This window comes from Cupressus sempervirens, chromosome 1 (genome assembly GCF_028749045.1).
Source record: "Cupressus sempervirens isolate cs-2001-9-10 chromosome 1, ASM2874904v1, whole genome shotgun sequence".
In the NCBI taxonomy this organism is placed as follows: Eukaryota; Viridiplantae; Streptophyta; class Pinopsida; order Cupressales; family Cupressaceae; genus Cupressus; species Cupressus sempervirens.
Genome location: NC_143118.1, coordinates 211,731,081 through 211,803,169, shown reverse-complemented (window position 1 = coordinate 211,803,169; position 72,089 = coordinate 211,731,081). Strand labels below are relative to the sequence as shown.

Genomic DNA, 72,089 nt, shown 5'->3' with positions numbered 1-72,089 from the left:
TAGTCAAGGATGATGCCTCAAATATCCTAAGCCTTTCAAGGGGGCAACAAGAGACACTCTAAAGTTTCAAGACCACACCCACAAGTAGAATACAAATAGAATCATGCCCCATGTCCCAAGTCCTCTAACTATGCATCTCGCAGAGACTTATAAAACAAGGAGGGTGATCCCACAATAATGGGTTCCACTTTTTGACCAATTTTGACACTGAAATCAATATTTTTGCAACAAACGTCACATTCAAGTGACTATATCTCCAAAACTATAAATAATTTCAAGATGACATAAACTAGTGATTTTGAGTATTTTGTTCCTACTTTGTAACCATATTTTTTAATCTACAAAAAAAAAAAAAAAATTATGTTAATTTTTTTATCTCCTCCAAAAAGTGGCACAAAATAAAATTCAATATTTTAAAAAGTGACATTCTATTTGACACACATAACTTTTTTCTAGAAATGATAATGAAGTAATTCTTTTGATGTTAGATTTGTAACATCAGTATCCAGAGGATGCATTTGGTTTGATTTATTTTGGTTGAATATTGTATAGTTTATGAAGTTTTGAAGTGACATGAACTGTAATTCAGACATATGTTCTGTTTGACACAGATAATTTGAAGTCAATTTATCATAAACCATTTTTTTTTTTGAATAGAAAGGTATCTCAATAAGCCAATTCCTCCATATTTTTCAAAAAAAAAATTGACCTAATTTACTAATTTTTCTAAGGTGTCAAAGTCGGTTGATGTTTAATCAGTAATGAACCTATAATGAGTTAAACTCATATTTGAAAGTCTTAATGATTAAATTATGTATTAAAATTATATTCATTGGAAAGCTTGCTCCGAGCAGCACATTTTGAAATTTTTTATTTTACAGTAGGAGATCATTCTCCTGCAATTATGGTAGTCAAAAGAGCAAAAAAAAAAATTTAAAAAGGTTAAATTTTTTGTGATTTTGCATGTTCGTGTGAACATAGCTTCCGCGTGAACATTTTTACCATGTTCGCATGAACGTATGTTCATGCAAACATGCAAATCATGTTTGCGTGAACATATTTATCACATATGTTCGCACGAACATACGAAATATGTCCCATTTTGCAATTTTTTTCATTTTTGTTCGTCCCACTAAAGTGGAATGCATTATTGTGGGTTCACCCTGGACACTTAACAAAAATCAATAATAGTCAGAACACAAAGAAAAGGTCATGACATAAGTCAAGCATTAAGTGTTTGTGTTTAAAAATTTAAGTGTGTTAACTGATACTAAGTTCTGAGGATAAGGATTGAATTCTTGCAAGTAGGTAAGATCGCATGACAAAACTAGGTAAGACCAAACTGATAAGTGTTGAAAAACACTTGATGTTAGGGGTTGTATTGAAAAATACAATTGGGGTGGTGATGAAAATCACCATTTGTGAGATGTCCTAAAGACTAACACAACCAAAAGACCAAAGCTAACATAGTTATGCCCCCTACACAAAGACCAATTCCAAACCAAGGCAACAAGGACAAGGCATGATTGAGAAAGGCTAAGTGTTGAGGACAGACGCTAAGAAATAAGAGTGCAAAGGCCTCAACTAGTGCCCACTTCTAGGTTTTCACCACTTGAATTTTTTATTTTAATTTTTAATTTTTTTTGGAGATACATCAAAGCTCCTATTGCTAGGTTTTCACTAAGATGATCATTTTTTAAGACATTTTTCAATTTTTAGAATTTTCACAATATATCATTTTTCATATTTTTTCATGATCAATAAATATATACAAATAATATACAATACCCCTAGACATAAACAAGAACCAAACTCTCAAGAAAGATCACATCGTGTAGTCTCAATGTCTAGCAAGGTGGAGGACAAGAGTGATTAGCAAGTTGGTGGAAGAAATGAAAGACAAGAGAATGAAGGAGAATAAAGGGAAGAAATCCTCAAGGGAAAACTCCTCCACAATACCCAAGCTAAGAAAAAATTGTCATGTAAAGCATGTTTGGACAAGAAATGAAAGGTTAGAATAAGATAATTCATGAAAGCATAATGTAAAAGTGGGAAAGATGTAATCCAAAGGAGAAGACATGTCAAGAGCCTTCATAGCATCGTATTTTACTCTTTTTTATTAGATCAAGACCAAAGGGATAAATGAGAAAAGGATAGAAAAAGACTAGAATGAATGGAGAAAAATAGCTATGAAGGCTAAGCATGAAAGAAATGAAAACAAGATCATCATAAGATAGCTCACAAGATCGCCAAATGGTTGCATATAGGTCAACATTGTCAAGATCATAGAGAGAAGATGAAATGGATGAAAGATGTAGAAGAACTACACCTGATGGTTGATTGTCAAGTTTTCATCATGGTACTTATCCAAGCTACAACAAGGGAGTGGTTTTCATCATAGGATGAATTTATTTCTCTTTACTTTTGCTACCAAGGTGCCTGATTACCAGGTTTTCACCAAGGCATATTTTTAAAAAAATCATTTTTTCTTTCTTTTTTCTTCAAAATTTTTCAATTTTTTTGAATTTTTTGGAAGAAGTCAAGTTTTTTAGATAATGCTCTTGAAAGTTTAAACCACAACATGCAAAGGAGTTGAAATGATATACTCAAAGATGTTGATAGGGAAAGGAAGATGGAAGACAAAAAAGGAGGATATGGCTTCATGCAAAGTGAGTAAGATTGGAAAATGGAAATGGAGGCAAGATCAATGTCAACACACTCCTTGAAGGGTTGCAAGAGGATGGATAAAATCTGAATGAAGGAATACATGAAGGAATATGGTGAGTGGATAGAAGAGGTTGTAGTTTAGGTGCATGGAGTGGAAGAAGATGAAGCAAAATTCTTTGGAAGCTTCTTGGGAAGATTTTTGGAAGAAGATGGAGTGGAAGCCTTTGGGAGATTGAATGTCAACTTCAATTGTTGTTCAATATTAGACTATCTCAAGAGAGACTTTGGAATCCATAGAGTCATAGGCATCTTTTCATTTCTTTTTGATGATTTAGATATAATATCTTCAATGATAGATTTTGGAACCCATACTCGTCTTATAATTTTTTTCTTAGATATCTCTTTTGAATTTATGCCCCCATGTCGATTAGAGGAGACATGGTGGTTTTCTTTTTAATATGGATTCTTGAATCCCTTCTTTTTCTTATATTGAACATTTAGGTTACTTCTAAAAGACTTGGGACTTGTGAGAGAAGAAGGATGATATTACTGGTTTAGGTGAGTGGGTAGATGTAAAGGATTCAAGGACATGCATCTACATTGACCTTGAGGAAATATAGAGAGGAAGGGGCGTAAGGACCCAACATAGATGATGAATTAGGAGAGTTGGCAAAGGAAAGTGAAGGGACATAAGGACCCAAGATGGAAGGAAGACATGAATTATTTAGTATCGGTGGGGGAGGTCCAAGGATGGATGTGGAAGATGCAAAGGGGTAATCAATGAGTTCATCAGCATCTATATGACAATCAAGGACATCAGCATCTTTAGAGTGAGCATTAGGATTTTCAATAGGATCATGAACATATTGAATAGGAGAAATTTCTTTTATAGGAGTACTTGAAGCTTGAGAAGACTTAGGAAGAGTAGAAAGTGGAAGGGAACTTGGAGTGGTAGAACAAGAAGATGGAAGAATTTGATCTTGACAAGGATCTTTGGATAGCATACGTGTAGAATTTTTCTCTTGATTTTCAATAGGCTCAACATTAGAAGTAATAGCACCATTTTTAATAACCTTAATGGAAGTATCATCTTTGGAAGGTGCAACTATATTAAGGTCATTTCGATTGTCAATAAGCTTAGTGGTGTAAATAGTAGCTTGATCTTGCTTAAGAGAAGACTTAAGAAATGGTGGAATGAATGAGGAAGGGCACAGAGGATCAAAAGAACCATGAAATGGACCAAAAACATTATGAAAATAATTGGATGACATGGGGGTTCTTGATCTTGATCTTTCTTTATATTCTTTTCTTAATCATTTTTAGAGTCCTCTTGACATGAAACCACTCCTAAGAAGAAGGAAGCTTGTTGGAATTGTATGGAAGACTTTGGAATAGATGATGAAGGACTAGCTGAAGTAGGCATAATAGTGCATGAAGACTTAGGCTCTTTAGGTTTAGCATTATTAAAAGTATTTGCAGCTAAGTGAAAGTTAGCTTGATTTTCTTTACAAGATAGCCTTTGAGGATGACTATAGCAAACCACATGAAAAGCATTAGGATCTTTGTTGGATGAAGGATTGGTAGAAGATTTGAGAGACTTGGAATCTTTAGGAGATGCATGGATAGTGGATCAAGTAGAAGATTGAAGGGGAGCATCAAAAGATAAAGGTCCAATATTAACATGATCTTGCTCAAGAGTGTAATCTTTATTTTCAGCATGAGGGTTCTTAAAAAAGGAACTCTTATGCCATTGTTGTTTTATTTCAGTGCAAAAAAATGCTTTCTCTTCCTCAAAAAATGTAGATTTATCATTTAGGTATTGTTCACAAAATTTATCAATGTTGTCTTCAAGATTCAAGTCATATGGATTACCATCAATATCTATCAATGACTCATCCTCTTTAAGCACAAGCATAGGACTAGGAGGACTTTTAGGACAAGTAGGAATATAATAGTAATCGTCATCATAATCATTGTCACTATAGGCATTATAGATAGGAATATCACAAGACTTTTCATGTTGTTCATTATGGTATGTCTCAATAAGAGGAATATGACTCTTGGTAGAAGTAGAAGAAGAATGATATCATGAAGAAGAGGCGGGTGAAGACCTACACGGATGATATTTAGAAGAATCATGGTAAGACTTGGAATATGAAGAATGTGAATGATATTTAGAAGAATCGTGATAAGACATATAAGATGAAGAATGTGAATGATATTTAGAAGAATCATGATAAGACTTAGATGATGAAGAATTTGAACGATATTTAGAAGAATCATGATAAGAATTAGAAGATGAAGAATGTGAATGATATTTAGAAGAATCATGATAAGACTTAGAAGATGAGGAATGTGAATGATATCTAGAAGAATCATGATGAGACTTGGAAGATAAGGAATATTTGGAAGAAGGATAGTGTGATCTAATATTGCATATGATCCTAACAAGAACATATGATTTCTTCCCCTTTTCAATCATTTTTGTCACAAGGTTAACATCTATATATCTATGGTAGTAACAACATTTTTCAAATTCAAGAATGAAGTCAAGTTCATCTGAGCTCAAATGAGGATCCCTTACAAGATATTCAAGATCCATGGTTCTAGAAGACGAAGAATCAAGCATGGAAGAAGAGAAAGGATGAAGAGAAGAAGAAAAACTATATGATAATAGGAGGAAAAGAATCAAGAAGACATGAAGAAGAGGAAAAATGGAAATGAGAGATTAGAAAGACATGGAAGATGAAGAAGAAAGAAGACCAAGAGTCATTTTATAAAATTTGATACAATTTGAGTTCATTTGAATGTTGAGAAACATATAGTAGCACTTGTAACTAACATGAAAGAAGAGGTACTAGTTGATAGGATAACTCTAAGAAATGTTGGTACCGAACTAGGATAGAAAAAGCAATCACTTGTCCAAAGAGAAATGATAAGATAAAATATTGCAATAGGCATAAACCAACACTACCACAAAGGTACCCACAACTTTCAGTGAATACCCTAGCACATGTGGACCAAGAGGATGATTTACTCAACTTTTAACTAATTGAAATTGAATTTTGATGAAAGTGGATGGACAAGAGACTACTAAGACTCTCGAAGCATAATATTAAAGAATTCAAGGTATATTTTTCTTAACAAGGATGATCTCTAACTCACCAACTCCAAACAAGGTCACTTCTAAAATCAATGATTACTAATTCAAGAGGTCAAAGAACAATAACCCAAGGTGCAAACAAGCTTCTAACAATGGGGTAAGTAGCCTAATCTGAACTTGATCAACCTACGTAGATTAGAAATAATAGGACAACAAAGCAATTTGATCATAAAGTCTTGAGTCAAGAACTAAAAAAAATTTCATTTTAAATGTCCAACTAGATGTATCAATAGAATTTTAATCATGAACCAAGCATGCAAGACAGCAATCAGGGATTTCAAGCAAATATCCTCAAATGATGAGCAAGGGACAAAGAAACCTTGCACATTAATAAGAATAGTGTTTTAGTATCAATCTAATCCCTAGAACCACTACTATGTATGTTCTCAAAATGTTTTCCAATCATGCACATAGTCCTAGAAAAGAAAATTTGGTAGAACTATGGTTCTTAGTAATGTTCAACTCTATACCTTTTGCAATCTAGAGTGGGTGAAATCCAATCCCAGCGCACTAGAGTTTTGACATATTCTAAGAATTTAATCAATTGGAGATACTAAGGAGATCTGATAGGCCAACATAAAACTACACCCGTGAGAATTTCCCCCACAAGGACATTTATATACTAGTTTCTACTACCACATCAAAAATGGCTATTATTGCTTGAGGTATCATCCACATGGTTGACCCAATAAAGGGAATGTCCACTATGGTTTAACCCTCTCTAATCAAGAGAGACTTACAAAGTTGTACCACATGGGAACTTGGTTTGGATTCAAGGGTTCCAAGTTTTTGATGTGCCCAAAAGGGAATAGAGCATACTCCTCTAGCCTCTTTACCTTACCCAACATAGAAAATAAGATTCCTTGACACACTAATTTGAAATCACCTCACCAAATTTTTCAAAAATCTAACAACAAATACCACCAATCTCAAAAAAGAAAGTACTAATGGATGTTGAGGACAAATCCAAGTAGAATGGTGAGATAATAACAAATATCCTTCCCTACCGACCAAGCGAACTATTGTCAAGAGGAGCTTCGCATGTAAAGAAAGTGAATGAAGCTCAGTCTCTCAAGATCTCCCAAATAGTGTTCATAGGTATTAATTACTAAGTGAAACATAGATGCATGAAAGCAAATCTAGATCCAATTTTAGAGCACCAAATAAAATGTGAATCTATGAAAGCATGTAAAAGAACTCAAGCCAAACACATGTGAGGGTTCATTTTACTTCCAAATCCAAATGTTATAGAGATCCAAAAAATAATTAGTAATCCTTGCAATTCATCTTTTCTTTGTTGTACCTTTCATTTGCACTTGAACACTTTCTCGCAATGAATAAAGTAACAAGCAAAACAAGCAAACGCAAGATATTAAATATATATATACATATCCAACCTATGAAAAAATAGCGTTAGATCTAAAATTCTCATTTTTAAGAGTGATAATAATCAGCAAATAACCCAAATGAAAGCTCACATCATGCATTGATCCATTGTAAAAATTAAATGCAAGCTATTCATTAAATGCCCTTTTTTATTGATTTTTGACCTAGTCATAAAGATTGGACCTATATGATATGAATTTAGATCCAAAACAATAAATACAAAAAGTGACCCCTATCAAAAATCAAAGAGCTTTTCAAAAATGTCAACATTTTGAAAATATCTTTTTATTTGTGCCCTAGGGAGCCATCTTGTCAAAATAGACCAATTTTTGCAAATTGAATTATTGAGCCCTAATATGATCTTTAAAATCAAAACACAAAGAACGAACTATATTTAGAATTCAAAGAGATTTCCAAAAATGCATACTTTTCCAAAAAAATTGCTAATTTTCTCCTTAAAATAATTTTTCATTAAAAATAAACAAAAAATTATAAAATTTTGAAAATACCTTGGAAAAATATGAAAATTGGACTAAATCTTGTCTAATATGTCACCACCTTGCAAAAAAAATTAGATAAAAATACCAAGCCTTTTGAGAGATATGATCAAATCTTTCAGATCTAAGGTTCTTTTGTCTCCAAACAAATTTGCACAAGGGGGTTAAATCTAAAAATGTCCAAAACTAGCAAATAAAGGTGGGTTGCCCTACAATGGGAACCAAAAATATATGCCTAAAATGTGGGCACACTTCTATGAGTCATTATATCAAAGATTGCTCAAAAATGAGGTCTTGAATGGTGGCTCATAGCTCTCTATTTATGGATTGCAAGGGTTTTTAATAGAGGCCCTCAGTTTGACCTAGTTTGTGCCCATGCAAGTACATAATAAAATGAGAGCTTCAAGGATCCAAAATGCATACAAATGGAGATGAAAACTAATCTATATGATAACAATGAAAAAAATGGAAGAAAGGAAATGTAATAATAGTGCAATGCTCATGATGGAAGCCATGGATGCATGAGAGAAGAAGACAAGAAGATAGAAGTTCTCTACAAAATGCTTTAGTATTCAAACTCCTTCAAAAATTTCTCTCCAAACCTACAACATAACCTTAGCATAATAATGGATGTCCAAACTTGCAACATAACATTAGAATAATTGTGGATGTCAAAAATGAGGAGAGGGCTCTCCCTTATAAAGAAAAATGTGGAGATGGAAAGCTTCTCACAACCAATATGGGATAATAGAGTTTGATCCATGTGAGAAAAAATTCCACCAATGAGTAAAGAGAAGAAGAATTAAATGAGGGAAGGAAAAAGGAATTTATTTAATTTTTATTTATTTAATTTTTTTTTTCACGTAGGATTTATTTAATTAAAAGGGAGCAAGTTCTTTTAATTAAATAGAAAATATTTAATAAAATTAAAAGAGGGGTTTTTCTCTTAATTAATTAAATGTGGATGAATTTAATTAAAAGAGATATTTTCTTTTAATTAAATGGAGACTTATTTTATTTAATTAAAAGGGAGATTTTCTTTTAATTAAACAATACTTAAGATAAAATAATCAACCTTAGAAAAATAAATAATCAAATTTGATCAAGGAAATTGATTTAATAAAATATTGTAAACCATTGATTCAAGAAATTTGATAAATTGATAAATTGAATAGTGGGGGCCCATAGTCTAGGCGACCATTTTAGGGTGCATATAGCAGGGTTAGCATTTCTAGAAATTCTACTATTCCTTCTATCATTATCATACTTAGGTTTCCTATAATCAAATGTTTTATGACCCATACCATGAAAATTATGACAATAAAAATTTCTAACATGAATAAATGACTTATTTGTACAATCTCTTTTCATATGACCTATTTCATTACATGAAAAACACTTACCTCTAAATTCATACCTAGTTTCCTTAGGTGATTCCTCTTACTTTGGTTCATCCAAAATTTCCACTTCTTTTTCTTGTCTAACTTCTCTAGGTTTATCAAGATTCAATCTTATCATCAGATTTATCTTTTTCTTTTAGATCTAATATAATCTCAGGTTTCTTCCTAGACATGTTAAATAGATAGCCAAGACCAGTGTTATCATAAGTAGGTCTTTGTATTTTCATAGAATCATCAAGATTTTCTCTACTAGAATAAAGCTTCTCAAATTTCTTCTTGCACTGGGTTAGTTCACCTTTCACAATAGTATTGTACTTCTAAAGTTCATCACGATCTTTTTTCAATGTTTTAAACTCAGATATCTTCTTCTGCAGACTTGTTCTAAGATCTACATTCTTAGTCTTAAAATCATATTTAACTTTGCTAGGATCACTCCCCAAAGTCAAAGTCAAATTCATAATATTCAATTCATACTTCAAAATCTTATACTCTATCATAATCTTCAAATTGTCATCATTACTAGTTTCAGATTTAATAGATTTAGGCTTAGATTTGAGATGTTAAATCTTTTCCTTCAACTATCCAATATATACTTTGGAGTCTTCATATATATCCTTTAGTTTATCTCTTTCTTCAATAAGGATATGAATTTGTTCAAGTGCCTCGTCAAGGTTCTTCATCAATTGTTCCATATCCATAGGGATCTTACTCAAGTTGTTAAGCCTCTTTTGAGAAACTATAGTCTAATACCAATTGTTAAAAATAGAGATTATAGAGAGGGGGAATGAATCAGTAATCTACAAACTTTAGTCGCCAACTACATATTATTTTTTACTTTAAACCATAAACAACAGAATAATAAAGTAATGCAAAAGAATAATAGTAACCATACACAAAGATAACTCATAACACCCTATTTTGTTAACTAGGGAAACCCTTTCCAAGGGAAAACACCATTGGAGATAATACCCACTAGATAATATACTGATATATAAGTTCCTTGTTACAAGATGGACCCTGTTAGGAGTCAATGAGAAAATTCAGTATAAGGAGTCCCTATTAGGAGACTTTGAATCCATATGAGGAGATTCCAATCCTATTAAGAGTTGTAGTATAGTAGATGAAAGATGATCTCATTGCCCAAACATGCACTTCCAATTACAAGAAGAGCTCACTGCCCAAACAAGTAATCAAACTTTTGGAACATAGAATCTTTCTTAGTTTGATCTTGGATCTCAAAATAGCTTCACAAACTTTGCATATATCACTTTCACAAAAGTTTGCATAAAATTTCTCAACAGAACTTACATCACAATTTCTTCATAATGATTTCACAAGATTTCCTTTGCATAAATACCATTCCTTTACACAAATTGTTGCTAGGTCAGTTAGGACCATAATGCAATTTTCCAACTTAGAGTAAACATCTAGGATGTTAGCCCTAATTGGAAAATTAATCATTTTGTAAACAAAATAATTCATTTCATTTAATTACATTTTCTTGTTTCATTAAAATAGGAATATACCTTTGTGTACAATCTGTAATGACTTCCAAGGTTATACATGTCATCACCAACATGTATACTATCTCCATCTAATTTCACTAGTCATAATATGATGTCAACATTAAGTTATACATAAAACAATACACTATTGTATACCAAATTCATACTTAGACAATTTTTTGATTATCAAAAGCTAAGTCACTAGCCAATTGTTAGCAACTACTCGCATGACACTTTAAGAGAAATGGTTTGTACAAAGAGTATTTAATAATATTTGCAAGGATGGTAAGACTTTTAAGGAAGGTTTTGAGCACCTAGGGAAACTTAATGTTGTGCAGTATATTTTTTATGAAGAATTTTGTAATGATGAGTGGTCAAGAATCATTTTTAGAAGAGTGCATGATAACATTTTTTAGGTTGGGAATAAACTAGTGAAAATAAATAGTGCCCTAATTCATGAAGTAACTAGATTATGTAATGAATTTATTATTCTTATTAATTAGAAGAATGTTAAGAATATACTGTAAAATAATACTAAAACTATTTGGAATGGTAGATGTGTTATGCTTAGAAATATCAAGCAAGATGATGTGAGACTCATTAGAAAAATTATGGCTTACAAGATGAATTCAAGTTCAAGGGAACATGAGTTATTAGTTGGATTTATCCATGTTGCATATAAAATTTGTGTAGGAAAAGTGAAATTAAACCTTTGTGAGATTCTAAAACAACATTTATTTGATAATCTTTAAAAAATTATGAAGAACTGTAAGAATTTGCCTAAGGGAAAAATTCACCCAAGAACTAAGAACTCAAACACAAGCACACAGTAGACCAAAGAGAGAGAGTATAATCAAAATGACGATATTCATTCAATAACTAGTTGAGAGTACACTAGGAGTGCCTGAACATAAAGGCCTTAAAAGAGGTTCTAGAATGTCTCATAATCAGCACCATGAAATTTCATACAACCAAGCACATGTCCACCTAATATGGGTTATCCTCCATTAAGCATAGAAGTAAGTGTGGTGATGAGAGGATACGCCTACAAGTGTGTGACACGCAAAATAGTGTTGTAGACACCGTGTTCTAAAATAGAGTTGCATACTCCTGTGTTGTCTACATGACAACCCAAAAAGGTGTGTAAACTCCCAAGTGTCTCACAAATAAAAATAATAAAATAATGCAAAATAATCAAATAATGCATTAACCTAAGTAAACTTAAGTAAGTGTTATAAGTAAATACTTATTTACACCAACACCCCCCCTTAAGTGCAACTTAGGGGAATGCCCTTAAGCTTACGAACTAGGATGAAGATGCATAAGCGGTCCTAGCTACTAGGCCATGTTAGGTACCCATGTACATAATGAAAATGCAATCTCTCATAAAGTGGGGAAAGATGGAAAAGCTCATGGGAAAAACCCTCCCCCAAAAAGAGAGATAAATATGGATGCATCAATGGATGGAGTAATCAAGACCCCCCCATTATGACATACATCTAGTATATACATAAGAGAATGAAAGAAGGAAGAGAGATAGAATAGGCTCCCCCACCAAAATAAGAATGCCAACAAGTGAAAACTGCTCCAATGAAGAAGTTGGTCCAGGAATGTAGAGTGATGTTCCTCCCCTTAGGAAGAAACAATGCCAAAGGTACACTCCTAAAGATGTATGGTGGCCCTAAAACCTGTTCAAGTATCCATGTATTGATGCTGAAGTTCACCCCTTCTAATAGTGCTGAAAAGAATTAATGCAGATTTGGCAAGGATTTGTGTTGAACCTATTCCACTAAACCATATGTCTCCTCAACTGACAAAGAGATGTCCACTAATATTGTTCATAAGGATCCACAATGATGTCAACCTGTGCAGATTGATTATGTAGAGAATGGACATGAGGGTTAGAGTGTGCCCTCACAACAACTGTAGAAGAATCATCATCAATGAGAAGATGTAAGTTCTCAAGATTGTGTCCCAAGTCAAGTGAAGCTATAGCTAGAAGATGAGATGTAACATGTTGTGATGGACCTTTCACTGTGGCAATATAAGCATGTGGACTTGACTGATGTGACCTCTCCTTACAACTATCAATAGAACCCCACGTGTCTGAACCTATTGAAGACTATCGCTGGTGTGACTATTAGTTTCCACTGTGTATGAAGTGCAGAGAGGAGTAGAGGACAAGCTGGTTGAACTTTCCTCAAAATGTACATCATTCTCCACAAAAATCTCATGTGTCTCTAGATCCATAAGTCTATAAGCCTTCACATTGTCTTCATAACCAATAAAGGTACAAGGCCTAGGTGTCAGTGACTTGCAACTCCTCAAAGATAGGTTTGCCCATTCTGGACAACCAAAGACTCTAAGGTGACTCACAACTTGTTTTCTACCGCACCATGCCTCAAAAGGAGTCTTGCCATCTAAGGCTGGATGAGGAGACTTGTTAAGTATGTGAGTAGCACTGCTAATGGCTTCAACTTCAAGTGTAGGATCAAGAGACTTGGCCTTAATCTTGCAACTTTCCATGGTCTTGAGAGTCCTAATCCTCATAGTTGCAACATCTGTCTTGTGCAGATTGAATGCTAGTGAGTTCTGAAGATCAATCCCCTCAATTTTGCAAAAGTTCTTGAGTCTTCTGTCAACATATCTGTTCTCATTGTCCACCCTTAATACTTTGATGGCTTTCCTTGACTTGTGTTCAACATGAGTCTTAAACTCTTGAAGCTTATGAACCACTTTATTCTTATGATGAAGAAAGAAGATCCAAGTGAATCTCAAAAATTTATCAACAAATGCGAGTATGTAGTGGCCTTGGCTGACTGAAGTCACTACAAAGGGTCCTACTAATATCATGTGAACTAGCTGAAGAACAACTGGAGCTCGAGAAGACTTCCCTTTATCATACTTCTCCTTGAGATTCATATCCATTGAACAAGATGAACACTCCCCCTTAGAAAAGCGAATGTTGCATAGACCTTTGACCATGTGTTTTGAGCAGAGTTGCTAAAGAGAGTGGAAGCCAAGGTGACCAAACTGCTCATGCCATAAGTTGATGTTTGAAGTAGAGTGAGTTAACAAGGCTTGGGAAGGACTCTTAGGCACAAAGTGGGAGAAGGAGTATAACCTCTTGTCATCATTGAATTTCCCCACTGCTACCAATGAATCATCTTTGAGACTTTGCACCATCACTGAATCGGGAAGGAGCTCCACCTTATGACCATCTCCAAAGTGAGTGATTTGGAAAACTGATAGGAGATTAGAGCTTAGGTTTGGAATGTAGAGGACATCTTTGAATTCCACATCTTCCATTTTGACATGTCCTTTCCCTTCAACTTCCATCTTAGTATCATCTCCCATGAAGATGTGTGGTACCTTTGACTACTTCAATGAAGAAAAGTCTTCCTTTGAAGAACCCATATGGTAAGAGGCACCTGAGTCAAGTATCCATTCCAAAGAAGAATTTGTGTTTGCCATAAGTGCTTTACCTTTACCTTTTGAAGAGGTAGGAGTAGAATGCTTGGAAGTACCTGGCACTTGAATCTTGTTCTTCTTGAGTAGATTTTCTAACTCATCGATTCTTTTTTTCTTGCAATGATGCTCATCATGATTTGGCTTTTTGCAATATCCACAAAAGAGTTTGTCCTTCTTTTCATTACTTTCCTTCTTGTTTGAAGAAGAACCGCCTTGTTTAGAGGAGTCATGTTGTGTCTTAGATTGTGTTTTCTACTTCCACTACTTCTTCTTCTTGTTGCTTTTTCCCCCTTGACTAGATTTGGGATCATCACTAGCCACCAAGGCTTTGGTCTTAGATGACTTGAGAAGTCCAAAATCCACCAAGTGAGCTTGTTCAACAATAAACATGTTGAAAAATCCATCAAAGGAAGGCTTTTGGTAAGCAGATCCCATGGTCAACTTGTGAGTATTAAAACTTGAAACAAAGTTAGTGTACTCAGAAGGTAGCTGCTTCAGGATGTGATGAATCAACCTATCATCCTTCATGGGATTTCCACAATCTTTGAGAAGTGCCCTATACTCATTGACTTTAATGATATAATCCTGAATTGTGTCATAATTCGTAGGATCCAAGAGAAGTAGATCATCTTCAATCTGAAATCCCTTTTCTTCATCCACCTTACCATACAACTATTCAAGTTTATCCCAAGCTTCTTTAGATTCTGAACAATTTTTAATGTGAAAGAGAAGATCCCCATGTAAACAACTCCTAATTACACCTAAATCTTGTCGGTCTTGTCTTTACCAATCAATGAGTTCTTTAGCATCAATAGGTTTGGTAATTGTACCATCAACATAAAGACTATATCTTTTTTCCATTAATCTAATCCATGCAATATCTTTCCATGTAGAATAGTTGCGTGAAGTTAGAGGAGGACATTTAAAACCCATGATACGAAAAATGAAAAGAGCACAATAGAGACACAAAAACATAGTACACACCCCCCCTTTTCACTCAATCAAAAGACCCCCCCAAAAAAGATGCTTTGGCACTTTATAAGTAGTGCATTTACAATGGGCCACTTGTCAAAATGAACAAAGTGGACTTTCCAATTTTGCTTTTACAACTGTCTTATTAGGCTAAAATCTATCACTTAAGCACTATAGCTCAAATTTACAAAAAATTTGAAAAAGAACCTAAGATTTACAATTCCTAAAAAGGCCTAATTTTGAAAGTGAGAAATTGGTCCACACAACCCTAGAATCTAACTTCAGATCTAGAAAGTAGACAAAAAAATACACACTTTCAAAAAATTTGAAACCTAAAAAATTGACTAGATGTGCCCGTATGGAGCTTCTAAAGTTGCAAAACGCAGGATTATGCAGGTATAGTCACCAAAAAACATAATTTCTACAAAATTTATGCACCAAAACTAGAAAATAACACACCACAGCAAAATTCAAGATATTTTACTTGATTCAAAAAAAATTGCACCTGAATCGGAGTCCAGATGTCCGAGATATGGGCTCGCAAAGTTAGGTTGTCAAATTGAAAAGCAATCTGAAGAGGGGTCTGGGAAGAAAATTGCTAGTCTAAATTTGTAAGTCAAATAGTCATCAATGCAATTATAAAACGCTCAAAAATGATGGTCAAACGACCATCAATTTTAACTTCGAGAAATGATGACATCAACAAAAAAGACAGTCCCCTGGTGAGGTGTCCGCTGACTGGATTTTTTTGTACTATACAGATTTGTATGGAAAGTGTCAACATGGCAGCTTGCATGACTATGCAAATGATTTGGCATGCACAGTCGGATGCTGACTATGTTGCTAAGTCAGATGGTGATGTAGCTGCAATGGTGGCAGATATGTCATGTGGTGCAGGGCAGTTGGTCTGCGTGGAGTGTTTTTTGCTTACATATGTAGCAAGTTGCATACCGAAAGTCAAAGAATATTCCTTTTTGTCGACAGAAGGAAAGCTGAGAACACAACACAAGAGTTTAGAAAACTCTCCAAAAAATTGCACTCTCTTGCAGAAAAATGCGTCACGCCGGAGATCATAAGTCGAGCTAGGATTACTGTGGGTAGGAACTGGGAAAAGACCTTCATCAGAGCTTATGAAACTTGTCACCAAAATTTGCAGAAAATTGACACCAAATTTTTGTCTAGAATGTCGGACAAGTGTAGTGCATTCACAAAAATCTGAAGTCAACATCGAAATTCATTTTGCAATGCCCAAAAATTTGAAGTCTGGCCACTAGAGATTGGGATTTAATCCCACATTTGTGGGATGAGTGTTGAAAGCACTCTATAAATTTAAGTTGGTGCTATTTAAATGCAAACAAAGTTCAGTCGACATGGAGATGGTCGCCGGGATTGTTATCAGTAATGTGGTCAAAGAGGTCCCTAAGCTTTGCCACGGGTGGGAGGGTTAGATTTAGTGGGATTTGTTGAATGAAGCCCACCGAGATTTGATTAAAACCTTGTGAAATAAAAAATATTCTCCACAAATGGTAGATATGAGGTTTCACTGCCTGGGTCTGCTAAAAAAAAATTTCTCTGCTGACAAATATATTGCGAAAATTTGTACAGAAATATGAAAAAAATACAACAGAGAAAATGCACATCTGAAAAAATGAAATTACAGATCTGAAAATAAGATCATACCCATACTACAAATCGGGGCCTCCAGGTTCCAATTTGCAAAAAAAATTTGCCTCACGGTCGACTTTGGGCCAAGGTAGCCGAATTTATAGTCGATTTTCACCAGTTCAACCTTTTGAATGCAATTGCGAGTTTAGATATGGCTCTAGACGCTCCCAATTTTTGTAGCAGTCCAAATTCGAGTTGAGGTGATGAAGCAAGCAAGAGCTCTCAAATGGCTATGTGATGAGAAAATCTCCAAGTTGCTCTGCCACGTAAGAATTTGCCTAAGGGAAAAATTCACCCAGGAACTAAGAACTCAAACACAAGCACACAGTAGACCAAAGAGAGAGAGTATGATCAAAATGACGATATTCATTCAATAACTGGTTCAAAGTACACTAGGAGTGCCTGAATATAAAGGCCCCAGAAGAGCTTCTAGACTGTCTCATAATCAGCACCATGAAGTGTCATACAACTAAGCACATGTCCACCTGATATGGGTTATCCTTCATTAAGCACGAAAGTAAGTACGGTGATGAGAGGATAAGCCTACAAGGGTGTAACACACAAAACAGTGTTGTAGACACCATGTGCTAAAATAGAGTTGCGTACTCTTGTGTTGTCTACATGACAACCCAAAAGGGTGTGCAAACTCCCAAGTTTCTCACAAATAAAAATAATTAAATAATGCAAAATAATTAAATAATGCATTAATCTAAGTAAACTTAAGTAAGTGTAATAAGTAAATACTTATTTACGCCAACAAGAACAAGTATGCAGGCTTTAGATTTGAGTCTTTAATCACCTATATTTTCTTCAATGTTGTGAAAATATGCTCATATATGCCTATATCAGAATGGAACTTAGGGAAGTGTACTATGGAATTAATTACATAATGGTTTAGGAAGTATTCATCAGAGAAGATAAATGACATAATTACTTTAATGATGAATTATTTTTTGATTGAGATGAAGAAAAGAGTGAGAACTTGTAAGTCTATATTGGAGAAATAAAAAGATGATATATGTGTTTTATGGTAGAAATTAAAAAATTCATGCATGGAGGCTATAGATCCTAGAGTAATGTTTGTTGATCCACTTGGATATGAAGTGACTAATGATATAATTGAAACCTATGCAAAAAAAATACTTGAATTGAACTTGGATGAGGAAAGTGAGAGATGGGGAACTTATAAAGAAAAGTTTAGTGAACCTCAACAACAATTCAGTAGAAATGTAGCAAAAAAGAAAGTTGATACTATAATGGAGAGTATCTTAAAGGATTCGAAGATGATAGAGGAATAATCTACTAAGACAATATAAATAGACTTACAAATGAGGGCTAGTGGAAAAAGTTAAAAAAAATAGGTTAAACATTCAGCTATGGAAGTGATACCTAGTACCCCTCAGTACATCACAAATTCCACCATTAGTTGCACCATCACCTTTGGAAATAGTAGTTGAGACTTCAATAGAGGAAGAATTTACCATAATAAAAGTTCAATCTACTCCTCCTATAGCTACAAGAAGGTCAACTAGGACCACTCCATTAGTTGTACAAGTAACAATAGTTAAGGAAGAAAAGGAGGAGGAAAAACGTAAGAGAACTAAGAGGGCAAACAAAATGGAAGTTGGTCCTAGACCTAAGAAGAAGATGAATTTAGAGATATACTGCATGGGGAGGAAGAAGCCAAATTAACTAGAGTATGTACTAGTCAAGACAATAATGAGAATAAAACTTTATTTATTTGTAGAGAAAACAAAGAAATATCAAATAAAGATAAGTGGTAGTGGAAAGAATAAGAAGAAATGGAAGCCTAATATTGGGAAGATAAATAAGATAATCATGACACATGGAAATTTTGCAAAGTTAAAACATTTTTATGACAACTATGATGCAAATCAAAAAAGGAATTTGGAAGTTCCTATTATCAAGTATATGATAAAGTTTAGGACACCACTTATAAGTTTACATGAAATATTTCACCAATAAATGTATAAAAGATTGAATAAATCAAGGCTAAGGAAAGTAGAGGAAGAAAAGATATTAAGAGAGTTGTCAATTAATAAATGTTGTATTATTCAGAATGATCGGTAGTTGGAAAGTATCAAGAAAAAGTTGAATCTACTCTTGAGGGACAAAATGGGATAAATTAGATTAATGGGTGATTTAAGTAAATAAGTGAGAGAATAACTAAGAAAGAATTTTATCAAGTTCTAAGTGAACTTGGTATAGTGGACACATTAGTAGAAGAAATAAGAGATCAAACTCAAGACGACATAATAATGGATACCCCTGCAAATGAATTTGATAAAATGATTATTGGAGTAGTGAAAATCATTGTACATGATTTAGAGGATCCATTCAAGGATCAATATAATAGTGATGTTGGTAATTTGGTGAAAGATAATGCAAATACTTGTGCCGAGAAACAATAAGGACATTAGAGTCCAGGAAAAAAAATCATACTGAGGAAACTTCACAACCTACTCATTTGAGTTTGACACATGATAGCTCAAAATCATCACTACTTAATACTATGAGTGCAAATATAAGTCTACATAATCAGTGGTAGAATATTGTACAATAGATCACTACATCGATATAATTAAAGGTACTAATTGAGAATAAAGATTAGTATAAGGAAGTGAAGAATGCATACGGAATGAAAAAAGAACAAAGAGTAATTTACATATCAGCCTAAGTAAGGTTCATAACATATAATTAAGAAGGATGGAAAGGAGACACAAATGTAGTTTGTAACCCTGATAGAGGATATTAACAAATATACTAGAAGTTCATTTCCATTTGAGATTTTCCTATTTGACATGGCTACTAATGCATCCATGACATATAATAAGGATATTGAGAATTTATGTCAATTAGCAGCATTTTATATGAACAATATTATAGATAAAATCAACCAAGTGAGAAATAGTGCCCAAGACATCCTAGGAAAAGTGATAGATAGACTCCAAAGTACTAACCAATAAAGGTTACTAAGAGAGATTTGGAAAAGGGACCACAAAGCATGGTAGAAGAATTTGATAGAAACTTCTTTATACTTGAGTATGTAGCCACTTTGAAGGCTCAAGGAGAACATGATACAAATTTGTTCAATATTAGAAATGATCTAACAGCTTTGAAATTTTTAATTAAAAAGTTGAGGAGTTGTACCTTCGAAGGTAAATATTTGTATAGAAAATGTGCCTTAACACATAAATTTACTTAAGACATCTCCACAAAAATCAAGAATTAAAATAATGAGTTCAAGAAATAGTGAATGAGTTAAATAATCCAAAGGCTTAAACTATAGAAATTGAGCGGAGAATCAGCACAATCTATGATGAGTTACAATTTCTTGACTTGAATAGGGAAAGAATCTTGAAGAGACTCTCATTACTAAGAGTGCATCTAACCTTGAAGATTGATATTGTACAAAGGTAGTTGGACACATTTTAGAAGGAAATGAATCATATTAAACTTTTTCCTATTAGGATCTTAGTGTAGCATAAGTTGCATCTTATGGGTTGTCTCCTTTAACCAAAATAGTAGATGTAGTGAAGGACTCTTGAGATAAAGAATTTGGTAGTTTAAAGAACTAATGTGGTGACTGCATGATGCTTCTTAGCACCCATAAAACATGAATATTATAAGGTAGAACTACAATTTTGACTTTTCTATAATTTTTGGACACACTTTATTCATTGATGATAAAGGGGGAGAGTGATAGTGTGAAAAATTGTTAGTGCTATATATATTGTAAAAGGAGAAATAAATTACAGCATAGTATATAATGTGAACAAAAATTAGTGCTATATTTAGAAGATGGTATGATAAATAGAGATGATCCAAAAAAAAAAAAATTATAGTCATGTGAAATACTTCATAGATTTTGCAAATTTTGGAATTTTGACACAACCAAATTTTCCCATGTGTTTCCATCAATGCCAAAGGGGGAGATTGTTGGAAATTTTTCTAGGGTAATGTACTAGGGTTGTCATTTATGGAAATATATAGCCTATTTTTAGACAAGAAAATATAATAATATATTTGAATTATAGAAATATAAAAAAATTTCTAAGAATGATAAAGGAAAATAGTTAATAGTCAAGCAGTTTGATTCGATCCACTTCACATAAGATACTTGAGGTTATGCACACTTACAAGAAGATAAAACAAGATTTGTACAACATGTGGGTAATCACACTAAAGATTATTTCAAGTAGAGTGTGAGTTATTGTAGATTTACCAAGTATAGGTTGCCAGTATAGAACAAAGTTAATTGTAGAATACTAACATTTTGGTTGAACAAAGTGGATACCTTTGTTGATCTTGAGGTATGATAAGATAATCATCTCATGAACTAGGAGTGAAAAGTATAGAATATGTAGGAAAATAAGGTCCCAATACATATGGACTTTGATGGATAAGGACCAAGGATGTACTCAAAAGATGCAAAGGGATAATGGGTAGTTATATCAACATCCTAAGAGTGAGAATCATGATCAAGGCTACTAATAGGCTCATTAATATCTTTCATAGAGGAAACTTAAATAATAGGAGAACTTGAAGCTCGAGGGTGTTTATTCTTATGCATAGTCTTAGGAAGAATGGGAAATTTATGAGGTGGATATGAAGAAGTAGGAAAAGGTAATAAGGGGAAACTTTAATCTTTAGAAGGATCTTTGGATAGCATAGGAAGAAACCTTTTCTCATGATTTTCAGTATGTCCAATGGAAGCAGTATCTATAATTTTCTTGGGAGATGGAGAATACATAGGATATCAACTTGTATATGATTTTCTTGAGATGGAGGGATGAAATCTTGGAGGAGATGAAAAGATATGTAAGGATCTTGATTTTGATCTTTCTTGATACTTGTTTCTTCATATTTTTATAGTCCTCTTAATATGGATCCAATTCTAATGACAAAGGAGTATCTTAGGTTTTCATGATTTTCTCTTGAAGAGGTAGCGAAGGACTACTTGGAGTATTTATAATAGGAATCATGGTGCATGAAGGTTAGGGATTGTAACATTGAAAAAGTTTGCAGCCAAATGCAAATTAGATTGGATTTCTTTTGGAGGTGTCCCTTGAGGGTATGCATAGTCCATATAAAAAGTATTAGTTTCTTTTTTTAATGTAGCTATGTTGGAATTATTTAATATTTTAGTGGATGCATGAGCATTGGAAGAAATAGATGCTACAAGGGGATCATTACTAGACATTGGTTCAACAATATGATCTTTCTCAAGAGTAGTATATTTATCAAATGTGTCTTTAGAGGTTTCAATGTCAAATAACCCATCATCAATAAGTTCTTTGACTTTATATTTTAATTTTATGAATTTTTTTTAGTTTTATGCCCCTTTTTTCTATGGTAGACGTTGTTAGAATGGAGTTTTCATTACACTAAAAGACCAATCTATCAATACCTTATATAAATACTCAACTTATAGTACATAGGAGGTGGTTAAGCCCATGTCATGAATTCCAAGGGAAAAACTAAAATAAAATCAATGATCTCCCCCTCAACATTACTCAAGGATCTAAGAATTTGAACCTGTGACGAAGTTCTGATACCACTTGTTAGAATGGGGTTATCATTGCACAAAAAGAATGATCTATTAATATGTAATAAAACTACTCATATTATAATACATAGGAGGAGGTTAAGCTCCTATCATGAATCTTGAGAGAGGTGCTAAAAAAAATTTCAATAGTCACAATAGTGATCATCATTCCACCACTTAAGTTTTATCTGGAGTTCATAAGGTCTAGAGTTTCCTAGTAAAGTAGTAATCTTGTTTGTCACTAGGTCTTAAGCACCACATTATATGAGTCTCCAAAAGGTATGAATTCATGCTTAGGTATGGGCACCCAATAAGATTTCCCTCTAGAGTCATTTCATTTGTTTGATTCACTATCCTTGGAAGCTTATTTTTGTTCATCAAGTGAATATGATGCATCCATATCTTCACCATCTCAGTCAAAGATAGGTCCATCATAAAGTTCTGACATAAAGTCTTGATCAAAGGTTGGATCATTGTCTTTGTGTCTATGGTTTCTATTTTTATGGGGATGTACAAAATTTAGGCGTAGAGGAAGAAAATGAATGATGTTTGGAAGAGATGGAGAATGTAGACCTAGAAGAAGAGCATGAACATAATCTTGAGAAAGATAACTCTTGTCCGTATACAAGACTTAGGAAAACTCATGTGATGATGTTAATCTTTCTTTTATCTATTTTACAAGGTTAGACTATATATCCATGATGTCCTTAGTTAGATGAAGGTAAGTGGAATCATTTATTTCTTCTAGTTCTTTGTATCCATCATGTAGGTCTTAAAACTACTTAGTGACATAGAGGAACTCATGATCATTTAGACTTACTTGAGATTTTGTAGAAAAAGATTTGAATCCTATAAATTTGGATAAAAACTCAAGCTTGAAGGAGAATAGAAGTTGATAGGAAAAATAGAGTATCACTGATTTCCAAAAAAAGTGAAGTAAACAGTACACATGTCCAAAGTGATATTATAAAAGAAAAGATAACTTGTCACAAGATGCCCAAGTTGTGGGTAGATTCCCTATGTAAGTCACTCGTGAATAAGAAAAGATAAGATAAAATATTAGTAAAAGAGATAATAGGAAAATATGGAAAATTGAATAATTCATTAACCAAGGTTGTGATTACCTCAAGCTAGCTTTTGAATGAAACAGAATCCTTTCATGTTGAGACAAGACCAAAGGACACAAGGAGCTAAAAGAAATTTGTGTTCACAACACTTAAGCTTAGTTTTGAAAGTTTAACCCTAGAAAGTCATTAAAATCATTGTTTTGTTGGTTGATAGTTTAGAAAAGTTTGACTTATAGGAAAAAAAATTGAACTTTATTTTCTTTTGTTCCTTTTTTTTGCAATTTTATGACTTTTTTGTTTTTTTGAGTAAAAACATAATGAAATCATTCAAAAGGAAAAATATATCTAAGGCTTAATTCAATGGATGTGTCCCATTTTTTCCCAAGTGGGGAAGATTTTAAATGTTCAAGTTAATAAAACACACCAACAACCTATTCAAGTTTCTAGTAGGATGTACAAGCTCAACTAGGGGATGTCCTCAATATACACAAGGTATGTGAGGTCTAAATTCTTAGATCAAAGAGAATATTGTCAAAGAATAGGGATGAAATGGTAACCCAATGAAATTCCAACTCATATTTAATTTAATTAATCATTAAAGATACCAAATATGGAGAGAATCATTAGTGGAAGTGATTTCATTGGTTATTTGGCAAACAATCATTATTATGATGGGTTGGCATAAAGGTGACCATATTTGCATTGACAGTAAAGGATTTAAGATTAGATTCTGTAAAGGTGAAAAAGGTGAGAATAATTACCAAATTTGGCATTGAGATTCTTATAAGATACAGTAGGATTTTTTTAGAAATGAAAAGGTGATGTTTATTAAATTTGATGGTACTCACATTAGAAAGAACTTAAGTTGGATTTTAAATGGTGTGGTCAGTACAAGTTTGTGCCTCTCAAGTGGCATAAGTTCCTTAAGCCTTCACATTTTGGTTCTCACTATTGCTTGTACATTATCTTGAATTTTCTAGGTCTTCTTTTCGGTCTGAGCTTTCAGCAAAAAGAGATTGTGGTTATGTCAGATACCTCTAAAGATTTTATCAAGGATCTAGGGGAAATAAAAGATATGGGTGGTTGCCCTTCTCATATTTCACCAAATTCCATTGAAAACTATAAGGACAGTTAGTGTCACATATGAAGTGCATTGAAGGAAATGATGAGGTCATTTTGATGTAGTTTGTTAATACCTAGAACAATGGGGGAGTGATTGCGAATGAGATATATTTTGAGATCAATGAAGAAGTTATTACCAAACTGGGTGGATGATCCTTGGAGGGAAAGAAATGGAGAAAAAAGACATGTGTGGTGGATGGCATAAGCCTTAATGAATTCTTCTAACCTAATGAGGGCTCTATTTGTGGTCATGGTGGATATGTTAGAATGGAGCTCTCAGACCCTAGGAAAGGGGTACGCTATATAATTATGAGATATCTCACTCTTGAGGATAGATTTTAGATATTCTATTACTACCATTTTCTTCTTTTAAACAATTTTTGCAATTAGGATCTTATATCCTTCCCATTCTTTCTACTGCATTCCATGGAAGGTAATATTTTTAAAGTAGGGAAAAAATGAAAAAGGGTAAACCCTGTATAGTCCTTCACCAGGCTTTCATGTACAAACTGTATGAATTTTATCATAATATTTATCTCATTTAGCCTATAAGTGTGCAAGTTAGTCTCCTCAACCTAACCCTCTCTACCTTGACCCGTCAGCACTCTATGGAGATTGTGACCACCCTGGATAACCCAACCCCAAAGTTTAACATTATAAATATAATCAAAATGGAGAAAAACATCTAGATTATGAACAAGGATGTTAAATTTGAGGGTGGCAAGAGAAGATCCATGAGACGTAAGAAGAGGAGAGTTCATATGGACCTTGACCCAAGAATGGAAGTGTCGCCTAGTTCTAAATCCATAGATAGTTGTAAACATAAACTCCCCTAGAAAAAGAAGAAGAACAAAATTACTAAGAATAAATTGACTAGGAAGGAGAGGATGAAGCAATTGGTGAGCATAAGGGTTGGGATAGAAGCTAGTTAAGCCCCATGCATTCCCATGTTTCCGATACTTTGAAGACTAAAACCCTTGAGAGGTCTAGGGTTAAAAATGGAGAGACTCTAACCTCCCTTCAACTTGTGGTTGGTAGAAGTGAACAAACCTTAAAGAGGAACATTGAGGCTCAAAATATGGCTTAGGATTACATTAGAAAGAACCTGAGAAGGTTGGTTGAAAGATAGGAGACTCTAGAGCAAAGGTTTGATTAGGCCACCATGTTTTTTGTCAAGGTGATGCACTCGGTGGCCTCGACCCTTCACCTACTCCATGTTGAGAAAGAGGGATTAACTACAGAGTCAAGGGTGGACTGTACGGTCTCCATGTAAAATTTCTTAGCTGATGATTCGCTCGAAATGTTGCTAGATAAGCCAAAAGGAATAGAGAAGGCCAAGGGGAAGTAGTACCCCCTTTTAATTTTATTTTATTTTATGCTACTTTTAGAGCACTCGACTCTTGGTGGCTAACTTAATGGTGCTTGTTTGGACTATTGATAATATTTTATTTTTATATTTCATGCTCAGTCCTAGTTATAGATTAGTTTGTAGTAACTCGGATAGTATTGTTTATAGTGTTTTATGTCAAAGTTGGAATACTATGATGTCTGGTATTTTGAAATTGAAAAGTGGGGTGAGCTAAATCTTGAAATGTCTTTTAAATAGAAGGTTGTTTAGTTTTGTGCTTTGGCCCAGCCCCCATTTTTTATTGCTTTCAATTTCAAAAAAGATTGGATTTTTTTTCTATTATTTCAACCAAAAATATAAAAATGCAAAGAAGAGAACTATAGTAAAATATAAGAAAGATTTCTTAAAATGAAACAACTTTGGGAGTATCAAGCTTAATAGGGACCCATTTTCCCAAAACATACTAGGTTTCTTAAATTTACTAATTCTTCCATAATATTACATCTATATAAAAAAAATCGAAAGAAGTAAACTCCCCATCAAATTACTAGACCATTCCAAAAATTTAAAATTTTCTAAAAATAACACTAAATTTGCAACTAGAAATGAATTTTCATGAAAAATAAAGCTAAAATTATAACTCACAAAAATCTAATCTAAAAATTCTTTTTTTTTTGACTAAGGCACATTTGATCCATCGCAAACCTACAAAAAAAAACTTTCATAGAAAAATACTAAGTTGTTTGGAATATATGATCAAATCTTTCAAAACCCTAGGGTTTTACCTTCAACTCAACCGACATAAGGGTTAGCCTTAAAAACCAAAGTTAGAAGCCTAAAAAACCACTTGATTAGATCCAATACTTGTGGCTATGAAAAAAATGAGGAATGCAACTAAGATGCAAGAAAATTAAACTATTTAACTCAAAAAAATGTGAGAAAATAGAGTTAGAAACTTGGTTCTAGCCACATACTAGGTGCCAAAAGTGTGGCACACTTTGCTAAGACCTAATATCTGGGGGATCCAATGAATTAGAAATATTAAATGATGATTTAGAGTGTCCTATATATGACTTACAAGAAAAAATACGAAAATAAAGTATGAGTGTGACTCTGAAACGAACCTCAATAGGAGACCCTTGCAAGGTGCATCATAGAATAGAAGATTCAAAGATAAGAGAAAAAATGTTGGTATCCAAGAGTAAAATGAGAGCATGCAAATGCAAGTGAAAGCTAGAATGAGAGTGCAAGATAATCCAAGATGAGATGCAATAACAAGAAAGAAAACTAAACTAACAAAATGAGCAAGATTACTCTCCTATTTAGACTAGATAATGTAAACTATTATGCAAAATTTGAGCTACAATGAGAGAAAACTAGTACCAAAGTATTAGAATGCAAAAAAGTGTTCAAGTGCTCCAATAGCTCTAGAATGAAACTTGCAACATAAAAATAGCACAAGAGTCTAATATTATGAGAGAGTAAGGATAGAGACTCCTTTTAAAGAGAAATGGATGATGGGAGATTAAGGAGCAAAATCTATGGTTGAGAAATATTATTGTTTTGACTTTGGTATAGAAGATTCTCAAGAAGCGAAAGTGATGGACATGCTTAAGAGGCAAAAGATACATGGAAAATAATATGAGGAAAAAGAGATTTCATTGCCTTAGAAACTGCATATTCAATGTGTAGTAAAAAAACCTTTTATTTTATTCTTAAAATAGGAAATTCATTTTTCATGTGTACACATTGGATAAAGAGGATTTATTTAATTAAAATGAGAATTTTATTTTAATTAAATAAAGACTTAGGCTAAGGTGGTCAAACCATATGATATAATCCAATAAATAATTAGGTGTAGATTTGATTAAAAATGATAGATTAAATAGACATGCAAAATAAACAAATCATATTATATGATCTAAGCATAGAGTTTAAAAATGCTTTAAATGAATATTAAAAACACTCATTACCTCTTTAATATCATATTCAATTCTTTTGATTACTCTTCCAATTGGTTCCACTTTCTTCGAAATATCCTCCTATTATATTCCTTCAAAATCTCCCATATCACTATTGGTGGATAGATTGTGCATAGTTTTGACAAGGTCAATTTCCTAACCTTGATCAACCAACATTGAAAAATATCTCCAATCTTATTTGATCTCACACCAACAATCTTGTGTACACTTACATGGAGCCAAGAGATGATAAACATCTTCCTTGAAATTTCCTTGCATCACACACTTAGTTGGGCCTATGAAGCCATATTTTTTCCTCCTTCCCCAAGTAAAATTCTAAATTGTTATTATTCTATTTACTATTGATATATTGGAGACACCAAGTAAACTATTTTACCATATGATGTAGGTAAATTGTAAGGATATGATGATGGAGTATTGTAAGACATGCATAATATTACGTGAAGCAATTAGTTAAATAGTATGATTTCATATCTTTTACTAGTGAATGACATCTCTACGAAAAGAGATATTTGTATAAAAATCTTGCAAAATCTATTGTGCAAAAAAGAGTATTATAGAATTTTATTTTTTTTATAGTTACCTTTTACAAAATCCTTTCAATTTACTGCCAATTTTTAAAATTTCTTATATGTTACTATTTTATTTATCTTTTAAAAAAAATCAGTATTATATTAATTTTATAGTTTTATTTTAAATAAATAAATATTTCTAGATATCTCTTTTCAACATTTTTTAAAATAATTTTTTAACCCATTACTTTTTTCTTTCTTTTTTCTTCGCGATTTTTTTTTTAATATTTCTTCTCATTTTACTAGTTTGATTTATAACATTTTTTTTTTTTTTTTTTTTAATAAAGAATTACACGATTCATAAGAATATTCTCATGAACTCACATGAAATGCTAATGCTTCCATCCTTTAAAATTACCGAATAAATTTAATTGTTATAAATATAGAATTAGACCATTTATAGTGCGAAGAGATAAAGACTTGCAAATTTAACTGAAGAACAACCATGCGGTAGAACTGAACTCTATAAAAACGACATAACTATACATTCAATTACATATTTCCAAGAAATCCACGAAGGAGGTAACATAACACGACATCACAGACCCCTAAGACGATGAGACCCAGCACTAGAGATCACACCATAAAACATTATGGCGATCAGGAAAAGGAGATAGGCAATCTGATATATATCTGTCCTGAACATGCTGGGGCAGATTGCCAGCTACATCAGCGATTGAAAGACACCATTACCCACAAGAAGTAGAAGCACAAGCAAAGTCATGATCGATTCCTATATTAAGAAGCCTTGGTGAGTTGTGTAAAGATAGCCGAAGAAGATGACTCATCTACAGCGAAAGAATCATAGCGAAGAAAGAGATGAGCCAGCAAAAGCCTGGCGACCATCACAACAATATCCTTCCCTGCGCACTGCTTATTCTCAACCGTGGTCTCATCCGTTTCGCGTCCATTAGACCACAGTACATACTCCAAGAGTTTCTCCCCTTCCTCTTCAAGAAACCTCCCCGGAACAAACTCCTCCCCGTTGGTGAAAACATGGGAATCCTTCGTAGCCAGCGGCTGATACCCACCGAGCAACTCACCCTTCTTCACCTCATACGCCGCATCGTACGACTCCACCCTAAAATCCCTCTTCGCCCGCCCGTACTGCAACGGCACAGGCGGGTCCATCCTCAGCGCCTCGTAGACAACAGAGCGCACAAGCGGCATGGACTCCAACGCCTTCATATTCAGCCCCCCATTCCCTTCCACGGCCCCGCGAACCTCTTTGACAATCTCTCTTTGCAAACCCTCACCCGCCTTGGCAACATAGTTGACGATACTGGGGAAAAAGATGAGCATTCCCCCGAATGCATTGAAGCCGAGGTTGAAAAGCAAGTCGTGGCAGGCCTCGTCTCTCCGAAGCCCTAAGTCCTCTACGGCGAAATCGAGAAGAGCGGACCCGCTGGTATAGATGAAATCGTAGAGCTTCTTATAATCCCGGGAGACGAGAGCAAACGGGAGAGGGAATGTGTGAATTGTGAGCTCGTCGAGAACCTTGGGCAAAACGCCCGAGCTCGCAATTGGGGCGAGCTGAGGCGCGAGCCATGTCTTAACATGCGTTGGCCCGCTCGTCCCCAGACTGGCCGGGCCAGGAGCCACCGGATCTGCCCCGATGAGAGCCCGGCACAGAAAATTGAATATCAAATTATCCACTTTGTTACTGAACGACGCCTTCCCATCTTTCTCCAATGCTTTTTCCACTTCAACACACAGCTCGTCGAACGACCGGGCGAACTCGGGGAAGATCCTGGGGCGAGCTACTTTGAGGACGTGGAAGCAGAAGGCCTTCAGCTTGCCGTGGGTTTCCTCGGACGGGTCCTGATACACAGCCGTTCGGCATCCGCCGGTGAAATCGGTGCTGGGCATGTAGGTTCCCGTGAGGACGTTGGCCTTGTCCACTTTGGTGAGGTCGAAGAGCGTGGGGAAGCTCTTTGCGTCCAGGAGCATTATGACCCTCGAGTCCGACACAATGGGCGGGCCTGGCGGCATGTTGACTCTCAGTACGGTGCTCTTGTATTTCTTTATGCGCGTCTTGAAGAAGTTCTCGGCTCCTTCTGTTACGAAGTACTCGAACCGGTCGACGACAGCTCCGACGAAGGGGAGGCCATAGGAGCCTGGGATTTCCTTCACTGGAAGAGGGGAAGTCACCCCTGGTGTGGACATGCTGGCAAGAGCTCGCAGCGACATGGAGGATTGCAGCAAAGGAGTTGCGATTTCCTAATCCTTTATGGAGCAGGGAATTCACAGGTGTCCAATAACCTGATGACATTTGTCACAAGCTAATAACTGATATCTTCAGCCCAACGTACAGCGTACTCGATGGAGGATACAATTTGAATTAAATACCTCAATGCATCAAAGGTAGCTTACTCGATGTAGGATACACCTTGAACTAATGCTTGTGGGGACCATTTATTGTGCAATTTGTGAATCCTTAACATGTGGCATCCTTGCTAAAAATGACACATTCACATGGTTGTGGCATTCTTGATGTTAGAATTATCCTTTCTACATTGCTATCCGTCCTTCAATGTTTTGAAAGATGTTTTCACATTTTTATATTTTTTTGATGGGGTCACCTACAAATAAGTTTTAGGTACTTGATATAGGCCCATGGTACCTAAAACTTCTTCAGCTAAGAGTCGAGGACTAAGGAGCCAAATTCGCCCAGGGCATAACCCTGGCCTCATTCTTTATGATGTTTTCAAGCCTTTCACTTACCAAGACTTGACCTTTGGTGGGCTCTTTATGAGCCATTCAACTTCATCAGTAGACCAAGGGCCCATTGACATGTTTTCACATTTTAAGGAAACCATGCTGATTACTTTTTTCTAATCATTTTTTCCTTCCTTGTAATCAGCATTTTTTCTGATGACTTTTTGGATTGACCAATTATGTCTCTTTTAGAGGGGTCCTAGTTGATATTCTATCATACATTAACCAAAAATGCCACATAGGGCATGAAGTTCACAATTAACGATAACATAAGAAAAAGAAAAAGAAACAAAGGCACAGTAGCTAGTTCCCCTCTTTCTCCTCTAGGTCCTTTCCCTCTTTTTCATTAGGATCCTCTATGGTTGGTTCCTTCACCTCCTTCTTGATCGGTTTCTCGAGCAGAGTCTTGAGCCAATCATCCACAAGGAATCTGTAGAGGGACTGTGTGGTCTCACTCTCTTTTCTCACTTCCTTCTCCTCCTTGTTCATCTATAGAAAGTACATAGTGGTGGTTTCCAAATGCATGACCCTTGTAGAGAACTCAGCAAGAGTTCCAACTTTATGCCATAGGGCTTCCTGATTGTTGGCTAGGTCATGCATTGACTTTTCCATCCTATCCAACCAAATTTTGCTTTGCTCCTGCCCATGGCTATGATGCTATTTCATCCCTCCACCCTTAGCAGCATCCTTCATAGGGGAGGTGATATCTTTCCCCAAGCTTTTATCTAGGGATGGGTTGGCTTCCAGGGTGTCAAAAATGGTGGAAGGGCTTGGAACATCCTTACTCTTGGAGCTAGGGTGTATAACTTTCCTTTTCCTCCTAGTGGATCTCCTTTCACTCTCCATGGACTTAGAACTCACCTCCTATTTGGGGGTTGTCCTAAATTTTTTACTTTTAAGTCTTTTATTGGACCTCTTAGCATCTTTATTACTCCGACCAACATTGGTATCAGAGTCAATAATGCTAATGTTTTTCCTAGTACCTAGAGGCTTTTTGTCCACTTTCGAGGCTAAACTAGGGCTAAGGTCCATGGAGACTTGAAGTGTAATAGTTGCGAGGGGATTAACAAGAAGAGGCATCTTGAGGGCAGGTTGGAACCTAGAGAGTTTAAACATGAAGGCCTAGTGTAGGATATAAAAGGGTCTTCCTTCCTCTCTTTTTCTCCTAACATTAAACACACTATCCTCCATTGAATGCAAACTAAGTTGTGGGAAGGAAATCAAGTCTTGATTACTAAATTTTTTTGGAGTAGGAAAGTGGTAATAGTACAACTCCTAGAATCAGTCTTCAAGTGTAATGTAGCACATATGACATAGCACACTATGTCTCAAGGCTTGGGTAGGTCCTCCCTCGAGAATCCACCCCACATGCAAATAGACTCCTCCTTAAGGTGGAAGAATTTCTTCAAGCTCATTTCGTTAGAAACTCTGGCCTATTTATGCCAACTCTTGCCCTCAAGGGACAACCCACCAACCGTCACAACAAGCTCCTCTATCATTTTGAAGGCCACCCCATTAATGTTCACCTTCCTATTATTCCAGTGTTGATAAATTGAAAGGATACATGCTCATCATACCCTTCAATATCTTCCATGAATGATAACAATCCACCTTCTCACAGATAAACCCATGATGCCTCACTTTCCTTGATACAGTCTTCAATCTTATCCAGTTTAATGTGATCGTTGGCACCTATGTCTTCACTGAGCTCAATCACCTAATCCTCAATTTGCACCGACATCCCCTTGTTGTAAGAAAAAACTTGGAAGCCAAGGCAGTTTAAAGATATAATGCTAAAAAATGATCTTGAGGAAGCAATTCATGATTCCCATCATAAAGTCACAAGGTCTCACAATTTCCAATCCCCCTCTGGCTCGACCACTTGTGAATGATACTTTTCCCATTGAAATTAATTGTTACCAACTATGCGTGGAATAAAGCACTATGGCATTGTCTTTATGTTTATTCACAATGCATGTCCTTGGTAGTTTTATTATTTTGACCAAATCTATGTGGATCATCCTCTCACCATAGTAATTAGTGGTCATGGTGAGGGAACCCCTAATGGAAATAATCACAAAAAAATTTCTGAATATTCAAAACTTTATAGTTTTTAAGCCAAGGGTTCTCCCGCCAACCTAGATCTATAGAAATATGTCATGTGTTCTACTTCATCATATTGTGCCACAAAGAGAATGTTCGCTTTCCACCATTATTTGTGTGGATGGTGGGATTTGGCTGACATCATCCCATTCCTTTATTTCTTCCATGTTATGACCAATTTTAGCAAGTTCATTTGCAACTCCATTACCTTCCCAATAGATATGATCCATGTGGACTGCTTGAAGCCCATCCAACAAGATGTGGATTTCCTCTATTTTTTCTTTGATCTTCTAGCTACACTGGCCTTCTCCCTTCATAGTTGTGATAATTATGATAGAATCTCCCTTGATAGTCAATTTGTTAATTCTTCTAGTGTTCACTATCCTTATTCCCACTAGCAAGGCCAAAGCTCCTGATTTCTTATTTGAACCCCCTCCATAGTTCCCATCATAGGTAACCACCATCTTACCAATATTATCTTGAACATTATCACCAACCATTTTCCTTCCAATAATGGCTAAGCCATCAAAATTGAGTTTCATCGAAGATTTCAGAGGGGGGTGCCACATTGTTTTACATCTAGCAACAACTTTAGAGTTGTCAAATCTTGCCACCTTCATACTTAAGTCTCAAGAAGTATCTGATCTCATATCTTGATCCCTTAGGGGGTTCGAGGGGGTTTCCAATGCTAGATCTAGCCACATTCCTTTAGGATCCTAGTCACTTGCTAAAACACCACTAAGATAGGAGCAACTTTTTCTCAAAATATATGGTTATTATATTCCTTCCAAATTTTCCATGACACATATGGGGGAATGACTCTCAAGAAGGTTTTGAGGTATGGGTGACTAGAAGGACCATTGCAGTTAAAAAACTGATGGAGGTTCTCATTGAAGCACCAATGAATCTCCCACATAAAGAAAATCTCCTTCCAAACCTCCAAAGAAAAGGGACAATGTATGAGGAGGTGTTGAATGGATTCCATTGTGTTGTAAAATACTACACAATAGTTGACCAACTGGAATCCTCTCCTTTGCAGGTTATCAATGGTGACGATTGCCCCATGTAGAGCCATCCACCAAAAGAAATTTATCCTTGGCAAGATCTAAGGGTGCCAAACATTCCTTGGACACTACCCCTAGGTTTCACCACCCTCATGACAACAAGTATGTTGAATGGATTTCAATGTGAGTCCTCAGAGGGGGTTAGTCTCCATATTAAAGAATTGTTCAATGGGGTGGAGGTCAGGTTGATCTTATAAATAAGGAGGTCCTCTTTTTTAATGTCTCAAATAATAAGATATGCAAAGAGTATTCTACCACCATTACTATGTATGATGTGATCCCACTTCCCCCTCTAAGGTTCACCACCTTAATAGTCTAAGTAGGAACCAATATATCTTTTTCACTTTTTAATGAATTATGAAACCCTATCATTTTGGGTCAATTTGAGTAACCCCTAGCTTGCACCCATGGGAACCATTACTCTTTTTGTGCATAAGCTCTTGAATTTAGAGCATAAAGGGTGACATCTACATAATCCAAGACACTAGTTACTACTTTTTCTAGTGTCTTATTGGTGTTTCCTTCTTGATTTTCCATTGCTTTTAATTGAGACCTACTATCCCAAAAAAAGTGTTTTCTCTCCTCACTCAAAGAGGATATAAGGAAGGAGAAAAAAATTCAAAATAGTTGCTTCTACCCATACTCCTCTTATTTATCCCTATCATGAAATTTTTTACACTTTGACCATTGTCTCCTCTTCATTCAAGGTTTTAGAGAAAGTACATTCCTTATGGCCTAAGCCTCTTCCTTTGACTCAAATTTTTCAACATGTGGCAATGTCTTTTCTTCCTACATCTACACCTACTATAAAAAAAAGGTGAACCATGTTATCTAAACTCAAGACACACCTTCCTCTCATCATTATTGACATTATGGATATAGTTTTTCCTACCATCTATGTTAAGCTTAAGAGGTCTTTTAATTCTAAACCCTCTCCCTTGGAACCTTCTCCTTACCATTCAAGGGCATACTCAGTCCCACCTACTACTTGCATGGAAAAAGAGGAAGGGAGCTTGTCATTGGATTGGTGGTTGTCATGACAGTGAAATCTCTTGTTTTATTTGTAGGGACCTCCTCTTTCTCAAGACTAACATCAATTGACACTCTTATAGAGTATCATTCCACTAGGCCCTCATAGGATCAAAAATCTAGGTCGCATCTATGTCAAAACCAACTTGTGTTTGAATTTATGCATCATCATCAAGAAAGGGCCTTGGTACCTAAGAATGTCACAAGAAATTAAAGTGCATCTACCAAGCCCATTTCTTCCACTTTTATTCCTAACCCTATTGTTTCTCGCATCTCAGCTACTCCATTATTTCAACCTATGAACTCCTTCATCTTGCTTTCCCATAGACTAAAAGTGATGATTGGGCTTTGTGACAAGTTGGTCCAAGTATTTATCTCTTTGTTGTAGGATTTTTTTCTCATCATCTCTTTGCAAGATATCATTGTCTCCTTTCAAACTAATACAAATGTTTCTCAAATTTTTAGTACCTAACACATTAAAGTCTAACAACCTTCACTAAATCCATCTCTTGAGCATCATTTTATCTTCTGTATAGTGCAAGAGACTACTCAAATGGATCACAGTTCTTCACATCCATCCTTAAGGTGGAAATTTGAACAAGGCCCTATGATAGAATTTCATCACTAGAATTCCACTCTAACAAACGCTCTTTTTATTTTAGTTCTCATAGTCTAGAAAGCTCTTTTTTTTTAAAGTTGTTATTTCTTCTTTTGAAGAGATTGGTGAGGCATTGTCTCTGCATCTACACCTTTGTATGGGTTGTATATAAGCTATAAGGCTTGTTTGTTTAACTCACTTAAGGGAATTCTAATGTTGCTCATGATTATCAAGTTGTCTATCTAAATTGTGTTAGTGGAGATATTGGATGAGAATTTGAAGGTTACCTCATCTTTTGCTCTATCTATTGGTAGGGCACTTAGGGATAATGTGGACTCTATGCCGTTCCATTCTTGACAGGTCTTATCCCAATATAATGAGGATTTTGAGGATGATGATATCTAGTAGTTGACCTATAAAGGTGTTCCCATATTTGTATCTTTAGAATAGGTTTTTCTTGTGGGCATTTCTTAGTGCAAGACACTATCTCATTTTCGTCTATAGAAGACAATGCGCAAACCTTTCAAATATCACCCTATCATATGCTTATTTGGCTTTTTCAATGCATACTAGCATGATCTAATTCTACCTACCACAACCCTATCTAGGTTGTAGTGACACTCTCATAGTCAAAGCCATATCTTTCCATTTGAACCTCAATGAATGGACTAGATTCAATTTATTAATTGAAAATTTGTTATATTTTTGTTAGGAGATGGTAGAATTTGTTTTATATTTCCACTTCTAAGTTATTTTTAGTGGAAGATTTAAATTTTTTTTATTTAAAAGAGGTACGAAAAGGGCCCCAAACCCGAATATATCAAAGGCAACATCAATCAACTCTATCATGTGCCATTACAACCAAGTAGCCAACAGATTTCAGCATAACATAGATATATCAATCTTTCCTTCAACGAATCTCTTCCTTAGACAGGTTATTATGAGAATAAATTTCTTTCTAACCTTTATAATTTCATTGTATGCAATTTAAATTTTTAAGTGTTCTAATATTTTATATATTTTCTCACTTCTATTTAGATAACTAGAAGCAATATGATTCTAAATAATTTTCAGTAAATTATACTTTTACTTCTATAATATCTAATTGTTCAAATAAATATTTAAAAATTATATATACTTTAATTTCTATAATATTTAATATATAGTGCTCAAAGGAATATTTAATTAAAAAATATTAAGAGGATATAATTTTTGTATATATAGAAATCAGAGTGCACTCTTAGCCAATTTTACTAATTAATAATAATAATAATTCAAAATAAATCTAAATACAATTGTTATATTGCTATAAGATTTAACTGTGTAAAATTATTACAATATCACAATTTTGCTGTGGAAGTTATTTCGTCCTTTCCAAATACAAATTATTTTTTCTTTCCCCCAATTAATTAACAAATCAGGCTAATAGTACACTGCTCCCGCATAGTCATTGATGAAAATTGCATATTAGCAGTCTAATCAGATAGAATTTGGCAGACTTGACGCAAATTGCTCAATAATAGAATTTGGCAGACTTGACGCAAATTGCTCAATAATAGAATTTGGCAGACTTGACGCAAATTGCTCAATAATACCGAATGATATTTGTGCATTTGTCGAAGACTGCAATTATAGTACATAAAGCACAGAGTGCGATCACTGACAGGAAAAGCATTCATGTGAAAAACGTTCCCTTGAGATCGAAAAATACTAAATGCAGATAACATTGCGATAATTAAGATTCATTAAAGTCCAAACATTTGTACTCGATTTTCCAGTTCATCACACACAGAAAGATATACGTACCGCATGCGACCTGCATTAAAACATGCCAGCTGCAGTATGTTACAGGTGATAGATGATGTGTGTTTTAGTCCTTCATCGAAGGTCAGGGATTCATTATTAAGAATTATGATGGCAAAGTCTTCTAATTTTAATTTCTTCAAATCTGCTGCCTCTGTAGCTATGGAAAACAAGAGCTCCCGCCTAATGCTTTAAAAAACGCAAGATTAACAAGAAATTTGTTTTAATCTTAATTGCAATGTTTCTATTAAACATTTCAATTTTGTGGAGGAGACTAATAATATTCTAAACATATAACTACATGCTTTGGGATTTAAACTCTATATGGAAATGCACTAAATGTAATTGAAGATAAAATGATCTTTTGTTTATAAAATATGATAAATGAGAATTAAAGAACATATGTATGACACAGAATTTATAGTAATATTTCTTCTTCATTCTTAAACGAGTAATGATGGTTACAATTTAAGCTTGATATTCTAAAACAAAAGCATCATATTGTGCTCAATTGTTTTCCTATATCTTGTGTTCTCTACCATTGCAACAACAACATTCAGGTTTGTTTAATACAAATATTTAATTTTGTGTATCATTCTACACTAATAAACACACGGCGATAAAGAGGTGGGCAGAGGTGAAGATTGAGAAATGTCCAAATAAGTAAAGAGGAAAGAAAATGGAAAGATGTAAGGTAGGAAAAAATAGGTAGAGATGATTTTTTTTTAAAAAAAAATTCTAAAACAATTTTATAAAATTAGTTTTTATATATTAAATATTTCAATTAAATAGTTATAAAATAAATAAGTATCTAATATACATTCAAATTGTAATTCTAAATTAATTTTAATTCTATTTTACACAATAAAATATTGATCAAATAAATCACACATATGTTAATTAAATATAATACTAAGTATTTTTGAAGGCACGTGGTGGGAAAACATGGAACAATTTGCAAGTTATCACTAAAATGAACTAGCTTTCAAAAGAGTTCACACATAAATGTGTTGCTATGTGAAATTTAACAACAAAAAATATATATTAGAAATTCACAGAAATATTTTCCCTGTGCTCATTTTTTTATTGGCTACACAAAATAAATTTTCAATTTAAAATAAAAATAAAAATAAAATAAATAAAATACCACTAATAAAAATAGAATACGAAATCAATCATAATTAATTAATTTAGAATCTAGGAAAATAAGGAAGAATGGATACATAAATGAAAACTATTAAACTTACTAGTTAATCGGTTTTAAGATGAATGCCTAAAATAACTTAAATGTCAATCAAGAAGAAGAAAAAAATGAATCTTGTAAATAAATTGTGCATAGTAGAAGAAAAGGTATATTTCATATTCATTAATTAAAAATGGTAGATATAATGCTATGGAATTTTAGAAGAGATATTATAAAAAAAATTATTATCCTCTCTATATTCAAAATATGCAATTGTAACAGAATAAGACAAAGATTAGTGTCCTCCAATAATTTTATTGATTTATTACTTTTCAATTATGGTATAGCAATTGTAACACAATAAGACATGGATTATTGTCCTCATATAATTTTTTACATATTTTTGTAATTTTGGCATATGTTGTCATAATAGAGGAGGTGGCTACTGGTTTCCCTATTTTACATAGAGGGATTTTTTCCTTCGTAAATGTTATCCAATTTTTTTTTTTTCCAGTAGGCATTGGATTATGGTTTTTTTTTACCCCAACTTATTCATATTTAATCTCCATTATCATAGCATGTCTGCATAGAAATGACATTGGAAATGTCACTCCCACAATTGTTCAAGCATTGCACAAGAAATTGTAACAAAACATTCAACAGACCCATGCTTACATCAACACATCAATGTGCGCGTCAATGTGCTATAAAATCTTATCTACACATATAGTCTCTAGTTTAAAAGATTAAAACTTAAAACTATTGAGCTTGACAATTGGATGTTTGCATAAATATCTAGATGAAGGAACCAAACATATACATTAACTGAAGATTTAGAAACCATACTTTTGCATTGTCAAACTTTGTTGGTTGATATCAAGCTCTTCGATACCCTCTTTTGTTATGTTGTTTTTAAAGTCAAATCTAAAAGGAGGACAATAATATTGTGGAGATTTTGAAGGCAATATGTCAGTGTTATTTTTTTTGAATTTAATAGCTTTTTATAATGACAAGTATATCTCCTTACACAATCAAGGAATCAATACTTAAAAGCCATTGTTAATAGCGATGCTTTTTGTGCATTTTTTGAGAGATGAAGATTGCCAATTCATCTTGGCCAAACTACTTACCAAACAAGTTGTGATGAATCACAGTGATCCTATTCCTAGTGTTCATCTATGGAAATAAAGGAAAGGAAGATCTGGTTGATGGAGACTAGTTGCCAAGAGGAAATATACCTGCAAAATGAACAATATTAATCATCATTTATTATTCATTTGTTAGCCAACAACATGAAATCTACAGTGCCAAGTAAACAAAAAGACAAATAAACAACAATTATTGCAACCCTAAAATGCACATTTTTTGTAGCTCACAAAATATGGAGAGAAAAAGTATCCATGTTTCAATTAATGGAGGTGCCACATTTTGTAGAGACTGCAAGATGTGCAAGACACAAAAGAGAGAATGACTTATTATAAAAAATTAAAAGAACATCCTCCCTTAGATTGTTGGGAAAAAAATCAAGTTGAGGAAAAGATTAGGAATTAAAAAATGTACAAATGTTGAGATCCAACATATGCAATTTTGTGAAAATCTTTAGCGTGAGATAGCAATATTTTTTGAAAAAACCCATTTTCCTATTCCTACTAAAATATAGATGGTAGAGAGAGGTAGCCATGTTTTCAAAAGGAAAGAACAAATCATAACTCATTCAACCATGGAAAGGGAGAACTTGTTAGAGATACAATACAGAGCCCAACTCTTTTCTATACAAGATAAATCCACTTAACCAATTTAGATTTTTTTCTCTAGATATTCTCTCACTATAAAAATCTGCATCATATTACTCTGTAGGAGATGAGTGATAAATATTGTAAAGATACAAAGTCATTAATGGCATAAAAGTTTCAAGCTCCATCAGTATGATGCCACAAAAATCAAGTCAAGACACCTATATTAGGTCACATAATAACAACATGCATACAGTCATGTGAAATATTGTTATGATCCCATCTATTTGTGCTCCTTAGATAGGTGGACTTTTCTATTTTTTTCCCCCAATTTTTAACTTAAAAATTAAATAGATTGCTTCTTAGGACTAAGGTGTCTCAACCTTGGATAATTCCTATTCTTATTATTTGTTTTGTAAATAATGTAATTAAGTGCGAGTGTACATGTCTAGTTGGCATGTTGATGTCTCACTCCACTTGCATGTGTTGGCATCTTGAATTGTGTGTAAGGAGATCATGACTGAAATTGTTATGAAGGATTCTTATTATGCATAAGAGCTATCTTTGGAAGATTTGATGATGGGTAAAGACGTGAAGACACGTGGAAATTGATCATTGAGTACTATACACTCGAGTCTCCATCTAGTGTGTAGGGTTTGGAATTTTTTTTGGGTTCCTACTTTTCCAGAGAATGGTAAAACCCTAATATAGTTGTTCTTTGGAAGTTGGCCTAAAATGGAAAGTGCATGATATAAGCATTTTTAGGGTTTCATTTAGGATAGTGTGGAAAGTGTACTGTTGGTTGCTACTGGATTAGTCTTCCATGTCCTGAAAGAACTTGCATTGCAAGTGTGTTGTAACCTTTATGTTGAAGATAATTAATTTTACAAGTTTTGGAGGGGTGGGGTTGTTTTACTGAAAGGTTTTTCCCTACTTGCATATCTTTGTGTTTATGTGTTTTCTTTCTCTGTCTATTTTTTGCATTCATAGTTGACTGCAATATCATTATTTACATAATATTGAATCTGAAATTGTAAGGATTTAATAGGAACTCACATAATACTTTCCTTAAGGGATTAGTGTAGGAAGGATTTTCCACACCTGAGTTTCCTTACATTGCCAACACATTTAGGAAAACCAATCATAAAATAGCAATAAAAATAGAAATTCGTATTTTAATAAAATTATTTGAGAGTACCATAGCTTAAAATTTTTTGGCACAACTTTTCAAGCATAGATTAATTAGAAAGAAGCAGGCGAAAACTTTAGTCTCTTCCTAATAATAGGTGAGACTAATAAAGCAATGGTTAGTTTCTTTTTTAAAAGGTGAGAAAGTTTTGAATACTAAGTTTAACACATAGGGGAAAAGAGACCTAGTATCTACAATAGTTCAATAATAATGATAGTTTTTATTATAGATATTTCTTCATTAAAATTCTAAAAATAGCTCAAAAAATTCAAAATACATGTGGTAATAGTCTATCACATTTTTACTAATAGTCAATCATTTTAAAGATTTTTTGGTTGATGATTGAGTAATTTGTGCACCATTATTGCGATATTTCATAAAGACTACTAGGACATTTAACCTCAAACACTTGTATTTTTTGAGTAAGTGATTATTGGTGCATGAACATAGTGGGTATCATGTGTACTAATAACCAATCACACATGTACTAATAGTCGATCATTTTATAATTTTTTTGGTTGGTGATTGACCCATTTGTGCTCTATTATTAGGGTATTTCATAATTCTACTAGGATATTTAACCACAAATAGTTGTGTTTTTTGAGTAAGTGATTCTTGGTGCATAAACATACTGGGTATCAGGTGAATATTTTGAAAAGACACTTGTTGACCATGTTGTACTACATGATCCCTACAGAGAGATCTGCAAATACCCAAAATTGAAAACCTAAGCTTTAAGCTCTTCACTCACCTATGGAGATACACCAAAACTATCAATAAAATCCAATGTAGGGTTCAAGAATTTTAGGTACACAAAATTATCCTAGGTGGCTATTGGGTCTTTTCCCCTATGTATATTGATATGATCTCCTTTGTCATCTACACTTCATGACCAGTTATTTCTTATGTGTTTGACCAATCTAAACCTCTTTTTCTATTAGCACATAACATATCATATATGTTCCTTCTATTAACATTTTTTAAGAAATGTACATCTTTTGGTGTCTTCATAAATTAAGCTTGGCGCACACATTATAATAAGTTTACTTACTAACAAATGTATTTAAATTTCAATTGTAATTTTGGATAGATTTAGATTGTGATATTGTTATCATGATTTAGCTATGAAGTATTTTAGTCAAATTCATTGACTCATGTTTCATGAGTAGTAGTTCACATTAATCCATAACTTATGAGTATTGGTGTTAATACACGTTCATAACTACTATAAATAGTTGCTTGCTACCACTTATCAATTATCAATTAACTATTTAAATCTGCATTATATATTTTATTGAATGACCTATGGAAATCATCAAATGTTTATCAAATAATATTCTTTCTTTCTCCAATATTATTGTATCAGATCCACCTAGTACATTTGATATTCGTGCATCAATGGACATAAGTGACTATTTTTATTTAATAGCCAATATTGGAAACATAGAGCAATTTACATTGTCATGCACGAAAGAAATGCATTAGCCTACACCTACCACTCATATCAAGAATTATTTTCACTAATCATATATAAATAATGTGTCTGAGAAAGAAATGCATGAGGTCTATTTTTATGATATGTAATCTAGAAAAAGTTCATAATTGGTGAACATAACAACAAAAAGATTAATGAGTAAAAATATAACACCAAAGAGATTATAGACCACAAAATAGTGTCTATTGCATGTAATTCTTTTTCATCTCTTTTAAATTCATGTATGTTTTTGGTGTACGTAAGATACTCAAACACATTTGAATTTTTTTCTTCCATATTTATAATTAGATATATGCCTTTGAATTTTATAATCATATATTGATTGGTGTGTAACAAACATGTTTGTGCAAGAATGTATTTAGTTTGGAAATTAAGAAATTGTGTTTTCAATGAGAATGGTATCACAATATCAAATCATATAAGTAATCTAAGGTATCCCATTTGGAAACTTGTAGAAGTTAAGGCTCCTATTGATGATGATGATGATGCCAAGGCCATTATGCTAAATAGCTTATCTTCCAAATAGAGTAATTTGTTGTAACTCTGAGCCAAATCATGTGAAAAACTTTAGAGGATATGATTTAAGCCCTTCTAGCATAAGAAAAGAGGAAAAAATAAGTTATACAAGAATATTATCTAATAGACAAGGCATTATATTCATGAAGTACTAAAAGATGGGCAAACACCAATTAAAGATATAATAAAAAAATTATCGTAAGAAAAAGGGACACACAACATGGCTTTGTAGAACTAGAGCTAGTGATGTTCTTAAAGGAAAAGAGAAAGAATAATTTGATGAAAAAGGCAATTTTTCTTGAAATGGAGATGCATATACATCATATAATGGAGAAATTGTTCATAATTCTCCCATCAATTCTAATTTTGTGCTTTGAACCTTCACAAATCTAGAGATTGGAAACATCAAAGGATGGAGGACTTTCTATCATCACAAGTTAGCTTCTCACTTGGAGATAATTTTCTATGTGACAAGCATGTTTGAAGGTTTTATTCTTTTAATCTGAAAAATATGAAGAGAATACATATTTTGTGATACTTGATTTTTAATTTTGGTTTGAGACTTGATATTGTACTCAATATGGACTATTGTCAAGTGAAATTTGAGTATTTGATTAAGAACTGTGCCCTTCTATGGTCACTAGACAATTATAGATATCTATTGCATCTCTTAGGGATAATGGTTGAATAATTTAAGGCTTTGTATTTTAAAACACAACTTGAAGCTATAACTTGTTAAGGGTCACAAGATAACTTGATGGAGCCTTGCTTGGTTCAAGATTCACTACTTTAGAAGAACATGTTCTAATAATACATATTCAACATATTTTTCTATGTAAGCCTTAAAGGGGGTGGGGTGTTAATGGGAATGTTGTCATTAATACATTCATTAATTCTATAAGCAAATATGGTTACAACTTCTCAGTTATAAATCAACTGTTTAAATCTACATAATAAATTATATCATATCATTAATGGAAATCATCAAATGTTTATCAAATATTATTTCCCTTTCTCTTATTATGAGTACATTTGTATTAGTATTGTAATATCTTGTCACTACAAACTATGAATAGGGGAAGAGACCTAGTATCCAATAGAGGGATCCAATACTGTGATAGTTTTGTCATAGATACTCCCCAATTTTTATTCTTAAAAGAACCCCCAAAAATAAAAAGACATGTACTAATAGTTGATCATTTTTTAGCTTTTTTTATTAGTGATTACCCAATTTGTGCATCACTGTTAGAACATTTCATTAAAAAAAGCAGGACATTTTACCACAAGTACTCATATTTTTCAATGAGTTCAACTATTGGTACATGAACATAGTGGCTATTAGGCAAACATTCTAAAATAACACATTTTGACCACTTTGTGCTCTGTGATCCCTATAAAGAAATCCTTTAATACCCAAAAGCTAAAACCTTAACATTAAGCTCTACACTCACCTACTAAGTTACACAAAAAAAATCCACTAAATTTTATGGATGGTTTAAGAGTTCTAGGTGTGTGAAGTTAGCCTAGGAAGCTACTAGGTCTTCTCCCCTATTGGCATTGTTGTAATTTGTTTTTTATTTTCACTCTAAACCTTTTCAAAATTGTTGATACATACTTTTTCTAGAGATAAAAAATTTCTATATCATTTTATTTACCTCCATACTAAATAAATACCTCAACACATCTACATCTGTATAATTTTGAACTCTCTTTACCTTGACTCTTTAAAATCAATTATAATTTAATCAAAATCTATCAAATTTTTTAAATAGTTTACATAGAAGAAAGTAATTAAATTCTTACCATCCCTTCCCTTGTTGTAGAGGTTGTGCTCACTGTCACTTTTTCTATTTAGAGATTTCCTATAAAATGAGTTAATCCTACTATACCATGTCTTAAATTCTTTGTTGGTATCGATAACAAGATTTCTTTAGTCTATAGATTTTATTTTTCCATATTGAAACTTCACAACTAGATGCATATTCAAAAAACCTTACTTTAGTAACTCTATTTAGGAAAGAAATACATCAATTAGATACAACTTTCATATTGCTAAGACTATGAAGAAAACATCAATCTTTACAACTAAAGCATAGGTCTCATCATATTCTCTTATAAGGCATGTTTTATATCTCTTAACAATTAAACTTATTTTATTTATTTCTATTATTTCTTTTGTATTTCACTAAATCCTATAATTATATTATATTAACTCTAATCACTCAAAAATGATTACTCAACTCTCATATCTTATTTCTTTCTGTTATATATATTTCGACATGTATAGTCTCACATGATTTATTTTGTCTCTCAACTTAAGGTTAAAATAGGTTACTAGAAAAATGATTAAATTAAAATTTTCATTAGATTTACCATCACACTTTTTATTTTGATAAACATTTTTCAAAATTTTAGTTCCTTTTGGTATTAAATAAATGTGAATAGGATTTGAATGCTTTTTTTATTATATCTCTATTTATTTTGATAAAGTCTTTAGAGCTCTATGCATTAGAGCTATTTTAAGGACCTCAAACTAATATTTGTTATATTTTCATATAATAGATCAGCTCTATGCATAAGGCATTCTAAGAAAAACCAATATAAGAGAACCCACCATAATAAGATCTGACTCCTCTTCTATAAGAGTCATACAAGGAAGGAACCATAGGAGTAGGAACACACCCTTTATAAAATGGTAACAAGACCACCAAACATTATTGCACCATATAATCTCACTAAGAAAGGGCAACAAGGAAACCCCAACTTTGTAAGAAAAACACTAAGAGTGGAAGCCAATCATAGATTGATGCCACAAACACATCACCACTACACTAAAGAAACCCTCAAAAAAAGAGAATAGAAGAGATAGGGCCTTTCTAAGAGTAGAGGGATAATGATCCTTCCAATCCACCAACACTTACCAATAGAGAGTTTTGGTGAGGGCAATAGAGGAGCTTCAAAGAAATAGGAGAAAAAAGAATTCAACCCTAAGCAAGCACACAACTACAACCTCTAGACCCACACAAAGAACATAAAAGAAGAGACAGAAAGACCTCCCTCCCTCCCCACAAAGTTCACCATCTAATTCACAGAAATAATTTAACAAATAGAAAAGCCTCCAACTGAAAAAAAGAAGAGAATCATATTGAAAACAAAGAAAATTGTAACCAAAAATTGCCTCATACCCAAAGAGGGAGTGAGAAGAAATGACCTCGTCCAAGTAAATATTGAAGCAAGAGAAATACCAACACTTTGAACCAAGGAAAACCTCAAGCTAATTGAAGAAGAGACCAGACCCAATACTTGAAAATGATGAAAAGGAAACAAAGAAAGCCTACAACTGGAAAAAGAAGGGAACCCACTTTGAATGAAAAGAAATAAAAATAAGGTAAGAAACTAGAGAAATAAAATTTAAACCAAAAAACCTTTAGTTATAAGAATCTAAAACTAGGAGCCAAAAAATGACCCACCAATAACCCACCACAAAGCAAGTTCAAACAATCAAGAAAAAATGTGTCCAACTTCAAGTAAAAGCTCTTGAACTAGAAGAAGAAAAGAGAAAGGAGATGCAAATTATCCTCCCAATAGTGGAGCATAGACCAATCCACTATATCTATATCTCCATCTCTATCACTATCATCCTCCTCTCCTTTGGCTCCAAAGACATTGGCACACATTCTCCCTCCCACTCCTACTCTGCTCTCCATTTTTTACTAATAGAACAACATTTCTTGATATAAAAATTTATGTGAGGAACTATGTTTGATACTATTTGGAACCATTTTCAACAATCTATAATTCAAAATTAACCTATTTTAATTTTCTCAATTAATTATTAGGAACTAATGTGACACTAATAGGTAGCTTTATTATCCAATTTGAAGGAACTAATTGAAGAAGGTTAGATCAAATCCTCTTAAATCAACCCCACTTTGATAAAATTTCTCTACTCTTAAATCATACAAACAATGGAGTGTCCTTCACATCTAACAAAATGCTGAAAAAATTAACTTTAATAGTAGCTTTTGGAGGATTAGATGAATTCACTTTAATAGTATATTTTGGAGGATTAGATGAATTCATTGAAATATTTTTCTTCCCAAGTTTTAGTTTTTATTATTAACTTTTGAAAGAGTATAATTTTTATATATTTATTTATTTTTTTTTTAAAACAAAAAGTGACATAGCACTTATATAATATATTTATTAATAAACTAGTTCAAGGGCTCATCAGAGAAAGAACTAGCAAGAAAACTCTGAATCATTGCCAAAATACAAAAGTGTTAAAAGTTGATATGTCATACCAGGCATACCTACGACAAAATACAATTTCTTTGCACTAAGCAAGAGTACCCAAAATATGATATATCAATACTGAACAATGATCAGGGTCTAATTATGCCTATAAACCTCTCCTTCTGAAAGATTTAACTAAAATCAAGAGAACTTTGAACCTCCAATCTAATTGGAGCATTTGTGAATCATGCACAAAGAATGTGCAAGCTAATCTATTAAGCTTCATTCATCTGCTTTTTGTCCCAAATATGGCACTCTGCTAAGCATGGGAATTTTGAAAAAATAACCTCTAAATGGCAAGATTCAAATATGGAGCCTTCACAACCAAGATTAGCTAGACAATCAGCTAATTTATTGCCCTCCCTCAAAGTGTGAGAGAAACAAGTAGCTTGAAAAGAATCAATTAAATCCCAGCATTGTTGAAGGATATAGGCTAGTTTCCAGGTATGTGAAGATCATGATAAACAAGAATTTATAATTACCTAAGAGTCACCTTCAATATGGATGGTGGAAACATTACATCTCTTTGCCAAAATTAGACCTGCCAATAGAGCTTGGGCTTCTGCAAGGTTGCTAGTACCAACTGGTAAAACATCTGGTTTGATTGCAACTACTTCACCTTGCCAATTTCTAATACAAGCACCCAATCCTGACCTACCAGGGTTCCCATGAGAGCAACCATCAAAATTTAACTTTAGAAAATTTTTAGAGGGGGGAGACCATTTTACATGAAGTCGATTAGATAGATGATTAGAATTCTAGTTTGCAGAGAAACTTGGAGGTAACTTAATTTGTTTCCAGAATTTTAGAAGAAGATAATCCCAAGTAGAAACTGAAATATTATTCATACAATTGAACATATTTGCATTTACTCTTTCTGAAATTGCATTCTCAATGCCATCTAGAATAGATTCTAGGTTTGATTTTTCATTGCAAAAAAAGATCTTGTTACGTTCCCACCAGATGGCCCACACCACAGTAGCTGGGATGCACTTCCAAAAACTAGCAAATAGAGATCTTGAAAATAGAACTGGCCAAGATTGAAATAGGTCCCAAAGATTATTTGGTAGAGGTAAAGACATTTGAAGCTTGTTCAACACAAAAGCCCAACATTGATAAGAAAAGGGACACTGGAGAAGAAGATGATCTGTAGATTCTAGCTCCTTGTTGCATAATTTACAAATAAAAGATTCAGCAATACCTAGCTTGGACAATCGTTCACTAGTGAGTATTCTTTTTCTAAGGGCTAGCCAAATAAAACATCCAGCCTTAGGCAACACAGTGGAATTCCAACAAAAGGAAAAAGCTCTACACTTCTTGCTTGAATTATATGCTTGTCGAAGACCATAATAACCTTCCTTGATTGAGTAATTACCACCTTTGGTTGGGGCCCATATAACTATATCTTCCCTATTAGAAAGAAAAATAATTCTTTCAGCAAGAGAGTCCCTCAAGGAAAGGAGACTTGACTGACTAAGAAGATGTGTTGGAGGTTCTTTCCAGAGAACCCTTCTTGAATGAATTTCAATAGCCAAAACATAGTACCAAATAGAGGATCCCCACTCAACTTTTAGGACATGGTGTGCTTCATCCAACTTTTCTTGTCTGCATAGAGGGGGAAATCCATTCCACGAGTCTTCCCAAAACTTTACTTTCTCTCCACTATGAATTTCCCAAGTAACATAATTACAAACAATATCCTTTAAAGACATCATAAAATTCCATATGGCTGAACCTAAAGGAGGATTAGACACAGTAAAAATTCTGGAAGGACTTGAGGAATCTAAGTATTTTTCTTGCATGATTGAACACCATTTTGCATGAGATTTTGTATACATTTGCCACACAAGCTTGCCCCCAAAAGCCTTATTTCTAGTAGCAATATCATGCAACCTCACACCCCTAGATGCCTTATCATGAGACATTTTAAGCAAAGAAACAAGAGGAAGCTTCTTATTATCTTTTAAATTTCCTTTCCATATAAAGTCTCTGATAATATTTTGAATTTGCAAGATTATAGAAGAGGGAGCATTGAGAATTGACAAATAATAGTTTGGGATAGCTGTTAGGACAACTTTAACTAACAAAATACGGCTTGACAAAGATAACCATCCAGCTTTCCAAGTAGAGACCCTAACCCTAATTCTGTCAATGATAGGAAGACAAAAGGTTGTCTTATTTGCTCCCATAAGAAAAGAAATTCCAAGATAAATGGATGGGAGGTGATCCACCGGGAAAACCAAAGTTGAAGAAATCCTCTGAGCCACTACATCATTAGTGTTGAAAATGAAAATTTTGGACTTGTGGGCATTGATTCTTTGACCAAAAACTTCTGAATATAGATCTAAGGCATATTTAATATGGTTAGCTTCCTTTACATTTGACGTACCAAAAAGAAGAGTATCATCAACAAATAGGGAGTGGGTAACAGTAATAGATGTACGAGGAATCAAAATTCCTTGCCATAAGCCCAATTGTGAAGATCTATTGATGAATCTGCTGAAAGCATCAGCTATAAGAATAAATAAAATTGGAGATAGTGGATCACCCTGACGAATCCCTTGAGAAGAGGGGAAAAAACCAATTGACTCTCCATTAATAAAGACTGAAAACCAGACACCAAAAATACAATTTTTGATCCATCTGCACCACTTATTTGAAAAACCAAATTTGGAAATAACTTTAAAGAGGAATGACCATCTTACCCTATCATAAGCCTTCATCATGTCAAGCTTGACCACAAAACTAGACAACTGATGAGAATTGATAGAATGGAGAGTCTCATGTGCAACAATAGCGCCTTCCCATGTTTCTCTTCCTGGGACAAAACCACCTTGATCTAAAGAAATGATATGAGGAATAAATTGCTGCAACCTCATGTATATAGCTTTAGTAATAAATTTATAAACCATGTTGTATAAAGAGATAGGCCTAAAGTCAACAAAAGAAGTTGGTTGCTTAACTTTTGGAATAATAGCAATATTAGTTGAATTGAAGCTCTTGATCATCTTGGCATTCCTTCTTGACTCTTCAACCACAACTAATAAATCAGAACCAATAAAATCCCTGCATTTTTGATAAAAAAGAGTTGTAAATCCATCAGGACCTGGGGCTTTGTTAGGTGAGAATGAAGATACCACTTTTTAAATTTCTTCCACTGTGAAAGGGGCAAGCAACATCCTATTATGATCTATTGTAATAGGAGGGAGAATACAACTAATAAAATTAGTAATCAGATTGTCATCAATGGGATCCAAATGAGGGGGAGCCAAGAGATTTGAAAAAAAATGAACACCTTCCTCCTTAATACCATTGCCATCTTCTATAAGATGACCAGATACTGAGTGCTTAATTGAAAAAATAGTGTTAACTACCCTTTTAACTCTAGCAGTTTCATGAAAAAAAATTTGTTCTTATCGCCATCTCTTAACCATAGTTCACGAGACTTTTGTCTCCAATAAATCTCCCCACTATTGCAAAGATCCTCCCATTCTTCTTTCAAGGATTTTTGCTCATGATATAAATCTGGACTAAGACCTTTTTGAATGATGACTGAATTTACCTTCTCAATTTTTTCTGAGACATCTTGTTTTTGCTTGAACACATTTTTAAAAACCTTTGCATTCCACTACTTGATCATCCCTTTCATGTAACAAAGCTTTTTAGAGAACTGAAACATCTTAGGATCCCTAAAAGTTGGAGCATTAATCCACCAATGTTTTAAAAGCATAATAAAATTAGGATGCCTGAACCACATGTGTTCAAACTTAAAAGAGCTAACCCGATTAAGACATTGTGATATATTGTTCTTTGATATTAATAACTGGACTGGAAAATGATCTGATATATTTGCACAAACATGATTTGTATGTTCGCGCGAAAATACGTTCACGTGAACATGGTAAACGTGTTTGTGCGAATGCCATGTTTGCACGAACATGCAAAATCACAAAAAATTTAACCTTTTTTTCTTTTTTCTTTTTTTTTGCTCTTTTGACTACCATAATTGTAGGAGAATGATCTCCTACTGTAAAATAAAAAATTTGAAAATGTGATGCTCAGAGCAAGCTTTCCAATGACTATAATTTTATTACATAATTTAATCATTAAGACTTTCAAATATGAGTTTAACTCATTATAGGTTCATTACTGATTGAACATCAATCGACTTTGACACCTTGAGAAAATTAGTAAATTAGGTCAAATTTTTTTTGAAAAATATGGAGGCATTGGCTTATTGAGATGCCTTTCTATTCAAAAAAAAAATGGTTTATGATAAATTGACTTCAAATTATCTGTGTCAAACGGAACATATGTTTGAATTACGGTTCATGTCACTTCAAAACTTCATAAACTATAAAATATTCATCAAATATAAATCAAACCAAATGCAGACACTAGATATTGATGTTACAAATCCAACGCCGAAAGAATTACTCCATTATCATTTTTAGAAAAAAAGTTATGTGTGTCAAACGGACTGTCACTTTTTAAAATATTGAATTTTATTATGTACCAATTTTTTGAGGAGATAAAAAAAATTGACATAAATAATTTTCTTTTTAGATTAAAAAATATGGTTACAAAGTAGGAACAAAGTACTGAAAATCACTAGTATATGTCATCTTGAAATTATTTATAGTTTTGGAGATATAGTCACTTGAACGTGATGTTTGTTGCAAAAATATTGATTTCAGTGTCAAAATTGGTCAAAAAGAGGAACCCATTATTGTGGGATCACCCAGCAAAAGGTAAGATTTCATATTTAAAACTATAACTCAATAGCTTCCATGATTGTGAAAACAAGAACCTATCTAGTCTCTTAGCAATTTCTAAAAAACCAATACGTCGATTAGTCCATGTGTATAATCCATTGTCAGGAAAAATGTCACTTAAGTTATTATCTTCTACAAATGAAGAAAAATCTTGGATAGTTCTAATGGGTGGACAAATTCCCCCTTTCTTTTCAGACATTGATAGTAATGCATTGAAATCCCCACCCAATATAAAATTTCATTTCTCTTTCTTGCTGAATAAGATTCGTCAGTACAACCCAAATGTTCCTCTTATCGTTTGTAGATGTGGGACCATATATGTTGAAGATAAGGAATTTCAAATCAAAGTGTTCAACTTTTACCAACTGCCAATTGGAATCTTGCCCAATAAGAATACCATGAATACTTTTAGCATTCCATAAAATTGCTAAACCCCCAGAGGCCCCATGTCCCTCTGCATGAACTGAAAGCCAATTAGTCCATTTAGCCAATGTCTTATCAAAAACTTGCTCTGATAATTTAGTTTCTTGAAGAAGAATAATATCTCCTTTTGTAGAATCAAGCAACTGCTTGATCCTACCTCTTTTGTTAGAGGCATTGATACCTCTCACATTCCACGTAATGATTTTCATTGCTGACAAGGAGAACCTCTCGTTCTCCTTGTCAATCTTTTGACTAATAAAAACTTATCATCAAGAGTGGATTGAATACCAGCATCCAGTTCCAGTAGCGTCTTTGCAAATTTTGGCTTTCTACCTCTCTTTTTTGGAGTCTTCCTCACTGTAGTGACAGTAGGGGATTGATCTAATGACAAATGAATTGAGAAGTCAAAATACCCTCTATCTGTGTTATTGCCATTTTGTTGAGAGCTTTCTGATTCTTGATCAGTCAGATTCATCACATCTGCATCATTAAATTCATTCAAAATGTGGTCTTCTTTAGATGGATTAGCCGTCCTCATTTGAGATTCTACACACTCATTGATCTGGCAATAATCTAAAGGAAGCTCCAATTGATTTATATCATTCAAGTGATGGGCTACTTCAAGATTAGAAGATGCTAACAATTTAGGTTGGATGAGAGCATTCATTTGACAATTGTCAAATGATTTTGGATATAGGGAATTAGATGTTCCTTCCTGTACTTCATTGGGATCTAGGAGATTATCCACATTCACCAGTTGAGTCCCATTTGGACAATTAGATTGATTAATAGACATTTTATCATCCAGGTGAAGAATTTCCATTATAGAAACTCCTTCCTCAATTGCAATTTCATGAATCAAATTAGCTACAAAAGTTGTTGAGAGAGCTGTGGCTATTTTAAAAAGTTGATGTTGGGGGATCTTCTTACCTTTTAGATCACTAATAATGCGTATAAAGTTAATAGGCTTGTTATGATAGGTTAGATCATGCACTATCATGTCCAGCAGTAGATCAGGAATTTCATCAGGTTCTGAATCGTCTGAACCCATCAATAGTAATATAGACGTAGAGCTTGTGCTCATATTTGTATCATTCCTCCAATAATGCCAGAAGAAGTACAGTAATTCCAGGACTTGAATTAAGCAATTAAAGTCATAAATGGGAACAAAATCTTGTTGTAAAGGAACCATAGCCTGACTAAGAAGAACCTGATTGGAAGCCACTGCCACTAGATTCTGTGAATATGTTTGGAAGAGTTTTACATTGGCCCATGCACATTTTAAGGGATCTATAGAGTGATCACAACATATGTCTATAGTTGGAATTTGATCTTGTAAACAGTCTGATGTAAAGTGACCCAAAGTAGTCGAAAATGCGTCAACAATCTCTGGACTTTGAACCACAATGAGCTGATTCAAGGCACCCCACGATCACCCATTGGTTTGGGCTTAGACAGGTTAAGTAACAAACAAACTCGAACATCTCTTTGAAGATTTTCATAGGGGATCAAATCATGCTTGATATAAATTCCAATCTAATTAGCTATAATTTCAACAATGTTGGGATCCCTGTACTCCAATGGTAAAGCAGGTAGGCAAATCCAAAATGGCATGAATTGGGGTAGTGCATCATTAGGTTTGAGATTTGGTGTCCATGAAATGGTGAATAAACCTTGCCCTTTACAAAACCAACCCTTATATTTATGCACAAAATCCCTAGATGCCTTTGAGTCAAATAAAACTATAAAATAATTGCATTGTGAATCAATGAAAAAAACTTCCTTGACTCCCTGCCAGATAGATCTAGCCCAATCCAAAATAATGGATAATGGAAATAGGTTAGGGCCAAACATACCTATTAATGCAGTGTCTTTAAGGAGATCAATATGCGCCTCAAGGTAATGATCTAGAAAGATTATAGATGGATATGAAGACTTCATGGGGGAAGCATTGATATCATCTAATCGAGATTCCTTCTTTCTCCATTCAAATCTGCGATCCCTGCCCAAACTACTATTTGGATAATATTGATCGTGCTCATGGCTATGTCAGTTTCCCTTAAAGGAAGCAAAATTACCTATAACCTTAGATCTGTGCCATGGAAACCTAGAAGAATCCAACCCTTGCTGCTTTGTTGGATTGTGTACTTGCCTTTTCCTTCCAATGGGGTATTATTTGGAAAAGTTAGAAACTTAGGTCTTGTAATAGCTCTATTATTAGGAGACGAAATGAATGATGGCAGCCATTCTGCATGAATTGATTTGGATGAATGACGATCAGTTGGCTCAGAAAGCAATGATTTGGATGAAGAACCTGAAGCTTGGGAATCTCTGCAAATGTCAAAGATCTCTATCCTCTTAAATCGATTAAAATCTGCATTTGATAGAGGCTGCTGGTGGAACCTATCCCCTCGATGATTCATCCAAGCCCATGAAAATCTACCTCCTCTATTGCCTTTGCTAAACCCATGCCCTCCTCTACTAAGAAATCTTGCTCCCTGCATCTTGCTCCTTAGCTATCTACATAAATAGTGTAACCCTAAAATTAAACTAAACAAAGTCCTCCTCTACGACTATTCATTATACATGCTTTGGCGAATATCTGCATCTCTGTGCTAGCTCCAGACTCCTTGCTGCAGCACATGCATTGAGATATCAACCATTCCTAGCATGGGCCAGACTCTCCTCGCAGGAAACTCAGATAATCGTGGAAAAATAAATCACAGATCGAGGAAAAGAGAAGTAGCAGGAACCAAAAACAAATTGAAATAAACTAGACAATTCTCACGGCAGCTAATCTGCATCCAACTTTCTCCAACATAAGGTTAAAACCTCTGAAACCCTAGATTGTTGTAATTACACCTTCCAAGCTTCAAACATACCTCAACATCGGCACAATCAGCACTGGTATAGCAGGGACAATCATAGATGAGTCTCAGATCTCAAAAGACTCCATTGTTGCTTCAGACTCTTTGGATGATTTCCTATCAATGTATGTAAATATATTTAATTTTTATTTCTTATGAATGTATGTTTTTCATTATATATTTAGGTATTTATTTACATGTGAACTTTTTATAAAATATTTTATAGTTATTCATATCCTCTATTCAACATAAAAATAAGAAGGTAATTCAAACACACAAAAAATATTATGTATTATCAATTATATCTCTATCAAAATTGAAGTTCCTTTGAATTCAAAAATTAACAAAAACATATGTATACAATAAAGAAATATAGACACATATCTATAGCCTAGATATTGGTGCAACAAATCTACATTTTGGAATTAAAATTTTATTCTTGGCATAAAATATGTTATACATTAGGCAAGAGCATACAACACAATGGCAAATCTTTAGCCTCTCATCTAGAAGGTTTTTAGCTTGAGTCTAAATGATTTCAACACATGCTAATAATTATTATCAATAATAAATAATAATAAAATAATAAATAATCGACATTTCTACCAATTGCCTATAAAAATATAAATAAAAAATATTATATATTACTTTAAATTCTTAAAGGTTAGTTTCTATACATTTTAGAAATTGAAGATTTAGTATAAAATGTTGATTTAAATGGCTATTATATTTTAGTTTATTAGGGAAAAGAACAATAACATGGAATGCCTTTTTTTCCTAAAAGAACAAATTCTTTAAGTAACATTCCATTGACATCATCAAATTTCCACAATCGATTTGAAATGTGTTTAGTTATATTTCTATATTTGACTGTGTAATTTTTTTTCGCATCAATGTTTTGGATCACACTCTGTGATCCATCATAATGTTGATGTTAAAAAAACTTACACAATCCAATCCAAAAATATAACTAAAAATATTCTATTGAGTATATCTTTCATTTATGAAGGAGTAAAGGAGAGTAGGCACTTATATACAATAATGGTTGGAGGGTTAGGTTTATATTTACTAGAATATAGAAATTATTTTAGAAGTTGTCCTATATTAATGAGTAGTATAACTTTGTTTTTATTGTTTTGAATGGTGTCTTCTTTCACATGATTTGATCACCTTGTCAAGTTGTATCAATATATGGATTTGAAAATATTAATTTGAATTTGAATTTTAGTTTTAGAGATCATATTTTATGCTTATTGAGATTGACATGTATCAATTTCATTAGTTTACAGTTTTTTGTTAAGAGAGGGGTAAACGCTTTGACCTGGAGCTATGAACCAGTGAGGCCACAAACGGGGGACCTCATCCCCATTGGATTTGAACCTTGATGGCAAGGATAACAACTTAACAACTTAACCATCACAACATGCCACTATTGGCTAAAGGGTTTGTGGTAAACCTAGTGTGACTCGAACCGGAGTTGATGCGTAGCACCGGGATCATTAGCCTAACACTACGCCTCATGACTCGCCTTCACACCAACTCGGCTACTCACTCACCCTTAAAAGGGTTTGTGGTAAACCTAGTGTGACTCGAACCGGAGTTGATGCGTAGCACCGGGATCATTAGCCTAACACTACGCCTCACGACTCACCTTCACACAAACTCGGCTACTCACTCACCCTTAAAAGGGTTTGTGGTAAACCTAGCGTGACTCGAACCGGAGTTGATGTGTAGCACCGAGATCATTAGCCTAACACTACGCCTCACGACTCGCCTTCACACCAACTCGGCTACTCACTCACCCTTAAGGGTTTGTGGTAAACCTAGTGTGACTCAAACCGGAGTTGATGCGTAGCACCGAGATCATTAGCCTAACACTACGCCTCACGACTCGCCTTCACACCAACTCAGCTACTCACTCACCCTTAGTTTACAATTTTTGAATAACATATTAAAAATTATTATTTCAATGTGTTCAATACATATTTAGAAAATATTGAGAATTAAGGTCTTATAGAGAATTATGTTATAGGATATTTAGATAAAAGATTATGAATCAAACCTAATATCTAATATTGTAATTTATCACCTTTAAAAAGAAAATGAAATACATTAATTATATGATTAAAGAATAAATAATACAAAAATTTAAATCTACAATTGCAATAAATAACAAGTAAACAAACTTAATTTATTGAGGAAAATTGAACATTATATATACATAGATTCCAATACATATAAATTAAATTAATTTTTTAAAAAAATTATGTATTAATTCTATATTTTTTATAATACAAAAATCTAAATTCAATTAGAAACAAAAAAAGGCAATCTTCATAAAAAAATAAAATAACTACTCACTACAACATTCTTCATGAGGAGCTTGAATATAGGAAACCAAAAAGGAGATGGCAGATAACTCACCAAAGAGCATTGTAGTGCTTCAACTTCAATTTTGTGGATATCTATAGAGGATTCATTCCTTGAGAGTGAGGAGTGGAGGGATATTAATCTCTTCTCCATCTAGTTTCTCTTGTCAATATTTTAGTTGTTGATCTTTTTCATTATTGAAACTTTTTAGAATTTAGTTTGTTTGATTTTGCTAGTTGAGTTTACTACTTGTAAACTTCATTCAAACCACTCTCAAACTTGATATTTTTAGATAATTTAAACCCTTTCCCAATTTACTTAATGAAAATACTCTTTCTTATTTATTCATAAATTTTTAATAATTATAAGTCACAGATGTTGTTTATATACAAATCATTTACCATCGTTCAACTCCTTTATACATCAAGTTTTTACTCCAAAGCCATTTTAGTCAGTTAAACATATTCATTCATTTTAAATTATTTTTCTTGTTATCATAAAAAAACTTCTATGATGCTAAATAAATATGAATATCACATAGTTTCACATTCCAATCATTTTAGGGCGCAATTTATTTCGAAACCAAAATAGAAAAATGTCCACTCCAAAGCACCCATGCTCCACTCTATTACACTAGAAACAATGCACGCACTGGCTACATTATAAGCAATCACATGATTGTTATTCACCACAATGGCCATGCTCTTTTCAACTTGAAGGAAAATGGCAGTGGATCCGATCATGGGTGATAATCTACTAAATGTTTTTATTCAATTAGATGGAAATGCTATTGGGCACTCCACGGCCTGTTAGACCGCCTGATTTCGACAAATCTGTAGTGTCAGGGTAGAGTAAGGTATAAGGAACTTTAGCAGGTCCAGTCCTGTTCTTATAAACTTCACAGTTATTGTTCCTCTCGATTATATTCTTCTCAATTCTGGTCATGTTTGCTGAAAATTTCGCGAATGCGTCTGCCACTCTTGGATCATCTACTCTATCCATAGTAGACCCCTGCAACTGTCCCACGTATACCTCGTGTTTTGCATGCTTTGACAAAATCTCCAAAACAGCCATGATAATGGTTGCCTGCGTTGGAGTAGACACAGTCTTGAGGAAATATGCATCTGGGTTCTTGAGGAGTTCGTCATATTCAGCTGTTCCTTTTTCTGGAATTAAGCGCCTGCTCATGGTGGGCAAATTGGGCATGTATCCTCCGTACGAGTACTGCCCAAAGTTTACTGCGGCATGGTGAGCAGATGCAGTCCAGATTATAGTTGTCACTATTTCCACTGCTTCATTCAAAGAATCCATCTTGTACCATCTGCTCGGATCGTCCTTAAGGTCTCCATGCCCCACATTTACTATTTCATCCCACCAAGCCTGCAATTCTTTGTCCTTTTGAATTGACACATTATCCTTATAATACACAGAGAAGTAGTCTGAAACCCATTGCTTTAGGGCAAACCATACTTCAATGCCGTCAACAGCATATGGATAGTCCTCAATCACAAGCTTCAGACCATTTGGCCCTTCTGGATCCCTGACTACCATTCCCCTAAACGGCACATGGCAGATTAAAGACTCAATTTAAAAAGCCTTTAATATTTAATCAGGCAATGATAAAACTTGCAGTGAGAAATGAGATTTGTTTATCACTTACCTCTTAAGTAGGTCCGACTCCAATCCTTGCTCATTGAACTTCCACTGTTTGTACGCTTTAGATGAAATTTCCATGCTATATTTACCTGGAGTAAAGCCTTGTTCTATAATTCCATTTGCATTTATCAAGCTCTGGCGGGCAGCTTGATTGATGTCCATGGTATCGAGAAAATGGGGTATCAATAGTTTGTACACTGGGTGCATTTTGCTTAGTTGTCTGTGTGTTGCTATAATGAAAGGCTCTGCGATGCAATGAGTTCTGAGCCTGCAGTCAATTACAAAACAGAAGTTTGCCTAAGTTGAAACAAATGATTTTCTGACGCGGTCTACACCATTTTTCTAATCCCTGGTAGTTCTACCAAAATCTAATTAGACTCTGAGATGTTTAATGAAGGGACATGGGTGAGACCATACCAGTGGCTAACGAGCTGATGGTAACCTGCATCGTTGACCCTAGCATGGGCTTTGGCCAGCTGCCACACCGCTCCTTTTTCCGTCCCATATTTTTCTGGTGTAAAGACCTTTCGTACAGCCTCTTTTTCTTCACTTGGCGGCAAACATAACTCTATGGCCACCGGCTTTAATGTTCCTTCTCTGGTGAGGAAAAAAACTGTGCGGCTTGCATATGCTTTGACATCTTCAGCAAGCTTATTGATGCGCTCGATGTAGGGCATATAAGCATCATAGTAGTCCACAATAAACAACCTTTTCAATGAAGTGGCCTGTTGTAATTTTTACATTATATTGCATTATATCATTATAAGACAAATACAACAAGATCACTTTTTTTGAGGACAGAAATTACCTGATCGAGAGAAAGGCCTTCAAGGTTCTTTTCTATGTGTTGGGCTGTGATGGAGCTCTTCTGTGGGCCGTACATGTTTTCATCTAGACTGCTGGAAGGAGGAAATTTCTGTCCAAAAAACAGCAAATCATATGATATTTGAGATACGAAAGAAGAATAGAAAGTAAGAGATTTGGACTTTTGAGAATTTGGGTTTGTACCTCTAGGCATTGGATCACCAGTGGATTTATGCCTGCAAGTGTTTGTCGTGCGAACTCCTCGTCGCTTCTCCATGCGAGTTCATCAGCTGTAGTAGCACAAAACATTAGTCATGGTTAGTTGGATTATTTGATCAAAATTAGAACTAAATCCCTTATGTTTAATTTCACCTTCGACAACTTGTGGGCGACTGAAACTTATGAGCTGGACGTCATTCATCAGGTCCTCGTAGAGTCCCTGGATAAAAAGGAATAAGTTATTAACTCGACGGAGTTTCCTGCGAGAATTGGCGGCGCTTTTCAATCCCCGTTTGTAAAGTTCACTGACTTCTTCGAAGGATTCGAAGGCGTAGTCGAAGAGATTAGAGAGAGTGGGGATTATGGCGTTAGCAACTGCCGTGATTATGTGGGCTCCAAAATCTGAGAAGTCTGTGTAAGGAAACCTTTCGTCCGGTGGAATAAAATTCGAGCTTGTACGGGTCTCGAACTCCGGTGCTACCAAACAAAAAAACATATCAGAATTCAATCGGAAACTTACGCTGCTTGTATTGTCGAGATTATTTCATAATTAGGTCTAATTCGATCTAAGCTACTGGCAACATATTCAAATTTGGGTATTTCTCAATTGATCTAACCTACAGGCAACATTTTCGAATTCGGGTATTTCCCTAATTCCTAATCTGGGTTACTAAGTCTAATTTACTCCGAAATATAAATCTGAATGGGCCTTCTAGTAATGTAAAATCCTTACCGTTTTTAACTCGTGGTCGACCTGTTCTGCATCTTCTAGGATAAGGAAATTCCTGCGATCCCCCCAAAACTTTCTTCTTTAGGCCTTTGTCTGGCTCGCCAATATCATTGTAGACATCATAATCATATACGAGATCCGAAACCTTCCTTTCTCCGGTTCCGTCTCCTCGCAGGGATATCAAATCTAATTCCCTGAATTTCCTCAAACCCACTGGCGTTTCCTCTGGAAGAAAGCTCTGTTAAAACACATGTATGTCAGTCCTATGCGAATGGATAACAAATATTTAAAGCATTGAACAGGACTTGCTAATGATATCAAACCTTATTGGCGAAGAAAACACGGGCATTAGGGTTGAGCGGAGAAGAGGTTATCCATGAATTACATTCAAAACGAACCTTCCCCTGGCCTGGGATGGATATGGTGAGTGATTTCAGAAAGAACTCTCGGCTGTGCATATTTTTTATGACAAATGCACCGGGAAAACCAAGCCCAGAGTTCCATTTAAAAGTAATCGTGCAGCTTGTCTCACTCGAAATGGGTCCGTCCCATGGATTCCACTTCAAATTAGAAGGCTGCCCAACCGTTTTCCCTAATCCCGTTTCTACATACCAAACATCACACACATCAATGAATTAACTTTATATTGAGTTTTCATGCCCTGAAAATAACTGATATACCATATTTTAAAACTGATTCAATAGCACAACAGTAGAAGGTGAAACGAGAAAGTAGTATTAAATGCAGATGAGTGAAATTAAGTCAGGAGAATCCATTCAAGACAAATATAAATCAATTGTTTTATTATAAGTTTTGCAGTGTATATAATACCGGGATCAATTTGGTCGCTGCTCACAAGCTCAAGAGAAACTCTTTTCCCCATCAGCTCAGAAATTTCGTCGGCCACAGTTGCAGAGTAGTCTGTAAGGTTGAGAAAGGCCACCTTCTGCAGTACTACTTCACCATTGATTTCATATTCCTTGACGCGCTCTTCTGTGGGCACAGTTTTAGTCTCACCACTTCTAGTTATGGAAGTAGATTTCGCAGCTACTCTCCTAGATGTCTGCAATGTGATTAAAGAGGAAGTGCTGCGCAGTGAAGGGAAATAACAAAAATCCGTCTGGTTTCTTCTGCTAATCGCTATGACTGGCATACCTAAATTACGGGAAATAGATCTATGGTTAACCATTTGAACATTCTTCTCTAATAATAATTTATTGCTTCCCAGTACCCTCATTGAATCCATTTTACTTGATTTTCCTAATCACTCCCTCTTCCAACTCTATTTTTTTCTGGATCTAATAAAATCCCAGATCGTGGGATCTCTTAATCTCTATTACACTATCGGGAGCTTGGCAGAGTTCTCTGAGGCATATCGACTTGCTTGTGTGAAGCCAAACAGACGTATACAAAGCCCTGTAGATTTCCATTCTTATAAGACTATTTACTGCTAGTTGATAAAATTAATAGTCATTTACTATTTTAGAAAAAATATATAACTAAGTATAATCTGTAAGAGCTTTTGGATTGATCTTGTTAGATGTTTTTTTTATCGACTTTGAGAATCACATTCTGCGTGCTATCAGCAGGATAAAAAATCGCATAAGAGAGTACAAGGGCAATTTTTTATTAACTCGTTTTCTAAAGGTAAGTTACAAATACATGAACATGATTTGTCCTTTTCAACATTTAATATTAATATTAAACATTTAACATATGAGTGGAATTTGAAATTTAATAGTAAGAATAATAACAACATAACGTAACAATTCTTTATTAATTTTTTTAAAGAGAAAAAACTTATGATTATAAATTTGGTTGTTTTCTAAATATGTAGTGCTTAAGTGTCACCAATTCATATTATAAATATTCTGATATATTTATATAATATTAATTATTTTAAGAGATTATATTTTTTGTTTATATATTTGATTGTTGTCTAAATGTATAATATTTGAAGTATCTTGCTATTTTGAACAATATTATTTTAATACTAATAATGTCATGTAGTATTAACTCTATATATCTAAATAAAGGTATACTTTATGCATAGTTTATTATAATTTTTAAAATTTCCATGGTTGAGTATTTTGTGGACAAGATATTGAAGATTAATCTAGTTTTCTAAATTTTTTGCAATAGATAATGTTGTATTTCTTAAGGTGATGATTGGTTTATAATATTTTTTTCTTGGATATTATGTGGAAATAATATTAAATTGGTATAAGAGTTCAAAAATAAAAATCATCAACCCGACTAGAGAAGAAATAATCCCCCACTTCTCTCGATCCTCCGGGTCCTCCGCCCATATAATTCAAAGTCTACTAAAGGACCACACTAACCCAAAAAAAGATAAATCTTGTCACACTTTGAATGGGACCACTTGAATACAATGTTGTCTCATAGAATTTCTTAACCAACTTGAGTGTTTAAATATTTGTATGGTTCTAAATATTCAACCCTTATAGCCTCGTACCACAGAATTTGTCATTATCTATGTAAAAGTAAAAATTTAAGGTTTAGAACTATGCAAGATGTGATTTTCTATTTTCTTGAATCTACAAACATTTAAGCTCACAAATAAACATAAAATTTTGAAAGGGAGTTAGAAGGATTTCAAAATATAATTGTAAGATCCTAAATTATAAAATAAATATGTTTGAATTGCTAAAAATGTTAGATTTTGTAGAATTAAAGACAATGATCAAGATTCCAGCTTGTTAGCTTGCTCAACCATCCATTCCATATATGACACTTTTCTTTTCAACTATTTGATATTGAATGCTCATGGGAACATGTAAATCGTTCAAATGTTTTTTTCTTACATACTCATCCCACAAGAATCTACAACTAAAGGTGGCATTTGGGACATTACATTCACTAAATCTAGTGTCAAAATCTCTATGCTCACATCAATGTTAGGATAATTCCTAGACCTTTTTAACTTACATTTTTTTCCTAATATTTCTCTATTATTTTTTGTTTCATGTTGACTCTTTGGTTATTTTGGCATTCTTTTGATTTTCTATATATTCTTACATTCTTATTTGTGGCTCACTTCAATTTTTCCTCATAGAAAATCACTGTTGGTTTGAGACATTTATGCTTTTACTAACTTCAATGGAGATGAATGATAGCTCTTCTTCACTAGTTTCTTAGAATTTCCATTTTAATATCTTAATTATATAATCTATTAGATCATCTGTATTGTACTTATATCAATTTATTACAATCTAGATACTTTAGCTAGCCATGGACATGTAAATACAATATGGGAGTTTGAGAGTGAAAAACCTCTAATTGTACAACCATCCCAACACTTTTGTATTTGATCATTTGTGTGCAATTAAAAGAAAGAAAATAGTGCATTCAAGTGACTTCATTGATGTACCCTTCATAAGTATTCATCTTTGTTTTAAATATTTCTATTAGTTCATTTTGACCGATTAGTCTATTAATTTGTATTTTCATCATATTTGATGGCAAGAATATAACTTTAGTTATATTAACAACCTTATCGTACAAATGTTTGTAGTTTTCCCATATAAGACCGTTATAAATAGCGAGTGTACAAAGTTCTATGTATGGTTTTGGTAATGAGTAATTTTGGCTTCTATAATTTGCAAAGGAAGTTCTTTTACAAAATAGTGCATTTTTCAACCACTTCAATAATTATGTACCCTTCATAATGATTACTTATTATAGTTAATGGTGCCCCATTGTATTAATTATCAAGATGAATGAAGATGACAAAAGTTTGCATATAATATTGATCATTCTCAATCTATAATGTTTATATTTATTTACCAAGACCCAAAGAAATACATTATTTCTAATCCTTCACTATATTATAATTATACTTTTTGCCACTCATCTTTTAGACAATGACTGATATTTGATAAAGTTTTAAAAAATTGGTACTATTCATGTTGTATATTCTGTATGTACACATCTTATTTGATATTGTTGTCAAATAATTGACAATTCAACTTTTGGGTTATTAATTAGTGCATATGCTACAAGCATTCATGGAAAAAGTTTAAATAATCCCTCCAACTAATTGAGTTCACAACTTAAATATATACTTAGCAATAAAACCACTAAATTGTTGTCCTTCGAAAGAAAAATTTAATGATGGTTGATTGCAACATTTTTTGTATGAATTAATTATTCCATTTCTAATTTTTTTATTATTAAGGAAACACTTATAAATTTTTATCCAACTATATATATACACTTTATACCAAACTAATTTCTCAAATATGGAATTCATCTACATTTTTACCATAGCCCACCATAGTTTTAGAAAATTAACTTATTATTTGGCCATAAGTTATTTGATAACATAAATACCCATTTACTTGTCATCCTCAATTTTGTCATTAATTAATTTATATGTCATCATAGTTATCTAATAAGTTTCATAATGGAATTAGAAATTTTAGTATTAATAAATCTATTCGTTAGAATGTCTAACTTTATTTAAATGATAGTAAAACAACTTCTAGAATTTGATTGTATGCTCTATTTTTGTATGAGTATTTCAAATCATTCTTAGTTATTTTTTCTTTATGTAGCTCTTCTCATATTGGTGATTAATCACTAAGTGTGATTCAAAAAATTTATGCAAACAACAAAGGATGCAACCAAATTTGAAAAGATGCTTCACTATAAACATTGTATTGTGTAAATCTTTTCACATTAAATGTTTTTTTCTTGAATTTAATTTGTCCATAAGGAAAAGTAAATTTTTATAGGTAAAGATTACTATTTACAAAGAATGTTCGAATTTTACCATTCATTCTTTGCTCACCGAAATCTTTGAATTATCAACTTTATAAAAAATGACAACAAAAAGCTCATTACTAAATATATGTACATGCTAACACCAGTAGTTAATTTCTAGAAGTTAGTTTCTTTGAACAAGTATTGGGATATTTGTGCATAACTTTAGCAATTTTTGAGGTAATTGTAGTTCATGATTATTCGCACATCCTTAAGTAGGTATGGAACAACACTCTAAAATAATCACTTTTTTTAACTTTGTCTACATAACAGATCCCACATTGTGCATTATTACCATCAAAGAGCTAGAACAATAGTTATAAGTTAAGTTGTAGATGGAGAGAATAAGTAAAAAAATCAAAATCTAAAGTAGCTTTTAGAATTTGTAGATATAAGAAACTGACTATAAGGACTACTAGTACACTTCCTTGATCTATTTTTTTTAACTCGTATTTGTATTCTTCCAAAGAAAATTTCTCCAACATGACAAACTATAGATTCTCACAAGTTAATAACCTTATTATTCATTATTTAATTCAAAATTGGACAAGACATATCAATTTGGAAGTAAACTATATGCAAAATATCTATGTAATAGACAAATTATGATTAGATAATTTACTTTCATTTATTAATAATTTAAATTTAAATTTATATTGTTTTCAAATTTTCAGTTTATTTAACAAATTTAAAATAACTGGTCTAATTAAGTTCGATGTGCCTCTTGCATTGTAGAGTAAATTAAAAATTAAAATATTTAAGATAAATTTGGAAAGGAATAGATGTAAGTTTCTTTTATTAATATTGAACAAAGCAATCCATAAGGCCATGAATCACTACATCACCACATCATTAACTTGATCTACAATTTCTTTTTAAGATATATGTCTGAATTTGTTATTTAGACACTGCCCCTTTGCCGTTTGCTGGAAAGACGTTGCCATGACATTGTTTCCAGATTTATTGAGTAGATCAATCTTTTTCTCGTGGAAAATCGTGGCCTCTTAACCTTTCCAGCTATTCACTTGATCCTCCAAAACAGATATTTGCTAGGTTTCTATAACGCAAGGGTATCCAAATCTGGTAAGAGTTATTATTAATTTTTAGTACAAACAAGAACATGGCGTTATGGGATAAGCTGGGCACCCGCTGCTCGACAATATTTTGTATTTACTTAAACCTCCTGATGTATGAAGCATAGTTGACCGTCAGGGAGAGATCTGGACTCTATTTTACACATTTGAGTGGCGTATAAACCAGTCGTACACAACTATGCACAGTTTATTTTTATGCAGAGCTAGCCTGCTCCGCGTCATGGAGAATACAACTAGATAGTACTGTATTTTTATTAACAAGTTTTTAAACGTTGCGTCGAGTCCTTTATAATGTCCCTTCATGTTATCATAGCGACATAGGTAGACCACTTACTCATTATCTTTATCTTTGCATTTTCAGTACTTACTGTGTTTTCCTCTTTTTTCACAGCATTATCATTAATGTACTCTCCGAGGGGACCCCAACCCATGGTTTATATGTTCTCGTGTTTTTCCTGTGATAGTACTATTAACAAGTACTATTCTGCAACTTCACAAATAAATAAGGTAAATTTAAAGGATAAGAGTAAGGCACTCGCTAATCTTCATACAAACTGCATTAAAGACAAAAAAAAATAGAAGTTCAAATATGATTCTTTGGCAAAATTTTCATAAAATTTTTGTTGTTTTTTATCACAAAATATATAAATCATGAAGATTAAATGTTGAAAATTTCAAAAAGAATTATTGTATTTTTGTTTTTTTGAAATTTAGTCAATGGTGCAATTTGTAGGGAGGATAACCACGTCCTAAAAGTAATAAATATCACCATCATATTAGGACAAAAAAATCGATTAATTAGAAAATAGGTCACATAAAGGAAAAGACTAGCCTAATTACTATCAAAAAATTTAATAACAATTGTATATTTAACATTTCTCTTCCAATTATCTCCTAAAGATGTTATTCTTTGAAACTTTGCCTTGACATATATATATATATATATGTTGAATTAATATTTATTTTAGTTGATTTAACATTCAATTGTTTTGAGAACATTGTATAAAAAATTAGACTTTAAATTATTATTGTTACATGACTATCTATAATTAAATGAAATGTAAATTTAGTTGTAAAAATAACAAATTATGTGATGCCACATCAATTGTACATGTATAAGAATTCATTTGACATAACCATTGGTCTTGCACTTATTTTTCTATTTTAGACACCTTAGTTTTAGATATCAAGTATGTTTTAGAAAATTGGGAGTGATTTACTTTCCATCTGGGATTTTGAGAAGTGTTAAATTAGGGCGTTCAACTACTAGTTGCTTTCCACTATATCATATCGTCTATGTATTTCATATACTTTGTTTCTAAACATGTAGTAACTTCACAATATTTTGTGACATGCATTCATGACTCTTGATGATTAGGGAAAATGACAAATGGTAGATGGAGAAACTATGGATCAGAGTACACCATTGTGTAGTTAAAATATCAATTCATAGAAGGGAAACTTTCTTTAAGATAGGGAGATTTTGAGATGTAGGTTTAGAAACACCTTTCACAATACAAAGGGTTGTCTTAGGAGGTGCATCATAAATATGTTATTTCACCACCAATCCTCCATGATAATGCTTGACCTCTTTTCTCAACTCTATCATCATCCCTACCCTATTGAAACACATTTTGTCCCATTAATCCCAAAAAAGCATTTGATGCTTCAAATTAATGGAAGTGTAACAATAGCTATAATGCTAGGTTGTGCACCTATAGAGAAAATAATATACATTGAATTTTAATGGTTTTCCTTGTTGTATTCATATACAAGTTGGTAACTCAACAAGTGAGCATTTAGTGATTTGACTATTTGTACTAATCAAGCTCCCTATAGAGATTGTTAAGTATCAAAAGGTCAAAAGGTGGTCACTTCAATGTGTCACCTAGAACATGATCCCTTTTGATTTAGGGTGATCGAACAATAGTGGCTTACACTTTCACCCACAAAGGGAATAATACATGGGAGATAAAAAAGAGAGATGAAAAATGTGTTTGACAAAATAGAGAGTTTCAACAAAACATTCTCTAGGTGTTTGATCAAAATCATGCATATCATAGGGTTTTGTCAAACATATGACACCATACATTATTTTATAGAAACTAATGACATATAGAGTTTCAATCTAACATATATTTTAAGTGAAACCTTTATATTGAACTAGTTTATCTGTATGGTTTTAAAACCCAAGGAAATAGTTAAATCATTAAAGCCCAAGGAAATAGTTAAACCATCAGTCGCTATTATTTCTCCATGCTCCATGAAAATAGTTTCTAGTGCACTCCCTTAGTTGAAAAGGATTTTTGTTTTTGCTACTAAGAATGCTTTATTACCCAAAAATTTGATGCCACTATATTTGGTGCACCCGATTATCCTTGTGTTGGTTCATTTTGATTTATATGTTGTATGTTTTATTATTTTTATTATTTAGTGTCAGGTTTCTCAAACATATTTATGAAAGTATGTATATGTGATGTTTATATTTTTTAAATATCTATATTATTATACAAAAATATATATTATATTTTACAAAATTGGAAAAAAATATAAACATTAAAAAAGCTATAGAAAAATCTTAAATTTTTAAAGAAAATTATTAACATATTATCATAATCTTACAAAACATTATAATTCTTATAGAAAATATTACATTTTTTAAAAATAAAATATATAAGTGAAATCCTCATATGATTAAGCCCTAGCTCAATTAAACATGTTCTAGTGTGCTTTTAATTATAATGAATACACATCATATTTAATGGATCTTAATGATGATAATGTTAATGGTTCATAATTTATAATCATTTAGGTAAAAATCCCTTAGTCAAGTTTAATAATTATACAACATATATTTTGTCATTTCTTCCAATCATTACTATATCAAGATAGAAGAAAATTACTTAAGAAGTCTTTCATTGCCTATCCCTAAAGTTTGAGTACCTAGAACTCAATTTAGATAACAACATGCCTATATGTTATGTCTTAACACTAATTATTATTTTTAATTGAGAAATTATATATAAATTTTAACCTATATATTGACCTACAATGGTTATGAAAAAAAATTCTAGTAATTGATTGTGTAGAATTTTTTATCATCAACTTTTCGAATCACACATAGTGATCCATAGTCATGATGAATGAGAGTGCAAGAGATTAGAAAAATGTCTGAATATACAAGTTTATTTAAATTTTAAATTTATTATACTTGAATCACAATGTCTAAATATGAATTTAATAGCCTCTATCTTTAAGTTAAAATATCATAATTTATTATCCTACTCACTACCTACACTACTTGTAGACTTAATAACTATTGAGAAACATTAAATCAATAAGGTGATGAAATAAATGCATGTGCATAGTTGAATTTCCTTCAAAATCACAAAAGAAGAAGAATTAATTGAAATTGATGTGTAGTTTTATTTAACAATTATAAGATATGAGGGGTTAGAAAAATTAAAAAATACATAATTATGTTAGTAGTATAGGTTCCTTTATGGATCCTAATATTATTTATGCATAAATTTTGATACTATTTTTTAAATTATTGTTTCCAATATGGATATTGTCATGTCTCATCTAAGAAACCTTGTAGAAACAATGTACCATATAAACACAATTTTTTTAATTTTTAATTTTGTTTCATTAGTATATTTAATTGCATTAGTAATGTGAATGCAACCATAGATTGTGCACTTGAGATGTATTGATAATAACTAACCCACCAATGTAGAAGGATAACATAATTGGCATTTTACCAACAAGGTTTGATCTATTTTTTTTTGAAGGATCTCATGACTATGAAGATAAGAGCACTTTCATATGGACACAAGAGTGCTGAGACAAACTTTTTTTAATCCTTCAATCTTGTTTTAGAGTTTCTATCAAAGATAAAAATCAAAGGGTGTGGGATTCACTATCATGTATTGTATGCAATACTACATCATATAGGACTATCGTCAAGTAGTGATAGGATAAAAATTCTTGCAAGGGTAAATAATGTCCAAATCTATGATTCATTTATGCTTAGACCTAGGGGAACATCTCTTTGTCACAAAAGTTCTAGTTTATATATGCCATTTTACTTTAACCATGAATACACAATAATATTTAACATGTGTACAAATAGATTTAGCAAAGGTATTGAAAGAATTGACAAATGTGCCAATATAGTTTTTTTCATCAAAAATATGGAATAAAAGGTGTCTTCAAGGTCAAAACACTTAGTTAAGGTTATAATAGGGTCA

The 72,089-nt window shown here is 33.3% G+C and overlaps 2 protein-coding genes across 2 annotated transcripts; both read right to left on the bottom strand.

Moving 5' to 3' along the window:
• Nucleotides 1–28,813: 28,813 nt before the first annotated feature.
• Nucleotides 28,814–30,712, bottom strand: LOC149576893 (allene oxide synthase 1, chloroplastic-like). Its single transcript, XM_089820549.1, has one exon. The coding sequence runs from the start codon at nt 30,574–30,576 to the stop codon at nt 29,125–29,127; it is 1,452 nt and encodes a 483-aa protein (XP_089676675.1). The 5' UTR covers nt 30,577–30,712; the 3' UTR covers nt 28,814–29,124.
• Nucleotides 30,713–59,146: 28,434 nt separating this feature from the next.
• Nucleotides 59,147–63,490, bottom strand: LOC149576892 (linoleate 9S-lipoxygenase-like). The gene is made up of 9 exons (XM_089820537.1): nt 62,789–63,490; nt 62,281–62,561; nt 61,961–62,195; nt 61,381–61,704; nt 61,213–61,298; nt 61,013–61,120; nt 60,622–60,929; nt 60,209–60,472; nt 59,147–60,103 (listed from the first exon to the last, which is right to left on the bottom strand). Exons 1-9 carry the CDS (start codon nt 63,201–63,203, stop codon nt 59,323–59,325), a joined length of 2,802 nt encoding a protein of 933 aa, XP_089676663.1. The 5' UTR covers nt 63,204–63,490; the 3' UTR covers nt 59,147–59,322.
• Nucleotides 63,491–72,089: the final 8,599 nt, after the last annotated feature.

Coding starts and splice junctions, on each gene's coding strand:
- LOC149576892 (XM_089820537.1), bottom strand. CDS start 63,203: ATGGATTCAATGAGGGTACTGGGAAGCAATAAATTATTATTAGAGAAG. Junction 62,196..62,280: donor GTGTTTTCTTCGCCAATAAG/GTTTGATATCAT, acceptor GTGTTTTAACAG/AGCTTTCTTCCAGAGGAAAC. Junction 61,121..61,212: donor TGGTGATCCAATGCCTAGAG/GTACAAACCCAA, acceptor TTTTTTGGACAG/AAATTTCCTCCTTCCAGCAG.
- LOC149576893 (XM_089820549.1), bottom strand. CDS start 30,576: ATGTCGCTGCGAGCTCTTGCCAGCATGTCCACACCAGGGGTGACTTCC.